This window comes from Tasmannia lanceolata, unplaced genomic scaffold (genome assembly GCF_043159265.1).
Source record: "Tasmannia lanceolata isolate RefF3 unplaced genomic scaffold, GAP_Taslan_0.1 ptg000008l, whole genome shotgun sequence".
NCBI lineage: Eukaryota > Viridiplantae > Streptophyta > Magnoliopsida > Canellales > Winteraceae > Tasmannia > Tasmannia lanceolata.
Genome location: NW_027518685.1, coordinates 66893049 through 66960144, shown reverse-complemented (window position 1 = coordinate 66960144; position 67096 = coordinate 66893049). Strand labels below are relative to the sequence as shown.

Genomic DNA, 67096 nt, shown 5'->3' with positions numbered 1-67096 from the left:
CACACACGTCCTATTTTAGGAACCCGGAGTGTTATCTAGCATGGTTGACTGGGATTTCATCACCTGGTGCCTCTGTGCTAGAGAAGCATTCCACCCTTAGCCTAATACCTTTATGGTGCGTAAACGGATCTCTTGTTCACGTACTGATACGCCGGACACTGGTACAGTATATCGAACATGGATTCGCGCTAAGGGGACTCTTGGCCTTACCCCTAGATTAACCCACACATGCATGCAGTATACGAACACATGTGCACCACATGTGTGAGCCTAGTTTAGGATATCTTACCCATTTGTGTCTAGATTAGGCCGTAGTCCATCTTCCAATGGCTACGATCGGTCCTAGGTACACAAACAAAGTCATGAGTCGAGATCCTCTCTCCACTCCGCTAGATTAGGATTAGGGTTGATGCCTTCAGGTAACACTGTTAAAATGTGCGAAGACTAAAAACTTTTCCTTTGGGGTTAGGATATAAATCCCATCATTTCCAAAGATCTCATAGGATTAGTTATTCTTGATCTACCCGTTGAAAGTAATCCTATGCAATCTCACATTTTGATCATGTGTCTATCATTCGTCTCTTGTGGGATTCGATTGTGTCTTCATTGGCGGAAATTGTGTCTCAATCATTTGATCGTGCAATCTTGATGATCCAATCTTGCCTGTACCCTTGATCTCTTCCTCCTCTAGGGGCTACCTTTTTCAAGAATATTTCTGCTAAATCCTTCAGAGTTTACTCTCATAATCCTTGAACTAAGGGCATTCCCCTCATCATTTGGATTCATTCTATTGTCCCAATTACTTGCTTAAATGTGTAATATTTTTCAGTCATTGAGAAGAAACACTCCATGAATGTCAAGCTCATATACCTCGTGTTCATTATTTCCATGACAGGGCACTAAACACCATAGCTAACCCTACTATTCCTTGGGTTCGGATCTCTTCTCGATTGCAGAGGAAATCTGTCTCCCCGCCACCTTCTCTGAGGACCCCAGCATCTCCTTCTTTCCCATCCTCATCCTCCCCAATGGCAGAAAACCAGAACAGTAGTCTTCCACCCGCTGCTATTACCGATACTCTCACCTTGATTCTCCGGCAGCTTCAAGAACTCAAAGAAGAGAACCAAGTTATCAAGGCCCAGCTTTCTGAAAAGTTGGGGCCATCGTTGTCCAAAGATAAAGGGTCCATGCACCATACAGTTACTTCAGCCGCACCTGCCCAGCCAGTGTTCATTCCTATCCCTGACAAAACTGAAGAAGATTTTGAAAAAGAGCAGTACAGCGAAGATCGCAGTAGGCCTTCTCAGTCCATGGTTGATAAAGTAGTTATGGAGAAATTAGAAAGTCTTACCAGGAAGGTTCAGGACATTCAGTTTCAGGACCAGGGTGGTTTCAATCCAAGTGACCTCACACTGTTCCCAGAAATCCGTCTCCCAGCCAATTTTCAAATGCCGGACTTTGATAAATATGATGGTGTGGGTTGTCCAATCACACATTTGCAAATGTTCACCATCATGTGTCAACCTCAAGGCTTATCTTCTGAGCAAATGGCTCAATTGTTCCCGGTTTCCCTAACCAAGGTTGCCAGGAGGTGGTTCATGGTCTTGGACAAGACTCGTTACAGGACATGGAAGGATATCGGCGAGCAGTTCATCAGGCAATTCAAATATGATGACGGGACAGAAATCACCAGAAAGGATTTGGAAAGGACAAAGCAAGACTTGAGGGAATCATTTCTGACCTTTGTGAAAAGATGGAGGAGAATAGCAGCTCAGATGATGGAGCGCCCTTCTGAGGAAGAGCAGGTCCAAATAATCATGAAAAATATTTCCCCCCAGCTCCAGTATCACATGTCGTTGCAGTATTATCCGGACTTCAAACACTTTATCGTGGCAGGCACCCAAATAGAGGAGGCTATGGCTCAAGGTGTGTTCAACCGAAGTAACCCGAATACCAAAGAATTCAGGAAGCCTCCATCAGCTGAAATTAATAACCTTTCCCGCTCCAAGCCTCAGCCTTCAAAACCTCAGAACCCCATGGTGATGGATTATACCCAACCTGCTGTCGCACCTCGGCCACAGGCCCAGACAGAATTTACCCCTCTCCCCCTTCCGCCATCTGAGATACTCAAGGAGTGTTTAGCCTCAGGTCGCATAATCCTACCCGACATTAGGGCTCTTCCTAATCCTTTACCAGCAAATTGGCGAACAGATCAACACTGCGAATACCATAGAAATTCTGGCCATCTCACTGATAATTGCATTGCCCTAAAATTCAGAATCCAGAGGTTGCTCGACAATAAAAGCCTTGTGTTTGAGCCAAGTCCCGTTGCTACCAATAACCCATTACCGAATCATGCAGTACTGCCGCCAGCCGTTCGCAATGCTTAAATAACTGAAGGCTCAAAGGGGCACAGGTCCGGTTGCAATGAAAAGAATCAGAAGTTGAAAGTACCATTTATGAGCCAGCTTTCGCCGAGCCTCCAAAGCTAGACAGTTGCAGCAGTTAAAGTTTTAGTCATTTACTATTTTATGTTGAGTCAGTCACCATGGTCAGTACAATTGTTGAGTCCGGTTTTACAGTTCAAGGTTAATGCCTAGTCCAGGCAAGTTATCGTTTGCTTTTCTCTTTATTCAGAGTTGTGAATCCTGAGCATGTTCAGGATAGGTCGTCAGATGTAATAGCCTTTCCTTTAAATAAAATTTCAAGTTTCAATAGTTCACTTGTGTCTGTTTCTTAAGTATGCTTCTGATCTTAAAGTAAGACTCCCTCCTCAAATGAGGACAAAATTGGCGAAACTCCACTTGAGTCACAACAATTACTTGAACAAGAGGAGGAGCGCCAATCTCAGCCTTTCAAAGATGAAATTAAAGTGGTAAACACTGGCACTGAAACCTTGATCCAGTAAATGCCGATTGAAAATACATTACCCTCTGAAAAGTGTGAAGAATTGGTAAACCCATTTTGAGGATAAAAAGATGGTCCGGTAAGTGTTACCATTAATGCCAAGAGAAAGACCCAGATAGAAGGTTCAAGAAAGAATGAAGTGAATATCATATGCTATGCAAGGGGCATGGAGTGGAAACAACTTTCATATTTCCAATCAATGACCTTGGTTCTCAAATTCATAACATGAAGCCATCAAATTCGAGATAAGAAGTTCAAGAGCAAGCATTGAAAAGTGATCATCAGATATCAAGAGTTACAAATCCATAGATGGAGGATGTCGAAGAACAAGTTTCGCTCTATGAAAGTCGAAGGCACGTATTAGAATCTTGAAAGAAGAAGATTTATTATCTCTTACCTGGAAATGCCGTCAAACTCCGTAAAAAAAAAGAAAAAGAAAATAAAAAAATAAATAATCAGTACCAGAGGGACTCTAGTAAACTAGATCGACTCCCAATCTGAACATCGGAAGGCCTCCTTTGGCCGAATAAATTCCAAAATCAGAACCCAACGTCAAAAGAATACTGGTTTGCAAACCCTTCGAGCCTAAATGAAATTTTCTTGAAAACCCATCAAACTAGGGGCATTCGCCCCGAACTACGCGAGACCTGATCCCTACACTGGGGTACGTAGGCAGCTCGGTTAAACTGAGTTCGGTCAATTCAAAAAAGAAAAGCAATTCAATCAATCCAAAAAAAAAAAAGAAATTCAATCCTTTCAGAAAAAAAAAAAAGGGGACAAGTTCCTAAAGAAGAGAAGTCAATTATTCCAGAAAGAAGAAAAAAAAAAGAAAAATCAATAAACTTTCGAACAATTTATCTTCAAACTAGGGGCATTCGCCCTGAACTATACACGACCTGATTCCTACCTTGGGATATGTAGGCAACCTATTCACAGGTTCGGTCGAAATCTTTGTTGAACCTTAAGCCATTCTTTGAAAAGCCCTATCCTACCTATAAAGTCCTTCCGGTGTTCAGAACTAATGATCTAGGTCCCGAAACAAAAAAAAAAAAATGATGATGAATAAAAAAAAATGGAGTTTGAAGATCTGCTAGACTGAAAACCTGAAAGGGCGGTTTAGGCAAAATTTAAGATCATTCCCCTGTTAAGTTGAAAACCCGAAAGGGCGGCTTAGGCAAAAGCTAAGGGGATAGCCTGCTGAATCGAAAACCTAGAAAGACGGTTCAGGCAAAAGTTAAGGCTACCACGGTCCGCCAAGTTAAAAACCCTGAAGAGGTGACTTGGTCACGGTAAGAGAATCATTATAAGAAGGCTACAGCCAGTATCAAGACTGAAGATCAACTGAAGTTCAAGCAAATTTATAAGAAGGTTACAGCCGGTATCAGGACTGAAGATCAATTGAAGTTCAAACAAATTCAAGTGACATCCTCAAAACTGGGGGCATTGGAGCTAAGCAATCCTAGGAGTTGTAATTAAATCATTGAGGCATTACTGTTTTAAGGAAAAAGTCCAGTGTTTACCAATTGAAAAAAATATTCCTTGAAAGGATAGACTTACCAAATAAAACGTTAACTAAGTCAGAAGCATTACTGTGTCTGTCAGTGTAGTTAATCAATCGTTGTTATTCTATGTTCACTCCTTTAGAGCTCCTCAATCCTTTGAGTAGTGCCTTTTATCTAAGTTTTCTATTTAAAAAGAGTCAATCGTCATCCATATGTCCAAATGATGCAACTGTCTCGGTGAAGGAGGCCCGGCCTCGTCAGCTCCCTGCGATTGTACCTGAAAAAGTTCGAGAATCTAGTCAAACAGCTATATTTCAAAGATGATCAACCCAGAAGAATTCAGAAGTAGAAACATCAGAAAGCCCAGCTTCCGTAAAAAGATCATACCCCAGGAAGGCATCTTAAGCTTGGAAGAGCCTCAGATGCAATGATGGTCGAGCCAATTTCTCAGAAAGATGAACCGTTAAAATTCAGAATTTCCTTCCAGTTAGTTAAATACTTTCCTGGTCAAGAAATGTTTATCTAAACACCTATCAAGAGGCAAGTCCCACTTTTCCATGATTATATCCAAGAGAGCCGTTGTTCTAGATTACCAATTTCAAGTGTCTTGTTCAAGGTTTCAGTCATCCAAATCCCCAAAGACAAGACCAGCAGTCTCTTTGAGAAAAATCTTGTTGAAGTTTCATAAAAGTGTTTCTAATCCATTCTTGTTAGTAATGGTTCTTCGGTTTGCCGTTTCATCATTCGTCAAAGTCCTAGTTTCCGATATCTTTGTCAGGCACGATCTATAACATCCTCGATTTCATTAAGTTCAAAAAAATCAAAAATTCATCAAATCCAATCCTATGTCAAATTCAAGTTCATGAAAAATCTCTAAATTCTTCGTTATTGAATTCATCAATCAAAGCTATCTTGTTTCTTTGAGCCTGTTTGTGAACGGTGCCTCTTTTCTCGAGTCCATTTGTAAATGGTCTCGTCTTCTCCTTGAACCCGTTTGTGAACGGTGTCTCATTTTTCTGAGTCCATTTACGGTCTCATGTCCTCCTTGAGCCCGTTTGTGGACGGTGCCTTATTTCTGAAAAATCAAAAATTCATCAAATCCAATCCTATGTCAAATTCAAGTTCATGAAAAAACTCTAAATTCTTCGTTGTTGAATTCATCAATCAAAGCTATCTTGTTTCTTTGAACCCGTTTGTGAACGGTGCCTCATTTCTCGAGTCCATTTATGAATGGTCTCATGTTCTCCTTGAGCCCGTTTGTGAACGGTGCCTCGTTTCTCGAGTCCATTTGTGAATGGTCTTGTCTTCTCCTTAAGCCCGTTTGTGAACGGTACCTCATTTTCTGAGTCTATTTGTGAATGGTCTCATGTTCTCCTTGAGCCCGTTTGTGAACGGTGCCACGTTTCTCGAGTCCATGTGTGAATGGTCTCATCTTCTCCTTGAGCCCGTTTGTGAACGGTACATCATTTTCTGAGTCCATTTGTGAATGGTCTCTTATTCTCCTTGAGCCCGTTTGTGAACGGTGCCTCATTTCTCGAGTCCATTTGTGAATGGTCTCGTCTTCTCCTTAAGCCCGTTTGTGAACGGTGCCTCGTTTCTCGAGTCCATTTGTGAATGGTCTCGTCTTCTCCTTGAGCCCGTTTGTGAACGGTACCTCATTTTCTGAGTCCATTTGTGAATGGTCTCTTATTCTCCTTGAGCCCGTTTGTGAACGGTGCCTCGTTTCTCGAGTCCATTTGTGAATGGTCTCGTCTTCTCCTTAAGCCCGTTTGTGAACGGTACCTCATTTTCTGAGTCTATTTGGGAATGGTCTCATGATCTCCTTGAGCACGTTTGTGAACGGTGCCTCGTTTCTCGAGTCCATTTGTGAATGGTCTCATCTTCTCCTTGAGCCCGTTTGTGAACGGTACCTCATTTTCTGAGTCCATTTGTGAATGGTCTCGTCCTCTCCTTAAGCCCGTTTGTGAACGGTACCTCATTTTCTGAGTCCATTTGTGAATGGTCTCATCTTCTTCTTAAGCCCGTTTGTGAACGGTACCTCATTTTCTGAGTCCATTTGTGAATGGTCTCATATCCTCCTTGAGGCCGTTTGTGAATGGTACCTCATTGTCTGAGTCCATTTGTGAATGGTCTCTTATCCTCCTTGAGCCCGCTTGTGAAAGATGTCTCATTTTCTTTTAAAAAAAAAAAAAAAAAAAAAAAAAAACCGCTTGAGAACGATCTTTGTTCTTTCTGTTCGGAATCCATTCGAAAGTGGTATCTCATTCTCTCGTTGCTCGTTTGTGAACGGCACCGCATCAGGATTTCTTATTATGTTCTAATTCTAGGATTTCATTTAGGGCCTTGCATTAGGTAGTAAATGTTTGCGTCTAAGTTCCGTTTTGGGTAGAGTCTTTTGTCGATTAAAGCTACGCAAAATGGCTCTGTCATTTTGACTTTGGTATTCGATGACTACGTCATCTCTACCAAAGAGGGGCATCTGTAGACACCCTATTTTGCTCTACCTTAATCGATAAAGAAATTAGGGTTTGTTTTCCGTCGGTTTTCCAATGTCTTTCTTTCCCGCATCCGTTTGTTACATTTCTAAATATTTTTGGTCGTTTCCGTCGTGTTTCGCATTTTCCAGCTAAATGTTGAGAAGGATTATTCAGAAAAATCTAAACTAGGGAGAATTTGTACCCGTTTGGTGGGCCCGCATTGAACATTTGTTTAAAATCGAATCAACCGGGGGCCCACATTGTGGGGCCCGCGTTGTGGGGCCTCAGTGGGGCCTCTTGTGAGGCCTCTTGTGAAGAGCAATGATGATAGCTCTCCACTAAGACAACATGATGGGCCCTCCACTAAGAGCAATAATGATGGGCTCTCCACTAAGAAACATGATGGGCCCTCCACTAAGAGCAATAATGATGGACTCTCCACTAAGAAACATGATGGGCCCTCCACTAAGAGCAATAATGATGGACTCTCCACTAAGAAACATGATGGGCCCTCCACTAAGAACAATAATGATGGATTCTCCACTAAGAGGGACAACATGATGAGCTCTCCACCAACATATCTCTCTCTCTCTCTTTCTCTCCCTATATATATCTCCCTTCCCATCCATAAGAGAGAAGGAGGAAAAAAAAAATAGATTTATCTTCCATTATCTCTTGATCTTCCATGATCTCTTCTAATCACTCCCTCCAATCCCTTTCCTCAATATATTCTTCCATCCCTCTCCCTAATATTCTTCTTCCATTATCTCTTCACTCCCTCAATCACTCCCTCTAAACACTCCAGAGAAAGCGAAAGACGGCGGAGCGGATCGGCGGCGGCAGGATTTTTTATATTTTTTTGGATTGGGCGGAGATCTTCACCACAGGTAGGTGCATTGTTCTCAAAATATTTCTGTATTTTTCCGAATTTTTCTGATTTTTTCCGCAAATTGTGTTTTAAAAATGGAAAACTCTTCAAAAAACATCTTTTGACGAAGAAAAATTAAATTATATACCAAACAGATTCTAAAATTAATGAAATTTCGTGGGAAAATAATATGTTACTGATTCATTTTACCATGAATTTGTAAAGATTGTTGGAGTTTATTTGGTATATTATTTAATATTTTCTTTGAAACTTATCAGATTTTAGGAGAATTTTTACTAACATCAGATCATCATTAAAATTCATAACATTTTTACAGTAGTCTTATCTTCCATATTACTTGTTACTGTAAACTTTTCGTGTGATTTGGATCTGTTTTAATATGGGATGTAGTGTTAATTTATAATCTGGTCTGGAAATTGTAAAATCCGAAATTGGTAGTAAATAATTTCTAAAATTCATGAAAATCTCACTGCATGCTATTTTGATTCATATAGTATTTCTGTAGAAATTTCATAGAATTTAGAGTTATATTTCTACTAGTTTATGTGTTAATTGTGCAATCTGGACATTTAATGGTTTAATCAAGATTAAATGTGAATTTAATGTAAAAATATGCAAAACTCATCCTGTAAGCTACATACATTTTCATCTTGCTGCTGTAGAAATTTCAAATCATTTCGAATTTATTTCCAACAATTTCACTTGTAAAACCGCTCATATGCTTAAAATTGATAAAATCCATGGAAAATTCGAAATTAATTGAAAATCATATAAAAATTCCTAAAGAACTTTAAAATTCTGTCACATGTTCACTCCTTAATCCATTGAAACAGAAATTTTAGGATCTTTAGATTTTCCTGGAAAAATGGCCCGTGCATCCATAATCGTATCCCAATTGCAACTTGATCTTTGACAATTTGAATATTTAAGTTATAGCATGTTGTTGGCTCCGAGGTTAGTGTCCACGGAAATCCTGAGATTCTGCCAGGCAATAAGATGCTATAACCTAAGTATTAAATTGCACAAGGAAAGAGCGCACGATTCCCTCCTTTGGATGCCATTCAAGGCCGAAATTGGTGAACCCTAGAACCATTGGTAATCCTTAAATGTCTAGAAACTGAAAATCTTCGAAATCTGAAACTCATTAACCTCGAGAACTTAAATCGATTTATCTTGTGTCTTTCGGAACCATTGGATTATGGTTTCCAATCTAAGAACCATTAGAGCCCAATTTAGGAACACTGGTGTCGTGCCGTGTCCTAGGTTTTAGGGAGTCCTAGAGTTAGGAGTCCAGCCTCATCACGGACGCTTGCTATGAATAGCAACCGTACCATAGGTCTAGTTACACTAGTCACCCGATCTTTCCCTAGGACAAGCCTAGTAAACTAGGATGTAGGCAAAACCTGCATTAGTCTAAGGGACAACTTGCATTCAGATAAGAATCATATAGCATCTTAGATGAAATCCTAAGATAATAAAATCCTCAACTTGAATTAAATAATTCCTCTTAAAACTGTTGAAACAGTCAAATCCGTCTAAGTCGGTGTCCTAGTTGAGTTAGGCATATGTAGCTTAGCTTAGGTGCACCGAACTACGTCGACTCTGATCCCAGTGAGGCTTGGGTACGTAGGCAGCTTGGATGTCTGATGGCATACCACCCGCGAGTCGGCACCACAACAAATTGTGGTGTTTTGTATATTAATTTTCTTGTAAATGCTTAATCAAATCACTTAGGATTTTTCATGAAATTAGAATTTTAGGAGAACTTTCACCTAGATTGAATCCAGACAAATTAAGAAATCAAGATACACATTTAGGATTCACATTGAAATTAGATCATAGGATGCATGTCACTTAGTTCGCACAATAACATAGAGTTGAATGAGCCATTTAAAATAAATTTAAAAGAGTTAGCTTTTGGAATCGAAGACCGACTATCGGGCAAGAATGGTGCATGTGGTGGACAACTCCCCATACCTTCCATTCTCGTAACCAGGTAGCGAGTCTAGATTTCTGGTTAATTATGGGTCCTAGATCCCACATCTAGGTGGCGACTCTGTCAATCTCTTTCGTGTGGAATTCGGATTGCCTTAGTGATCCCAAGTTCACAGGAAAGACGAATTCAAATCAACAAATAAAATGCACACGCCAATCGCGTGGGAACGAGAGACCAAGAGAGAGCGCGCGGCGGCTCGCGCCCCACGCCCCTCTCGCGGGATCATGTCCCACAGTTAGTGGTATAACTGTCAGTGTATTTTCGAAGTAAAAGTGTTTTGAAAAGGTTTTATATAGAAAAGTGAATTTGGTTTGTAAAAGTGGGTGCTTTGGAAAAGAGGTCAAAAGTGCTCTGAGGGGATAGGCCCACATTGGAAGTTCAAAGAGTTGGAAAAGGGTATATATAGCGTTATCCACTTCTCTCTATTGTTTTGTTGGACATCAGATGGACCCACGACACGGTGCAACGCACTATCCGCACGCGCGGCGTGGTCTGTAGGGCGCTAGTGGCGCTCTTTTGGCGCACTTCGCATCATCGCTAGGAGCGACTGGAGCACTAAAAATTTACCAGATTTGATATGAGTCGTCTAATCAAGATCAGTTGATCGGTTAGATTGACCATGGATCGGTCGCGTAGGTGGCCGAATGAACCGTTGGATCGATCAAGGTCCCACTCGGTCGGGTTGGGCCATGGTTTTGGTCATATGGGTGGTTGATCTTTTGGTCCAACACGTTCCAACGGCTACTGCTTGAGCGGGCACGATCCAAAGCGTCAGATCGTGGTGTAACGGCTAGTGGGTGATAAGGTGTGATGAGGACTGTTGGATTATGTCCCATCGCATCCCAATGATCAAATGCCAAAGGATGCAATCCGCACCGTGGATCATTAATCTAGCAGTTAGAGGGGAGGACGGAGGTTTTACACAAACCAATAATCACTCCAAGATTGCTCTGGACTATAGAATCGTGGATTGGCGCGATCTAACGGCCAAATTTAAACCTGCTTTTAAAAGGTGCCCTTGTAGGGGTGCAAATCCAACAGAAAGGTTGCCAACTACTCTATTAAAAGAGTAGATAACAGCCTTTGAAATAAAATACAAAAATTACACTTGTGGGACTTGAGTTTGAGTAAATCCATAGCCAAAATTACTCTCTTGGAAGTTTATCAACTTTGTTCTTTGCTTTCTTTTCACAAATCCATTCTAGTGTATTGTTTTCTGCAGAAATAGTAACCGGTGTCTCAAATACTTGTTTATCCAAAGGTGATTTAGAGTTTGTTTCCGCTTTAGTACAAAGCATCAACAAACATTAGATATAGATAACACCGGTGGGGGCGAATATTATCATCTTAAGGAAAGCGACAACGCGCTTTGAAGCATCTCTTTCTTTTCTATTTCCCACCATCACCACCAACATATTTTCTCCAACAATAACTACTCAATAGGGAGGAGACAAACATTTGATTTACCGAGAATTTACTTCCTAGAATAGTGATAAGTAGTGCTTGGTTGCCAACCTTGTAGAGTAATGGGAGGGGTGTCATTACTAGTATAAAAAGGAAAGAGAGAGCAAGAGATAAAGAGAAAAAGCATTATTCTCCGAGCGAAAATCCACCTTTTTGAGAAATTTGGCATGGAAGTTATAAGGAGGGGAGATGGATGCCATGTCACCAGACATAGCTCGGAAGGTATAAGCGTGGGACATGGATGCCATGTCACTAGACATGCAATAATAATCTACGAATCTTGTCTTGCAGTATCCAGAGATTTTGATGCTACATTGGCAACCAAACAAGAGATTTTGCTAATGTGGCACCCAAATGCAAAGTAAAACCCCTAAACTATCCTGGCTTTGTGCAATCAAACACACCCAAAAAGGTGGAATTTCGCTTTAAATTTCTTGAGAGCAGTGCTTTCTCTCTCTCTCTCTCTATGCATTGGTAATGACACCCCCTCCTTATTCCCCTACTCTCCGAGCCTATGCTGTGCAACCAAAAACTTTCAACGACTATTCTTCGAGGTAATTCCAAGCAAATCCAATGCTTGTCTCCTCCATGTTAGCTACTTATTCCAGTACTCTCCAAGTCCATGCCAAGCAACCAAACAGACCCTCATAGAAAATAGTTCAACTAATTAGCATTTTTGAATTATTTAAAGAAATAGATAAAGTTGCATGTATGTTAGAAATGTATTTTACTTGTCCATCCAGCAAACAATTCAAGATTGTCCGTGTGGGATCTGAAAACCAAGACAATCAAGATAATCTCTCTATGGCACATGCTACACACTTTACATGACAATCTCAATCACTCTTGGAAAACACTTCAAAACGGGATCTTGTGCCAAAAATAAATAAGGGATGAGAATAACCAAAGGATTTGGATATTTTTACCCTTTTTCTTTTGGATTTGTGCGGATACACGCTCTCTTTTTGTCTCTTGAGCACGTGTAACGATAGAGGATCTTGTGCTTTTTTCAGCACAGATCCCGTCTTGATAGGAACCCCCATCACTTTTTATATTGCCTCTCAGCATACGTGAGGGGTGACAGTCTCAATAACTAGCATTTGGTGTATCCCATATTTTTTAAGGGTAGTGATATTTTCACACCCCCTTCTAGTGTTTAAAAAAGTAGTCCTAAATACACTAGAAGGAGTGGCCAAGGACAAAAAGGGGGTGAAAATATAATTTCCCAAAATAATTGTGTAAAGAAACTATGAAGATTACACGTGTTATAAATTAGACTAATATTAAATCTCACCTCGGTCAATCTAGAGGGTCATATTGTCATAGGCCCACCTTGGCATGTAACCATCCAAAAGCACGTAGAGCAAATGACCGTAACCATCTGATTAAGACCGTACAAATGGTTGTCAAAAAAGAAAAAGAAGCAAAGTGTACTTTTGGATAGGCAATTTCGCGGAAAGCCATTTCACGGCTAGCTCTTGCATGTGAGAAACTCTAATTACTGCAAATTTCAAAAGTTGGTTGAAACTCTGGCAAAACTCTAGCAAAAATATCCATATGCCATAATTTGAGGCCTATATATTGCACTCAAATCAATACAAGTAGATATAAAAGAAAATTCCATGTACAAGAGAATTCAATGTATAAGAGCATTTCTTCATCCTTCCAGGATAGAAAGTGCCTGCGTTCTTCTAGAATAGAGTTAAATAACACTCGATCTTTAGAAATGTTTCCCCATTTTTGGAATGTGAATTGTAGAAAAAAAAAATCTTAGGAGTAGTCACTACAACAATAAGCTCATATTTAGTTATATCTCTAAGTATATTTGCCGTGTTTTCATAGTAAATTTCCATTATTACATTAGGAATTTGAGTTTCCTTAAATTTCAATTCCTTGGGCAAGATCCATATACTAGTTTAGATATTTTTTCGCTTACATTGTTCCTCATCCTTCGAATTCCAGAGTTGGATATTGAGGCTAAGCTCTAGATCTTGGGAATTTAGGTTTGAATCATGTTTATAAGGGCATGACAGACTCCTAAGAGAAAGGACAGACTCCTATTCTTTATAAGGGTAGGACAGACTCCTAAAGTCTGTCAAGGTAGGATAGACTCTCCTAAACTTTGCAAGGGTAGGACAGACTCCTAAAGTCTGCAAGGGTAGGACAGGCTCCTAAACTTTGCAAGGGTATGACAGAACATATTAACAGCTTGAATGAAATAAAAAAACTCAATGCTTTAATAGTCATCAAATACCCTGGAACTCGCCTATATATCACAAAGGAATATGACCCAATATGTCTACCATGAACTTTTAGTTAGTTTTATTTCAACCTTACTTCAAGGGTTGATGAACTAATAAGACACAAAACTGTATAACCTATTGAATTAAGAATATCATTTACTCATCACATATCATGAAAATGCTACCCTTTTTTTTTTTAGGAAGAAATGCGTGCATTGAATACTTTCATATCAAAGTAACTCATGTAAAAAACAAGGGAACCTAAAGTAATCATGAAAATTCTCAACTAATCAACATTTATCTTATATCAATAGAATGTGTGAAAGATTATGAAATAAAGGATGTTGTATTACAATATTCAACTGAAACTAGGAAAATTACCATAGAAATAAAGAGAGCTTATCATTTTCAGATATCCATCTCGGTAATTTTTATTTGAAACATCACACAAACAACAATACATTCCAGTAACTTAATTCAAACAAAATCATAAGTTCAAACCTTTGTCTTCTAGTATATTCTGGAAGAACTTAATAAGAAAAATTATAAGTCAAAATACCGGCTTCTATCACATTTATGAAATAATAAAAAAAATGTTGTTTGTTTAATCTTTAACTAGTTGCAGACCCGTGTGATGCACGGAGCGAGGAGCAAAATATGCTTTAAAACTATTTTAAAAAACAAAATGCATTCTTAAAAAGATCCATGAGGATAAATGTTGACAAACCTATAAAAATAAAAGAAAGAAAAACTAAATGTACAAACAATTTAGTAATTAAAAAACAAAAGAAAGAGAAGATAGAATTATCAATTCCTTAGTTATGAGGTAACACTACCAATAAAAGAATGAAATTGATACCAAACCCTCGTTTGATAGAAGTAAAACTGATCATTAGTTGTAATCTATTGGTAAAGAAGTATATTCCAATAAAACTGAGAAAATGAACAATAACTTCGTAATTACCTCCACTGGGTGCACATGCAGGCCAAATCGCTGATATAGAAATTAAGCTTATCATTGTCGGGGCGATTTCAAAGGCAATATAAAGAGACAAAGCCATTTCAACTGCAATTACAAAAACCTGGAAATAGACAGTCGAAAGTGCCAATCTAAACAGCACAGCATAGCTCATTACCCAATCTAAACCACACATGAAAATAACCTAATAACCATCATGTTGTGCAACACATGGGTTGGTAGGCAAAATACCAACCTATTTTCACAGGCAAAAAGCATGGGTACAAGGAAATAATGCTACTGTGGAAAAAATGATGCAAAATGTGATTTCTAAAATTGCATATACACACTCTTGTTTTAATATGCAAATAGGGCAGTAAGGCCTTTTTGAAAGTCAATAAATATATTATTTCTAATGACTTCCTAACAGGCGTTAACCTTGCCCATTTGGAGATAAGGATCGATTTTGGTGACATCCAAAGAGGCCCATAATCTCCTATTCATGTGGAAGCTGCCCCAAATTCGTAGAGCTTGAGGGAGCTGTGGCATGATAATGTATTAGCCTTCACCCTAAACTCAACCCGTTTACAATAAGCTTAAACCAAATTTTACCCCCACAAATAGTAGCAATTAAATAATCTCAATTTCCCAGCAAATAAAGTTTTGCTATATCTATTCAAATAAAATATGAACCACTGGTGAGATTATGAACCATTGATTTGTATAGCCAAGGTTCCCCAACCCAATTGGTGAGATTATGTACCATTCAACATATTAAAGAGAGAATTACACTCCCCGTTATCATGGAACAAAGTTTAGAAAAAACAAATAATACAACTCACTTGCTAAGCATGCTTCTTAATACAACTCACTTACAACTCACTTTTTTCCGCGCCTGCTGAAATAAAAAAATTTTATTGATGAGAACAATGAAAAACATAACTCACATTAGAGAGAGACAGAGAGGGGCTTCAAATAATACTGCTCACCTGGTAAGAAATGAAGAGCAAATAAAATAGCTATGTTCCTAAGAAAAGCAAAAAATAAAATTTGATCCAAAATCCAAGCAAATGAAGAATAGATTGGGGGTAATATTGTACTAACCTCTCAAATGACAAGGCATATCAATGAACGGGGAAAGATGTCCTGTAGCAAGAGATGTTCGTGCATGGAAGGAGTTAAAGGCTCTAACACCCAGTCATGTAAACATCACATCATGACAAAAAAATGGTGCAAAGATAGAAGTAGTCCTGAAAATAAGAGGCTTAACTACATACATTGTGATGATGATTTTAAATAGGATGATAAAAATATCATAACGAAATATCAAAAATAGGATTTTAACCCTAACGAAATATCAGGAAAAAAAACTGAAAGGAAATAGCTGAAGCAAAAATCTCCGAAAATTAAAAACCCTAATGAAATTTCTGGAGAGAACCAAATAAATCTCAAAAAAACTGGAAAAATTAGTTGAAGCCCCAAAAAAACCCAAAGCCCAAACAAAATAAAGGGAAAAAAAGTTAGCTATTCTTCTTGCTGGATCAGCAAACATTGGAGAGAGAGAGAGAGAGAGAGAGAGAGAGAGAAACAAAACAGGCTTTTCCCGAAAGAAATGAATGAATCAATGGGAAGGATTTCTTGCTTTTTATTCTTACCTATCTTTAGCGTTTAAAAGGCATTAAAGGAGCAATGGTTTCCGTCTTGACCGAAATCCAAAGCAATGCTAACGAAATAAACGGATTAGATCAATCAAAGGTGTGACTCTCATGACCACCAACTTCCCTGCGATGATGCCTGCATGCCTCAAAGCCCCAACTTGCCTCCATAGTAGTTTTATATTATGTGTGGGCCAATGGACCCGCGTTCCATTTCTTTTTTTGCATAATTTGTCCAAGAAAAAAATTATTTTTAATAGCATTGATCAACATATGAGCATCAGTTGAATGACTTGGATAGCCAAAAAATGGACCCCACCTTACAACAAAAATATGTTGTTTTAGCTAAAACCGAATAGACAATTTTCACTGGTTCGAGAAAAAAAAAGGTAAAAGACAGCTTCAAAGTCCTAGAAGGGCGTATGTGGTACGTAGAATAACATAACAAAAATATTTAGGTATGTCCTCCTACTTATGTGGAAGGAGGGAAATATTTAGGGATGTCCTCCTACACTGTGATGATAGTTGCATACCAAGTGACAAAAAAGGCTTCCATACATATCACATAAGGGGCATGTAGAGCAAAGGGGAATATGCTAAAAAAATATGGAGATGCTAACCAATCAAGCCTTGTTTTAAGGATCCTACTAAAAGAAGCTAAAACTTTGATATTTAGAGGCCTTAATCTGACAAATGAGATCTCAGTTAGGCATAAGACTTGGACAATATGGGTTGACTTATATGGTCAACTTGATCAACGGTCTTGATTACACCTGACCATATGTGGAACTTAATGTTGACCCTGGCTTCATCCTAACCATGACCACTCAAAGTAATAACATAATTAGTCCTGTAAACATGTGGAGATGATATAACTATAAGATTTGGCCCAGCCATTGTATTGGTTGTCTCTGTGTTGTGACTTGTGAGATCCAAAGATCTTAAAAGAGAGGGTGGGAATATCATTTCCCATTTTCTTTATTAAATCTATAGTTTACTTTTCTTAAAGCGGGTAGTATTATGTCAGAAAAATAACAAAATCCTGTCTAAAAATACTTCACACATCATCATTTTTGGGTGAGGAAATGCTACTGCCCCGTACCTGTTGAGATGGCGCTAGATGTGAATGTCAGATTATTCTCTGATAAATCCAGATTTTCCAGGGAGGAGAGGTTGCCTAGACATGATGGAAGACTTTGATCGTGAAGATTGTTATCTCTGAGACCTAGATCCGTGAGTCTCTTCAAGCCACATAAACCTACTAGAAAAATGATCAAAAACCCAAAACCCATTTCATTTATTACTAAACAATAAATTGCTCTCTGTGGGACATGATCCCGCGAGAGGGGCGTGGGGCGCGAGCCGCCGCGCGCTCTCCTTTGGTCTCTCGTTCCCACGCGATTGGCGTGTGCATTTTAATATTGATTTGAATTCGTCTTTCCTGTAGACTTGGGATCACTAAGGCAATCCGAATTCCACACGAAAGAGACTGACAGAGTCGCCACCTAGATGTGGGATCTAGGACCCATAATTAACCAGAAATCTAGACTCGCTACCTGGTTACGAGAATGGAAGGTATGGGGAGTTATCCACCACATGCACCATTCTTGTCCGATAATCGGTCTTCGATTCCAAAAGCTAACTCTTTTAAATTTATTTTAAATGGCTCATTCAACTCTATGTTAATGTGCGAACTAAGTGACATGCATCCTAGAATCTAATTTCAATGTGAATCCTAGATGTGTATCTTGATTTATTAATTTGTCTGGATTCATTCTACGTGAAAGTTCTCCTAGAATTCTAATTTCATGGAAAACCCTAACTGATTTGATTAAGTATTTACAAGAAAATTAATATACAAAATACCACAATTTGTTGTGGTGCCGACTCGCGGGTGGTATGCCGTCAGACATCCAAGCTGCCTACGTACCCAAGCCTCACTGGGATCAGAGTCGACGTAGTTCGGTGCACTTAAGCTAAGCTACTTATGCCTAACTCGACTAAGACACCGATCTAGACGGGATTGACTGTTTCAACAGTTTTAAGAGGAATTATTTAATTCAAGTTGAGGATTTTATTATCTTAGGATTTCATCTAAGATGCTATATGATTCTTATCTGAATGCAAGTTGTCCCTTAGACTAATGCAGGTTTGCCTACATCCTAGTTTACTAGGCTTGTCCTAGGGAAGGATTGGGTGACTAGTGTAACTAGACCTATGGTACGGTTGCTATTCATAGCAAGCGTCCGTGATGAGGCTGAACTCCTAACTCTAGGACTTCCTAAAACCTAGGACACGGCACGACACCAGTGTTCCTAAATTGAGCTCTAATGGTTCTTAGATTGGAAACCATAATCCAATGGTTCCGAAAGACACAAGATAAATCGATTTAACTTCTCGAGGTTAATGAGTTTCAGATTTCAAAGATTTTCAGTTTCTAGACATTTAAGGATTACCAATGGTTCTAGGGTTCACCAATTTCGGCCTTGAATGGCATCCAAAGGAGGGAATCGTGCGCTCTTTCCTTGTGCAATTTAATACTTAGGTTATAGCATCTTATTGCCTGGCAGAATCTCAGGATTTCCGTGGACACTAACCTCGGAGCCAACAACATGCTATAACTTAAATATTCAAATTGTCAAAGATCAAGTTGCAATTGGGATACGATTATGGATGCACGGGCCATTTTTCCAGGAAAATCTAAAGATCCTAAAATTTCTGTTTCAATGGATTAAGGAGTGAACATGTGACAGAATTTTAAAGTTCTTTAGGAATTTTTATATGATTTTCAATTAATTTCGAATTTTCCATGGATTTTATCAATTTTAAGCATATGAGCGGTTTTACAAGTGAAATTGTTGCAAATAAATTCGAAATGATTTGAAATTTCTACAGCAGCAAGATGAAAATGTATGTAGCTTACAGGATGAGTTTTGCATATTTTTACATTAAATTCACATTTAATCTTGATTAAACCATTAAATGTCCAGATTGCACAATTAACACATAAACTAGTAGAAATATAACTCTAAATTCTATGAAATTTCTACAGAAATACTATATGAATCAAAATAGCATGCAGTGAGATTTTCATGAATTTTAGAAATTATTTACTACCAATTTCGGATTTTACAATTTCCAGACCAGATTATAGATTAACACTACATCCCATATTAAAACAGATCCAAATCACACGAAAAGTTTACAGTAACAAGTAATATGGAAGATACGACTACTGTAAAAATTTTATGAATTTTAATGATGATCTGATGTTAGTAAAAATTCTCCTAAAATCTGATAAGTTTCAAAGAAAATATTAAATAATATACCAAATAAACTCCAAAAATCTTTACAAATTCATGGTAAAATGAATCAGTAACATATTATTTTCCCACGAAATTTCATTAATTTTAGAATCTGTTTGGTATATAATTTAATTTTTCTTCGTCAAAAGATGTTTTTTGAAGAGTTTTCCATTTTTAAAACACAATTTGCGGAAAAAATCAGAAAAATTCGGAAAAATACAGAAATATTTTGAGAACAATGCACCTACCTGTGGTGAAGATCTCCGCCCAATCCAAAAAAATATAAAAAATCCTGCCGCCGCCGATCCGCTCCGCCGTCTTTCGCTTTCTCTGGAGTGTTTAGAGGGAGTGATTGAGGGAGTGAAGAGATAATGGAAGAAGAATATTAGGGAGAGGGATGGAAGAATATATTGAGGAAAGGGATTGGAGGGAGTGATTAGAAGAGATAATGGAAGAGAAAGAGATAATGGAAGATAAATTTCTTTTTTTTTTTCCTTTTCTTCTTATGGATGGGAAGGGAGATATATATAGGGAGAGAAAGAGAGAGAGAGAGATATGTTGGTGGAGAGCTCATCATGTTGTCCCTCTTAGTGGAGAATCCATCATTATTGTTCTTAGTGGAGGGCCCATCATGTTTCTTAGTGGAGAGTCCATCATTATTGCTCTTAGTGGAGGGCCCATCATGTTTCTTAGTTGAGAATCCATCATTATTGTTCTTAGTGGAGGGCCCATCATGTTTCTTAGTGGAGAGTCCATCATTATTGCTCTTAGTGGAGGGCCCATCATGTTTCTTAGTGGAGAGTCCATCATTATTGCTCTTAGTGGAGGGCCCATCATGTTGTCTTAGTGGAGAGCTACCATCATTGCTCTTCATAAGAGGCCTCACAAGAGGCCCCACTGAGGCCCCACAACGCGGGCCCCACAATGTGGGCCCTCGGTTGATTCGATTTTAAACAAATGTTCAATGCGGGCCCACCAAACGAGTCCAAATTTAATCAAAATGCATCATGCGGCCCCACCAAATGGGTCCAACTTTCTCGATCCAAATTTAATCGAAGCACCCAATGCGGGCCCACCAAACGGGTCCCAATTCTCTCTGGTTTAGATTTTTCTGAATAATCCTTCTCAACATTTAGCGGGAAAATACGAAACACGACGGAAACGACCAAAAATATTTAGAAATGTAACAAACGGATGCGGGAAAGAAAGACATTGGAAAACCGACGGAAAACAAACCCTAATTTCTTTATCGATTAAGGTAGAGCAAAATGGGGTGTCTACAGATGCCCCTCTTTGGTAGAGATGACGTAGTCATCGAATACCAAAGTCAAAATGACAGAGCCATTTTGCGTAGCTTTAATCGACAAAAGACTCTACACAAAACGGAACTTAGACGCAAACATTTACTACCTAATGCAAGGCCCTAAATGAAATCCTAGAATTAGAACATAATAAGAAATCCTGATGCGGTGCCGTTTACAAACGAGCAACGAGAGAATGAGATACCACTTTCGAATGGATTCCGAACAGAAAGAACAAAGATCGTTCTCAAGCGGTTTTTTTTTTTTTTTTTAAAAAAAAAAGAAAATGAGACATCTTTCACAAGCGGGCTCAAGGAGGATAAGAGACCATTCACAAATGGACTCAGACAATGAGGTACCATTCACAAACGGCCTTAAGGAGGATATGAGACCATTCACAAATGGACTCAGAAAATGAGGTACCGTTCACAAACGGGCTTAAGAAGAAGATGAGACCATTCACAAATGGACTCAGAAAATGAGGTACCGTTCACAAACGGGCTTAAGGAGAGGACGAGACCATTCACAAATGGACTCAGAAAATGAGGTACTGTTCACAAACGGGCTCAAGGAGAAGATGAGACCATTCACAAATGGACTCGAGAAACGAGGCACCGTTCACAAACGTGCTCAAGGAGAACATGAGACCATTCACAAATAGACTCAGAAAATGAGGTACTGTTCACAAACGGGCTTAAGGAGAAGACGAGACCATTCACAAATGGACTCGAGAAACGAGGCACCGTTCACAAACGGGCTCAAGGAGAATAAGAGACCATTCACAAATGGACTCAGAAAATGAGGTACCGTTCACAAACGGGCTCAAGGAGAAGACGAGACCATTCACAAATGGACTCGAGAAATGAGGCACCGTTCACAAACGGGCTCAAGGAGAATAAAAGACCATTCACAAATGGACTCAGAAAATGATGGAAAATGATGTACCGTTCACAAACGGGCTCAAGGAGAAGATGAGACCATTCACAAATGGACTCGAGAAATGGGGCACCGTTCACAAACGGGTTTAAGGAGAAGACGAGACCATTCACAAATGGACTCGAGAAACGAGGCACCGTTCACAAACGGGCTCAAGGAGAATAAGAGACCATTCACAAATGGACTCAGAAAATGAGGTACCGTTCACAAACGGGCTCAAGGAGAAGACGAGACCATTCACAAATGGACTCGAGAAACGAGGCACCGTTCACAAACGGGCTTAAGGAGAAGACGAGACCATTCACAAATGGACTCGAGAAACGAGGCACCGTTCACAAACGGGCTCAAGGAGAACATGAGACCATTCATAAATGGACTCGAGAAATGAGGCACCGTTCACAAACGGGCTCAAAGAAACAAGATAGCTTCAACAACGAAGAATTTAGAGATTTTTCATAAACTTGAATTTGACGTAGGATTGGATTTGATGAATTTTTGATTTTTCAGAAATAAGGCACCGTCCACAAACGGGCTCAAGGAGGACATGAGATCATTCACAAATGGACTCAGAAAAATGAGACACCGTTCACAAACGGGTTCAAGGAGAAGACGGGACCATTCACAAATGGACTCGAGAAACGAGGCACCGTTCACAAACGGGCTCAAAGAAACAAGATAGCTTTGATTGATGAATTCAACAATGAAGAATTTAGAGTTTTTTCATGAACTTGAATTTGACATAGGATTGGATTTGATGAATTTTTGATTTTTCAGAAATAAGGCACCGTCCACAAACGGGCTCAAGGAGGACATGAGACCATAAATGGACTCAGAAAAATGAGACACCGTTCACAAACGGGTTCAAGGAGAAGATGAGACCATTTAGAAATGGACTCGAGAAAAGAGGCACCGTTCACAAACAGGCTCAAAGAAACAAGATAGCTTTGATTGATGAATTCAACAACGAAGAATTTAGAGATTTTTCATGAACTTGAATTTGACATAGGATTGGATTTGATGAATTTTTGATTTTTTGAACTTAATGAAATCGGGGATGTTACAGATCGTGCTTGACAAAGATATCGGAAACTAGGACTTTGACGAATGATGAAACGGCAAACCGTGACGAATGATGAAACGGCAAACCAAAGAACCATTATTAACAAGAATGGATTAGAAACACTTTTATGAAACTTCAACAAGATTTTTCTCAAAGAGACTGCTGGTCTTGTCTTTGGGGATTTGGATGACTGAAACCTTGAACAAGACACTTGAAATTGGTAATCTAGAACAACGGCTCTCTTGGATATAATCATGGAAAAGTGGGACTTGCCTCTTGATAGGTGTTTAGATAAACATTTCTTGACCAAGATAGTATTTAACTAACTGGAAGGAAATTCTGAATTTTAACGGTTCATCTTTCTGAGAAATTGGCTCGACCATCATTGCATCTGAGGCTCTTCCAAGCTTAAGATGCCTTCCTGGAGTATGATCTTTTTACGGAAGCTGGGCTTTCTGATGTTTCTACTTCTGAATTCTTCTGGGTTGATCATCTTTGAAATGAAGCTGTTTGACTGGATTCTCAAGCTCTTTCAGGTACAATCGCAGGGAGCTGACGAAGCCGGGCCTCCTTCACCGAGACAGTTGCATCATTTGGACATATGGATGACGATTGACTCTTTTTAAATAGAAAACTTAGATAAAAGGCACTACTCAAAGGATTGAGGAGCTCTAAAGGAGTGAACATAGAATAACAACGATTGATTAACTACACTGACAGACACAGTAATGCTTCTGACTTAGTTAACGTTTTATTTGGTAAGTCTATCCTTTCAAGGAATATTTTTTTCAATTGGTAAACACTGGACTTTTTCCTTAAAACAGTAATGCCTCAATGATTTAATTACAACTCCTAGGATTGCTTAGCTCCAATGCCCCCAGTTTTGAGGATGTCACTTGAATTTGTTTGAACTTCAATTGATCTTCAGTCCTGATACCGGCTGTAACCTTCTTATAAATTTGCTTGAACTTCAGTTGATCTTCAGTCTTGATACTGGCTGTAGCCTTCTTATAATGATTCTCTTACCGTGACCAAGTCACCTCTTCAGGGTTTTTAACTTGGCGGACCGTGGTAGCCTTAACTTTTGCCTGAACCGTCTTTCTAGGTTTTCGATTCAGCAGGCTATCCCCTTAGCTTTTGCCTAAGCCGCCCTTTCGGGTTTTCAACTTAACAGGAGAATGATCTTAAATTTTGCCTAAACCGCCCTTTCAGGTTTTCAGTCTAGCAGATCTTCAAACTCCATTTTTTTTTATTCATCATCATTTTTTTTTTTTTGTTTCGGGACCTAGATCATTAGTTCTGAACACCGGAAGGACTTTATAGGTAGGATAGGGCTTTTCAAAGAATGGCTTAAGGTTCAACAAAGATTTCGACCGAACCTGTGAATAGGTTGCCTACATATCCCAAGGTAGGAATCAGGTCGTGTATAGTTCAGGGCGAATGCCCCTAGTTTGAAGATAAATTGTTCGAAAGTTTATTGATTTTTCTTTTTTGTTCTTCTTTCTGGAATAATTGACTTCTCTTCTTTAGGAACTTGTCCCCTTTTTTTTCTGAAAGGATTGAATTTCTTTTTTTTTTTTGGATTGATTGAATTGCTTTTCTTTTTTGAATTGACCGAACTCAGTTTAACCGAGCTGCCTACGTACCCCAGTGTAGGGATCAGGTCTCGCGTAGTTCGGGGCGAATGCCCCTAGTTTGATGGGTTTTCAAGAAAATTTTATTTAGGCTCGAAGGGTTTGCAAACCGGTATTCTTTTGACATTGGGTTCTGATTTTGGGATTTATTCGGCCAAAGGAGGCCTTCCGATGTTCAGATTGGGAATCGATCTAGGTTACTAGAGTCCCTCTGGTACTGATTATTATTATTTTATTTTTTTTTTTCACGGAGCTTGACGGCATTTCCAGGTAAGATAATGGATCTTCTTCTTTCAAGATTCTAATGCGTGCTTTAGACTTTCATAGAGCGAAACTTGTTCTTTGACATCCTCCATCTATGGATTCGTACTCTTGATATCTGATGATCACTTTTCAATGCTTGCTCTTGAACTTCTTATCTTGAATTTGTTGGCTTTATGTTATGAATTTGAGAACCAAGGTCATTGATTGGAAATATGAAAGTTGTTTCCACTCTATGCCCCTTGTACAGCATATATCTTCTCACTTTCTTCATTTTCTTTGAGCTTTCCATCCATGTCTTGCCCCTGGTATCGGTTGTAGCTTTTCTAGACAATCTTCTTATTCTTGAAATAATTTTATCAATTCTTCACACTCTTCAGAGGGTAATGTATTTTCAATCAGCATCCACTGAATCAAAGTTTCAGTGCCAGTGTTTACCACTTCAATTTCATCTTTTAGAAGCTGAGATTGGCGCTCCTCCTCTTGTTCAAGTAATCGTTGTGACTCAAGTGGAGTTTCGTCAATTTTGTCCTCATTTGATGAGGGAGTCTTATTTTAAGATCAGAAGCACACTTAAGAAATAGACACAAGTGAACTCTTGGAACTGAAATTTTATTTAAAGAAAAAGATACTACATCTCACAACCTATCCTGAACATGTTCATGATTCACAACTCTAAAAGAAAAGCAAAAGATAACTTGCCTGGACTAGGCATTAACCTTGAACTGTAGAACCGGACTCAACAATTGTACTGACCATGATGGCTGACTCAAAATAAAATAATAAACGACTAAAACTTTAACTGCCGCAACTGTCTAGCTTCGGAGGCTCGGCGAAAGCTGGCTCATAAATGGTACTTTCAACTTCTGATTCTTTTCATTGCAACCGGACCTGTGCCCCTTTGAACCTTCAGTTATTTAAGCATTGCGAACGGCTGGCGGCAGTACTGCATGATTTGATAATGGGTTATTGGTAGCAATGGGACTTGGCTCAAACACAAGGCTTTTATTGTCGAGCAACCTCTGGATTCTGAATTTTAGGGCAATGCAATTATCAGTGAGATGGCCAGAATTTCTATGGTATTCGCAGTGTTGATCTGTTCGCCAATTTGCTGGTAAAGGATTAGGAAGAGCCCTAATGTCGGGCAGGATTATGCGACCTGAGGCTAGACACTCCTTGAGTATCACAGATGGTGGAAGAGGGAGAGGGGTAAATTCTGTCTGGGCCTGTGGCCGAGGTGCGACAGCAGGTTGGGTATAATCCATCACCATGGGGTTCTGAGGTTTTGAAGGCTGAGGCTTGGAGCGGGAAAGGTTATTAATTTCAGCTGATGGAGGCTTCCTGAATTCTTTGGTATTCGGGTTACTTCGGTTGAACACACCTTGAGCCATAGCCTCCTCTATTTGGGTGCCTGCCACGATAAAGTGTTTGAAGTCCGGATAATACTGCAACGACATGTGATACTGGAGCTGGGGGGAAATATTTTTCATGATTATTTGGACCTGCTCTTCCTCAGAAGGGCGCTCCATCATCTGAGCTGCTATTCTCCTCCATCTTTTCACAAAGGTCAGAAAGGATTCCCTCAAGTCTTGCTTTGTCCTTTCCAAATCATTTCTGGTGATTTCTGTCCCGTCATCATATTTGAATTGCCTGATGAACTGCTCGCCGATATCCTTCCATGTCCTGTAACGAGTCTTGTCCAATACCATGAACCACCTCCTGGCAACCTTGGTCAGGGAAACCGGGAACAATTGAGCCATTTGCTCAGAAGATAAGCCTTGAGGTTGACACATGATGGTGAACATTTGCAAATGTGTGATTGGACAACCCACACCATCATATTTATCAAAGTCCGGCATTTGAAAATTGGCTGGGAGACGGATTTCTGGGAACAGTGTGAGGTCACTTGGATTGAAACCACCCTGGTCCTGAAACTGAATGTCCTGAACCTTCCTGGTAAGACTTTCTAATTTCTCCATAACTACTTTATCAACCATGGACTGAGAAGGCCTGCTGCGATCTTCGCTGTACTGCTCTTTTTCAAAATCTTCTTCAGTTTTGTCAGGGATAGGAATGAACACTGACTGGGCAGGTGCGGCTGAAGTAACTGTATGGTGCATGGACCCTTTATCTTTGGACAACGATGGCCCCAACTTTTCAGAAAGCTGGGCCTTGATAACTTGGTTCTCTTCTTTGAGTTCTTGAAGCTGCCGGAGAATCAAGGTGAGAGTATCGGTAATAGCAGCGGGTGGAAGACTACTGTTCTGGTTTTCTGCCATTGGGGAGGATGAGGATGGGAAAGAAGGAGATGCTGGGGTCCTCAGAGAAGGTGGCGGGGAGACAGATTTCCTCTGCAATCGAGAAGAGATCCGAACCCAAGGAATAGTAGGGTTAGCTATGGTGTTTAGTGCCCTGTCATGGAAATAATGAACACGAGGTATATGAGCTTGGCATTCATGGAGTGTTTCTTCTCAATGACTGAAAAATATTACACATTTAAGCAAGTAATTGGGACAATAGAATGAATCCAAATGATGAGGGGAATGCCCTTAGTTCAAGGATTATGAGAGTAAACTCTGAAGGATTTAGCAGAAATATTCTTGAAAAAGGTAGCCCCTAGAGGAGGAAGAGATCAAGGGTACAGGCAAGATTGGATCATCAAGATTGCACGATCAAATGATTGAGACACAATTTCCGCCAATGAAGACACAATCGAATCCCACAAGAGACGAATGATAGACACATGATCAAAATGTGAGATTGCATAGGATTACTTTCAACGGGTAGATCAAGAATAACTAATCCTATGAGATCTTTGGAAATGATGGGATTTATATCCTAACCCCAAAGGAAAAGTTTTTAGTCTTCGCACATTTTAACAGTGTTACCTGAAGGCATCAACCCTAATCCTAATCTAGCGGAGTGGAGAGAGGATCTCGACTCATGACTTTGTTTGTGTACCTAGGACCGATCGTAGCCATTGGAAGATGGACTACGGCCTAATCTAGACACAAATGGGTAAGATATCCTAAACTAGGCTCACACATGTGGTGCACATGTGTTCGTATACTGCATGCATGTGTGGGTTAATCTAGGGGTAAGGCCAAGAGTCCCCTTAGCGCGAATCCATGTTCGATATACTGTACCAGTGTCCGGCGTATCAGTACGTGAACAAGAGATCCGTTTACGCACCATAAAGGTACTAGGCTAAGGGTGGAATGCTTCTCTAGCACAGAGGCACCAGGTGATGAAATCCCAGTCAACCATGCTAGATAACACTCCGGGTTCCTAAAATAGGACGTGTGTGCATGTGAAATGCAAGGGTTTAGATGCAAGTGATGTAAGTGTGTGCAATAAGTTCGCGCAATCTATGATGCCTTCAGGTTTTGTTAAATTAAGTTCGAGTAAAATATGATGAGAAAATAAAACGAGACAAACTAATCTAACAAGTATAGAGTTTTTATGAGCCAGTTAAATTAAATTCAAATGAATTATCTTTTGAAATTTTAATGAAGTTAGGTGGTCCCCAGCAGAGTCGCCAGACTGTGGGACATGATCCCGCGAGAGGGGCGTGGGGCGCGAGCCGCCGCGCGCTCTCCTTTGGTCTCTCGTTCCCACGCGATTGGCGTGTGCATTTTAATATTGATTTGAATTCGTCTTTCCTGTGGACTTGGGATCACTAAGGCAATCCGAATTCCACACGAAAGAGACTGACAGAGTCGCCACCTAGATGTGGGATCTAGGACCCATAATTAACCAGAAATCTAGACTCGCTACCTGGTTACGAGAATGGAAGGTATGGGGAGTTATCCACCACATGCACCATTCTTGTCCGATAATCGGTCTTCGATTCCAAAAGCTAACTCTTTTAAATTTATTTTAAATGGCTCATTCAACTCTATGTTAATGTGCGAACTAAGTGACATGCATCCTAGAATCTAATTTCAATGTGAATCCTAGATGTGTATCTTGATTTATTAATTTGTCTGGATTCATTCTACGTGAAAGTTCTCCTAGAATTCTAATTTCATGGAAAACCCTAACTGATTTGATTAAGTATTTACAAGAAAATTAATATACAAAATACCACAATTTGTTGTGGTGCCGACTCGCGGGTGGTATGCCGTCAGACATCCAAGCTGCCTACGTACCCAAGCCTCACTGGGATCAGAGTCGACGTAGTTCGGTGCACTTAAGCTAAGCTACTTATGCCTAACTCGACTAAGACACCGATCTAGACGGGATTGACTGTTTCAACAGTTTTAAGAGGAATTATTTAATTCAAGTTGAGGATTTTATTATCTTAGGATTTCATCTAAGATGCTATATGATTCTTATCTGAATGCAAGTTGTCCCTTAGACTAATGCAGGTTTGCCTACATCCTAGTTTACTAGGCTTGTCCTAGGGAAGGATTGGGTGACTAGTGTAACTAGACCTATGGTACGGTTGCTATTCATAGCAAGCGTCCGTGATGAGGCTGAACTCCTAACTCTAGGACTTCCTAAAACCTAGGACACGGCACGACACCAGTGTTCCTAAATTGAGCTCTAATGGTTCTTAGATTGGAAACCATAATCCAATGGTTCCGAAAGACACAAGATAAATCGATTTAACTTCTCGAGGTTAATGAGTTTCAGATTTCAAAGATTTTCAGTTTCTAGACATTTAAGGATTACCAATGGTTCTAGGGTTCACCAATTTCGGCCTTGAATGGCATCCAAAGGAGGGAATCGTGCGCTCTTTCCTTGTGCAATTTAATACTTAGGTTATAGCATCTTATTGCCTGGCAGAATCTCAGGATTTCCGTGGACACTAACCTCGGAGCCAACAACATGCTATAACTTAAATATTCAAATTGTCAAAGATCAAGTTGCAATTGGGATACGATTATGGATGCACGGGCCATTTTTCCAGGAAAATCTAAAGATCCTAAAATTTCTGTTTCAATGGATTAAGGAGTGAACATGTGACAGAATTTTAAAGTTCTTTAGGAATTTTTATATGATTTTCAATTAATTTCGAATTTTCCATGGATTTTATCAATTTTAAGCATATGAGCGGTTTTACAAGTGAAATTGTTGCAAATAAATTCGAAATGATTTGAAATTTCTACAGCAGCAAGATGAAAATGTATGTAGCTTACAGGATGAGTTTTGCATATTTTTACATTAAATTCACATTTAATCTTGATTAAACCATTAAATGTCCAGATTGCACAATTAACACATAAACTAGTAGAAATATAACTCTAAATTCTATGAAATTTCTACAGAAATACTATATGAATCAAAATAGCATGCAGTGAGATTTTCATGAATTTTAGAAATTATTTACTACCAATTTCGGATTTTACAATTTCCAGACCAGATTATAGATTAACACTACATCCCATATTAAAACAGATCCAAATCACACGAAATGTTTACAGTAACAAGTAATATGGAAGATAAGACTACTGTAAAAATTTTATGAATTTTAATGATGATCTGATGTTAGTAACAATTCTCCTAAAATCTGATAAGTTTCAAAGAAAATATTAAATAATATACCAAATAAACTCCAAAAATCTTTACAAATTCATGGTAAAATGAATCAGTAACATATTATTTTCCCACGAAATTTCATTAATTTTAGAATCTGTTTGGTATATAATTTAATTTTTCTTCGTCAAAAGATGTTTTTTGAAGAGTTTTCCATTTTTAAAACACAATTTGCGGAAAAAATCAGAAAAATTCGGAAAAATACAGAAATATTTTGAGAACAATGCACCTACCTGTGGTGAAGATCTCCGCCCAATCCAAAAAAATATAAAAAATCCTGCCGCCGCCGATCCGCTCCGCCGTCTTTCGCTTTCTCTGGAGTGTTTAGAGGGAGTGATTGAGGGAGTGAAGAGATAATGGAAGAAGAATATTAGGGAGAGGGATGGAAGAATATATTGAGGAAAGGGATTGGAGGGAGTGATTAGAAGAGATAATGGAAGAGAAAGAGATAATGGAAGATAAATTTCTTTTTTTTTTTCCTTTTCTTCTTATGGATGGGAAGGGAGATATATATAGGGAGAGAAAGAGAGAGAGAGAGATATGTTGGTGGAGAGCTCATCATGTTGTCCCTCTTAGTGGAGAATCCATCATTATTGTTCTTAGTGGAGGGCCCATCATGTTTCTTAGTGGAGAGTCCATCATTATTGCTCTTAGTGGAGGGCCCATCATGTTTCTTAGTGGAGAGTCCATCATTATTGCTCTTAGTGGAGGGCCCATCATGTTGTCTTAGTGGAGAGCTACCATCATTGCTCTTCATAAGAGGCCTCACAAGAGGCCCCACTGAGGCCCCACAACGCGGGCCCCACAATGTGGGCCCTCGGTTGATTCGATTTTAAACAAATGTTCAATGCGGGCCCACCAAACGAGTCCAAATTTAATCAAAATGCATCATGCGGCCCCACCAAATGGGTCCAACTTTCTCGATCCAAATTTAATCGAAGCACCCAATGCGGGCCCACCAAACGGGTCCCAATTCTCTCTGGTTTAGATTTTTCTGAATAATCCTTCTCAACATTTAGCGGGAAAATACGAAACACGACGGAAACGACCAAAAATATTTAGAAATGTAACAAACGGATGCGGGAAAGAAAGACATTGGAAAACCGACGGAAAACAAACCCTAATTTCTTTATCGATTAAGGTAGAGCAAAATGGGGTGTCTACACTCTCATACTTTTTTGTCTTCATCATTTTCTTGTAGGTTTATGCAGCTTGAAGAGACTCAAGCAACTAGATCTCAGGGTTAACCAACTCGATGATCAAAGTCTTCCATCATGTCTAGGAAACCTTTCGTCCCTGGAAGATTTAGATTTATCAGATAATAATCTTAGAAATCCACTTGGCATCTCAACAGGTATGGAGTGGCAATAGTAGTTTTTCTCTTCACTTTCACTTATCTCATAATTTCAATGATAAGATGATGCATATAATACACTTTTGGTAGTCCATAGGGTATCTGGGGATCTTCAGAAGCTGCACCCTTTTTCAATTTTCGAAAGGCAAACTGATCACGGCATATAATGACTGTCATAGGCCTATGAAAAATATAATAATAAAAAGTTAACATGTTTTCTCTTTTTGGAGAAACCATAAAAACGAGGATTGATTGATCAATAGGCTAGTATCATGTCTCTTGGGGAAAGTAACAAATTTTCCTTCCTTCAATTTTTAAAATAACACAAATACACGTAGATTAATTGTCTATTCGGTTTTAGCAAAAACAACATATTTTTGTTGCAAGGTGAGGTCCATTGTTTGGTTATCCAAGCCATTCAACTCATGCTCATATGCTGGTGGATCAATGCCATACAAAAAAGTTTTGTTTTTCTTGGATAAATTAGGCAAAAAAAAAAGGGAATAAAAGGGAAAGAAAGGGAAAGTGGGTCCATTGGTGTGGCGATCAGAGGAGAATCTAAGATATAGGTCAAAATCCATTAGGCCAGAGAAAGATCTTGGGTTCGATGGAGATCCAAGAACAAGATGAACCCCAAGGAATCCGAGATCAATCGCGGAGATCCTCTCAAACGACATTATTCCAAATCAACAGAACTTAAATCTTACTTGGATCACGATTTCCGGACTCCAAGATGGCCTTTCCACTTTCTCCCACACCAACACGCTACTTTAGGGCTGTTGCACGATTAGATTAGATTAGATTAGATTAAACTCTAGAAAAACCACCCAAAAGTTGCATTTATTGGTGTTTAATAGGAAGCCCTAACCCAGGTTTTGCAAACAGACAAAAACACCCACTTTGTTAAAGAGGAGGACGAATTTGGTTAGGGTACTTTCGGGCTTTCGGTTAGGATAAGACTAGGCTCAACTTCTAATCCCATTAAAAAGGGCGGTGATAAATTCGTCCATTGGAGCCGGCATTCGCCCCCTTTATCGCCTCTCTAATGCAAGCTAAAGCTTTTATGTGGCCCATTTCCTCGTCCCCAATAGAAGCTAAAGCTTTGTTAGTTGTAGGCCTTAAATCTGACATATGTGATCTCTGATTGGACTATATGGGTTGCCTCATGATAGTCCATTAAATCAACGGTCTTAATTACACCCTTGACCATTTAGAAGACAGCCATGAGGAACTACGCATATGGCCCTTTTGGATTGCAGGAATTTTCTTAAAAAGTTTGGAAAAGAAATTTTTTATAAAATTTCTTCCTTTTCCATTGACTGATTACAAAGTTTTATTTATTAGGACTTTCTTTTTATAATGGTACCCCTCTAAATAAACCGTAACCATATGATTCCCCTCTAAATTGTGAAATAAAAAAAAAATCAAAGAAAATATTTTCTGCGAGAAATGTTTTTCTGCAATCCAAACAGGGCTGAAACAAATCTCATAAGTTTTTCTGCAATCCAAACAGGAAACAAATATCATAGGATGAATACTAGGCCAAGATCAGATACATTGCACATATGCATAAGGGTGTGCGTAACCAAGGCCCTTGATATGGCAAACTATCATGAGGCAACGCATATGGCCCTGGCACCACACCCAACGGCCATCCCATCAGTAAGGGCACATTTGGATACCTAGAAGATTTTGATTTGGATTTCTCACATTTGCAGCCCTTTTGTGTTGTGATTTGGATCCGGATCAAATCCTTGGATTTCCAAATCAGCTACTGACAGTGAAAAAAATTAGATTTCCAAATATGTTGTGGTAATAAGTAATTGGAAATCCACAAATCTGTCTCCCTCAACATGAGCTGCCGGATCTATTCATTTTGTATTCAAAACTCAATTCCAAATCCAAATACACAATATCAACTATCCAAACGGGCCCTAAGATTATGTCTTGTTCATTTTTCTTGTAGGTTTATGTGGCTTGAAGAGACTCACGCAACTAGATCTCAGCTATAACAATCTTCACGATCAAAGTCTTGCATCATGTCTAGGCAACCTCTCCTCCCTTCAAAACCTGTATTTATCAGGGAATAATCTGACATTCACATTTGGCGACATCTCAACAGGTACGGGGCTATTAGCATTCACTCGCCCAAAATGATGATGTGTGGAGTATTTCTTGACAGGATTTTATTATTTTTCTTGACAGGATTTTATCATTTAAGAAAAGTAAACTATACATTTAATAAAGAAAATAGCATCTGATCAAGATTGGGAAAATGATAAAGAGGCCATTTTTGTGGCTGTCAGCTAAATCAACAGAATTGATCAACTTCCACATGGCACCAGTGGGCCCAGAAAGTGATCAATAGGAAAAAAAAAATCTAAGGGTGATTTTTTTAGCATTTTTCATATAAGTAATATAAAACTTTTCTGTGATATAGTATAACTAAGGCAGACTGGCAGACCATATTTGGATAATGGCATTACTCACTTTGTTTTGCACCTTTTATGAGTGGATGTTTATACCATCTTGAATATTGTAGTGTCATTATCAAAATACGGTAGTGCAGATATCAGTCCCCCTAAAATAATCTTCCAACCTTGTGACAATAGAATTTGGCACTACTCTGTTTTCATAATTGCAGAATCTCAGCTTGTCTTTTCTTCCTTAATTGCTTTGAGTGCTTTTGGGGAACTATAATAACCTTTGACAGCTATTTAAATGATAAAAGACAAGATGAGTTAGTGCAATTATCAAAACATGGGAGTGCCAACATTAGTAGCCTAGAATATACACTAATACAATACCTATGATGGAAGTTCAATTTTTGCACCCATAGATCAGAAAAGAATATATAACAATAATGCAGGGAAATAAACCACACTAAAAAGGGGAAAGAAGAAAAAAGAAAAAAATGAAAGATTTTAGTTGGGCTTTTGTTGATGTATATTACACAAACACTACCCAAATCATGCACCAATCTTACTCCAAGGCTTGATGACAACAACGACAATGATAACCACGATTATGAGGAGTATAATAGCAAAGCACGTCCATTTCCGTTTGTTCCTTTGCAATTTCTTAGCCTTTTGGAGAGCAACCGTCCCAGATGAAACATGATCCACCGCGCTCGAAACCTAAGTTAAAAGCGTACTTAGCAAAACGTGATTCGGCACCACAAAAAGGATGGGGATGGGAAAAATTCGAGTTTAATACAATATTGGTTCAAAAAATGTAGTAAAAAATGAAAACACAAAAAAATGAGTTAAAATTTTTGTCATTTACAAAAATATAGTGGGGGTAATAAAGTTGGAAAGTTGGGCAAAAAATGTATTTAATACCATCTTAAACGTGCTTAAAACATTTTCCACGGAAAATGGGGGTTTTTACTATAAAAGTTTTAAATAGAGTACTAACTCCATGCCAATAAAAAGAGATTTTTTTCAAAAGAAAAGAAAAACTCTCCTTAAAGAGTGTTTTGTTCACTACGGTTAAAAGATACTGTGTATATGTAATGTAACAACAACCACCCGATAACAGCAACTTTGAGATGATTTTTTAGCATTTTTTTAGCATTTTTAGTTTTATATTCCATTGAGAGCAATTTATTGTTTAGTAATAAATGAAATGGGTTTTGGGTGTTTATGTCTTGATCATTTTTCTTGTAGGTTTATGTGGCTTGAAGAGACTCACCTATCTATATCTCAGAGATAACAATCTTCACGATCAAAGTCTTAAACTCCATTATCTAAAATCCATTTTAGCAAAAATCCTAGACATGGATTAATAAAAAATCTAAGTGGAATGTCGGCTACCCTATTGACACTGCTATGTTCTGGGTAAAAAAAGACCGGGCTTTGGACACTTCAAATTTCTGAAGTATGGACTTACATCATTTCCTTTAACAAATAATCTCTATAGTCTTGTCTTTCAGGGAAAATATACATTCATGTAAAGAGAACGAAATATATAGATCATGGCAGCAAATACCCAAATAATGAGCATTACATTCCATAAAATAAAGAAATAATGATTTCCTTTTATGAGTACTTAATGTGGTGCACTCTTTATGATAAGACTAACTAATATCCATTCCATTCCAACTTTATTTTGTGCTCGTGGTTAATCTTCCTTTGACTATATCCAAATGTATACACTTTACATATGATACGAATCACCAAATGTAGTTTCAACATTAAATTTAAAAGTGTCTTGTAATCGCGATCAAACACTAAGGTCCTGTTTTTTTTTAGATTTTGAGAATGGATTGTGAGTTCAAAACTGATTACTGGACTAAAAATTAAAAGTAATTTTGAGTCCAATAATCAGTTTGGGACTCACAAAGGATTCTTAAAATCCAAAACAATTTTGAGTCCAATAATCAGTTTTTGTTAAACTTGCGGCATCATCACAGGGAAGTTGGTGGTCATGAGAGTCCCACCTTTGATTGATCTAATCCGTTTATGTCGTCAGCATTGCTTTAGTTCTCAAAAAGCCCAAGTGTCACTCCAAACGGACACTCCTAACATCTCATAATGTCTCTATCCAAAAGAAAACAAGGCCTGAGAATCACTTTTTTAGCTTTTTTCTTTTAAGTAATATAGAAATCTGATTTTTTTCCTTTGCATTGAAAGGAATTTGTTTTTTGGTAATAAATTAAATGTGCTCATATGTTTTTGTCTTCATCATTTTCTTGTAGGTTTATGCAGCTTGAAGAGACTCAAGAATCTATTTCTAGAAAATAACCAACTTGATGATCGAAGTCTTCCATCATGTCTAGGAAACCTTTCGTCCCTGGAAGATTTATCTTTATCAGATACTAATCTTAGAAACCCAATTGGCATGTCAACAGGTAAGGAGTGGCAATAATATTTTTCTCATCCGAAATGATGATGGTTGAAGTAGTTTTTCTCTTCACTTTCACTTATCTCATAATTTCAATGATAAGATGAAGCATAAAATACGCTTTTGGTATAGTCCTTACGGTATCTTGGGATCTTCAGCAGCTGCATCCATTTTCAATTTTCGAAAGGCAAACTGATCACGGCATATAATGACTGTCATAGGCCTATGAAAAATATAATAATAAAAAGTTAACCTGTTTTTTCTTTTTGGAGAAACCATAAAAACGAGGATTGATTGATCAATAGGCTAGTATCATGTCTCTTGGGGAAAGTAACAAATTTTCCTTCCTTCAATTTTTAAAATAACACAAATACACATTAGATTAATTGTCTATTCGGTTTTACCAAAAACAACATATTTTTGGGTTAGGCCAAAACCGAAAGATCTTGGGTTCGATGGAGATCCAAGAACAAGGTGAACCGCAAGGAATCCGAGATCAATCACGGAGACCTCTCAAATGCAATTATATGTCCAAATCAACAGAACTTAAATCTTAAGGTTTTTAAAGATTTTTTGATGGGATCTTAGCTTGGATCACGATTTCTGGCCTCCAAGAATGGTCTCTCCACTTTCCCCCACACGAACACGCTCCTTTAGGGCACACGAACACGCTCTTTTAGGGCTGTTGCACGATTAGACTAGGTTAAACTTTGAAAAAACAACCCAAAAGTTGTATTTTTAGGTGTTTAATATGAAGCCCTAACCCAGGTTTTGCAAATAGACAAAAACACCCTCTTAAAGCTTTAGCTTCTATTAGAGAGGAGTTAAAGGGGGCGAATGCCGAGTCCAAGGGGCGAATTTATCACCGCCCTTTCTAATGGGATCAGAACCTTATGGGCTAACCAAGGCCCTTGATCTGGCAAACCATCATGACGCAACGCATATGGCCCTAGCACCACACCTAACTGCCATCCCATCAGTAAGATTAATTATTGAATACAAATATGAAAGCTTTAGCGGCTTTTGGTGTGAGACCTCCTAAATCAAGGCTCAGGATCATCTCATCAAGATTGGGAAAATGATAAAGAGCCACTTTTGTCTAGGCAACTAGACAAAAGTGATCAATAGGAAAAAAAATCTAACGGTGATTTTTTAAGCAGTTTTCATATAAGTAAATATAAAACTTTGATCATTTTTATGTCTTGATCATTTTTCTTGTAGGTTTATGTGGCTTGAAGAGACTCACGGGTCTATATCTCAGCAATAACAATCTTGACGATCAAAGTCTTCCATCATGTCTAGGCAACCTCTCCTCCCTGGTAGAACTGGATTTATCACACAATAATCTGACATTCACATCTGGCGCCATCTCAACAGGTACGGGGCAGTAGCATTTCCTCACCCAAAATGATGATGTGTGAAGTATTTTTTGACAGGATTTTGTTATTTTTCTGACATAATACTACCCGCTTTAAGAAAAGTAAACTATAGATTTAATAAAGAAAATGGGAAATGATATTCCCACCCCCTCTTTTAAGATCTTTGGATCTCACAAGTCACAACACAGAGACAACCAATACAATGGCTGGGCGATATCTTATAGGTATATCATCTCCACATGTTTACAGGACTAATTATGTTATTACTTTGAGTGGTCATGGTTAGGATGAAGCCTAGGGTCAACATTAAGTTTCACATATGGTCAGAGGTGTAATCAAGACCGTTGATCAAGTTGACCATCATAAGTCAATCCAAACTGTCCAAGTCTTATGCCTAACTGAGATCCCATTTGTCAGATTAAGGCCTCTAAATATATATCAAAGCTTTAGCTTCTTTTAGTATATTCTTTCACGATTTTCTCAAACATAGCGGAATGTTTTATCATTTTCCTAAGAAGAGGGATATTTTTGTCTTAAAAAATAATTATGACTGTAACGTTACACACATGACAAAGCATGATAACCTCCCTACATATTATTGTTATGTTATTCTACGTACTACACTGGCCTTTTTATGAAGATAAGCAAAAAAATGAAAAAGGGAAGAAATAGCGAATGGGACCCCACGTTGGAGATTTGATGTATGAGGGCGTCATCCAGAGGAAGTTGGTGGTCTTCAGGGTCCCACCTTTGATTGATCTTATCCTTACATCTTATAGGAAAATGGAAAAAACTAAAAATGACTATTATTTCCCAAAATATTATTTTGATTGAGAATATTATTTCCCAAAATATGACTATTTACATTTACACTAATAAATTGGAAAAAAAAGAAATTTTTTTTTATTAGAAACTTGTTTTTTAGCGAAGAATTTTATCTTGCCTCATAATCATACAATGGGGCTTCCTCGTTATCATTTTGCAACATCAATCTAATTTTGTCACCATTTTCTCTCTGTCTTATTCTTACAGGGATTTGCAAACTAAGCAACCTAAGTTACTTGTATCTCATGAGCAATTCAATTGAGGGCATTCATCCATGTATGGAAGGCATGCATAACCTGGGACGGCTTTATCTCTCCGACAATCGCATTACCGGGAAGATTCCTTCATTCATTTTCAACAACCTCTCGCAACTTTCAGAAGTTGGCCTTTCAAATAATCAGTTCATGGGTGTGTTCTCATTTTCTAGTTTTGCCAACCTCTCGCAACTTTTAGATGTTGACCTTTCAAACAATGTTCAGTTAGAAGTCGAAACCCAATACCCATATTGGGTTCCTACTATTCAACTCCTGATGTTGTCCTTAGAAAATTGCAACCTCAACAAACATAGCACTCGTACCATTCCCAGCTTTCTTTCTAGCCAGGATAACTTATATGATTTAAATTTGGGTCATAACTCTCTTAAAGGGATCATCCCATCTTGGCTATTGTACAATATGTCAAGTGATTCCTTGTTGTTGACGGGTAACTTGTTTGAAGGCTCAATTCCTCTGTCTACCCTCAACACTATATCATTTCTCACTGTTCTAGATATCTCTGAGAATAATCTAAGCGGGTCACTTCCTACAAACATGGGCACTCTCTTCCCTCGGTTGCTTTACTTCAACCTATCCAAAAATATTTTGCAAGGTTGGATCCCCTCATCCATGGGTGAAATAGAACGCTTATCTATATTGGACCTATCTTCCAACAACTTTTCAGGAGAAATGCCACATCAACTCACCAAAAATTGCACTCAGCTGGTTTACCTCAATATATCAAGTAATAGATTGCAAGGAGACATTCTCCCAGTTGATGCTAACTTGATACGATTGCAATATTTATTTGCCAGCCACAATAACTTCACTGGAAAAATTCCATCTGGTCTGTTAAATAGCCCTGACTTGATGATTCTTGATATGCGAAAAAATACCCTATCCGACACTATTCCTAGTTGGTTATTCTCCCTCTCAAAATTGGTATCAATTCTTTTAGGGAATAATTTCTTTCGAGGAAACATTCCAATACAACTGTGTCAACTAAGTAACCTCCATACCTTGGATCTCTCCAACAATTCTTTTTCTGGAAATATACCTTCTTGTCTCAACAACATAAGTTCATGGAAGAAAACATATCAAATCCAAATTTCTGCTGTTTCTTTAATTAGAACAGGCTTTCTTCCTAGGCCTTCAACTTCTTTCACCACAAAGGGTGTAACTTACTTTTACGAGGGCCTTCCTTTTGGCTTGATGACTGGAATTGATTTGTCCATGAATCAGCTGCAGGGTGATATTCCATTCCAAACAGGAGACTTGGAAGCGCTTCACTCATTAAATTTTTCCAACAACCTGCTAACTGGCTATCTTCCACAATCCTTTCAAAACCTAAAAAGCTTGGAGAGTTTGGATCTTTCCCACAACAAGTTAGTTGGGAGAATCCCTTATGAATTATCTCAACTAGATTCACTTGGTGCTTTCTCTGTCGCCTACAATAACCTATCAGGTAAGATCCCTTTTGATAAACACCTTACCACATTTGGTAAGGATAGCTATGAGGGAAATCCAAATCTTTGTGGACCACCACTAGAAAGAAATTGCTCCTTGGAAATCCCTTCACAACCTCCTAGAGATGAGGGAAAAAATTCTAGGGTTCTTGATAATCCTGTGATTTTCTACTCATTCGTGGCAATGTCATATGCTTTGGGATTTTGGGGATTCATCGGCTTTCTCATCCTCAACAAAAATGAGAGGCATAAATACTTCAGAGCTATGGATTCATATATTGACCGGTCGATTGAGAAGCTCTTAGAATTCTGCAGTTAGTTGAAAACTTGTTGTTTCAAATAATGGTACAATTTTTCTTTAGCTGTAATGCAAAATGATTGTTGGAACTAATAATAAGCTTTATCTTGAGTTTTAAGTTAATAATTTGATATTTTTGCAATGAATGGCTTATGACCACAAAGATCAAACCGCCTACCCAAAACGATGGTGTTGATCACTCCATATCATCAATTATATGGTTGGGATGGCACAAAAAAAATAACTGCTTGAACTTTTAATAAATTATTGTTAGATAATCATCACTTGCATTGTGAGGATGTCCCAGATTGTGTTGGTTGTTCCTAGCAATCTCTTTAGACTATAGCATCCTCTTAGAGTGATAGCTGAGATATCTTCACTATATATATAGACATTTTACTAAGTAATTACTCAAAGTTTCTGAATTTCTGGATGAATGGTAGTTTAAAAACTATTGACCTAGGAGGCGTGTCTCACGGTTCGAAAGACCATTTTGTCATCTTCTTCTCATATCATATTTCCTATCTTTTCATCTCCTGCAATGTGTTTGTTGCACCACCGACTACCAATGAAACCCGGAAGTGGAAGAAGAGGAGGAAATAGTAATATGTAGCCAATGGGTGCATATATCTAGTCCTAGACAATAAACAATTGACATTTAGTTCTTTTGTTTTAAAGTAGAAATTTTGAAAAAAATAAAATTTGATACTTTCTTTCCATAGGGCTTTATAAACCTTATAAAAATTTATTTTGATAGAGAGATTTCCTCATATAAAAAGTTTCCAAGTACGAAGAAAAGATCACGGTGTAAAATAGGGCTTTATAAACCTTGTTCTCGTCATGTTTCACAAATTGCCACATCCAATGTGGATGTTGTGTGTCAGATATATCGACTGATTATATATGGCACATCATACACACTAAAGAGAGATAATATATGGTGAAAACAAGGCCACATGTATGATCTATCATCACTCTCAAAAGTAGCTTCATATCACATAATACATATATATAACAAACAATATGGAATACCTTGCTCAAAACATTCTACTATATAGTTAATCCATATAACACAAACTCATCAAGATATATATCATTTACCTTAGTCATTGGAATATAGAAAAGGGAGATGATAAATTCGCACACCCTATAGGATGATTCGCACCCATTTAAGGTGAATTGACGTCAAAAAGTGTCAAAAAGCATAAACAAGCATCAGCCTTTAACGCTTTTTTTACCTCAATTAATGTTAAAGGGTTTGAATTATCCTATAGGGGGTGCGAATTTATCATCACCCCATAGTAAATCCATAAAATATGCCAAAATGGTTGAGGTCAAACTGTTAACTATCTACAGCCATTAGAATATAGTATATCCACAACTGCACTAGATAACCTAGAGGTCGGCAGTTCAATCCCAGCTTACCTAGCGAAAAAAGGAAAGTAATAAGCTTTGCTTGCTTGTGAAAACTTTCTAAAACTTACAGAAGACTTCAAGCTCTTGCTAGCAGGCTTGGAATCCTTTAGGCCCTATTTAGATGGCAAGAATTTTGAGGAAAAGTTTGGAAAGGAAAAATATTTCAAAGATTTCGTACTTGTTTTACACATGAAAAAGCTAATTGGAACCACCACTATTCAAATTTTATTAAGAGGAACTTACAATTTATAATAATATCCTTCCAAATTAACCATAATCATATCATTTCCATTGAATTGTGGAAAGATGAAAATTTTCCAAGAAAGTTTTTTCCATCTGAATTTTTTTTCTTGCAACTCAAACAAGGCCTTAAGGTAGACCTGAAAAGGAATCTTAATGACTAGCTTAATACATTCCAAAGGAGGACTTCAAGGCACCTAAAAAATACAACACTTGCGTAAGACTAGCATTAGTCTGTTAACTAATGATGGTTGTTGAAGGGTCAGAAATGCTACACTCTCTAACACCAGACAGTATTACTGAAAGGATATTCCAAATCAAACCATATGAAACGAAGAATCATGATCATGGAGAGCTCAAGATTAATATCGAAGGAGCTGGAATTGGTGGAATTCTTCAACATGATGAAAGAATGATTCTTGGTTTATTCTCCATTGAAATCATGAAAGAAAAGTTTTTTGGACTAGAGCTCTCATCCATTTTCATGGGAGCGAAAATGGTGCAAAAATGGGGAACCCCAAATCTATAGATTAGAGCCGATTAATTATTTGCAGTAGATGTGATTACTGGGAAAATTCAAGCCTTCATGGAAAATATCCCAATGATAACCCACATTCGAAAAATCCTCAACACTTCAAAACCTGGTGCATAACTCACATGCCTCGGCCGCAGACTTCCTCTCAAAGTGAGGTTGCCCATGCAAGGGAGAAGATATCCCTCTTCTCCTCATCCCTCCAATGCTCATGGAAATAATCCAGTCAGATAGGGAAAGAAAATTGTACTCTTGTTTGTAATTTGTTCTCTAGTTTCATCTGTTCTTCTTGTATTCTTTCCTTCTATTCAATGCACTGGTAGGGGTTTCGCCAAACCCCAGCTCACACATAAAAAAAATCTAGTTACAATTCATTGTGGCTATCCATACCTTATCCAGCATGGTTTTCTTAGTGTGGAGATCCACACCTAAGACATACTTTCATTGTAGTTATCCACACTAGCATATATGATAGCCATCCTCACTAGCTTAGCTTTTCTCACTGAATCCATCCGCACTTTATAAAATACTCAGTGTAGGTGTCCACACTATCATAAATTTTCGGTGTGATTATCCATACTAATAACATTTTAAGTATAACTATTCACTATAGTACATATTTTCAGTATGATTATTCACATTTATGGGGTTTCCTTTTTTAAATGTAGTTTTCTACACCTATAGTGACAGTTTTACTGCCTATAAGGTCCTACTTGTGATTGAAAATAAGCATGGGCTTTAGGATTATACTAATAAACAGCGGAAATGAAGTAATTGATCGCAAGAAAGTAATGTAAGAATCAAATGGCAAAGAAGTGACTTATTGACTGAGTTCAGGCATGAATATGGATCTGCTATCCATAAGGCAAATATTGCCCTCATAAACGACTAATCGATGGTACATATGGGATCTCCAATGTATGCCTCCAGGATACAACAACTCCGCTCGAGGATTGTGCATTCACACAACCTGGACTCCTTGGGAAAATGATTATGTTTGCCATGATAAAAAAAATAGAACAGAAAAGGGACCAAACTTTACAGGGGAAGAAGGGAGAGAACAAATATATTCTGAAATAACTTTTACGTATTCTCGATCGAATATTTCAAAAAGTTAAAGAGACGTGATTAATGAAAAGTTTTGTTGAAAACTGTTTTGAAATGTTTTCATAACGATAGCTTATGCTAAACTAACCTGACCCGGTCCGGCCCGGCTCGGAAAACTCGCTACTCAAGCCCCGGAATGATATTCCAAATCAAAGTAATTTAAAACATGCTACCCAAGCCTCAAAAAATGCGCTACCCTTGGAGATGATGTGCTCCCTTCTGCACTGGGTTGATCGGCGTTCGGCTCCCAAGATACAACAATCCATTGGGTCTCTTCCGGAATCAATCTGTGGGGACGCGGGTAGAACTCACGCTTAAAAGCTAGCCGTTAAGGGGAGGGTGCACATTCCCTTATAAAGTCCATCCACATCTATTACACTTCCGATGTGGGATCTTTGCTTTCATGTGGATCGCCCAACAATCTCCCCCTCCATGTGGAGACAACGTGGGAACTAGGAGATCTTCCCCGAGAGATATTTTAGCATACCGGGGTTACTGAGATCTTCCGTGAGGGATTTTTCATCCTCAGAGGCACACCAGAGTTACCACGGCTTGGCATTGATACCACTGGTTGTTTGACATGGTATTGGATGCAAGGGTCCCAAGTTCAAACCTCCTTGATAACAAAAATCCATATGCAATGGCCAAATCCAAAAGAGAGGACACATGTGCCACATGTAGGCCAACCCTAAAAGAGGGGCCACAAGTGAGGGGGTGTTAAAGTATAAAAGATTAAATAATGCCTTCTCCAGCTGCTTAAGCTTTTGAAGCAACTGGTTGTTTGACATGATCCCTCAAACTTGTCACCATCCGTGTTACAAAAGTTGATAAAAGATGTAACCAAAAATAAATCAATGGAGTTTCTGGAGAAGAAAACAGATAGCTTTTATAGAGATGAAGAGACCTCACTAGAAAGTGGTCCTTCTCCCATTTTGAGATTATCGAAACAGAGATTTTGTAGGGAAGAATAAACTTGAAACGTCTCCACCCCTCCTAAAAGCCCTCTTAATGTTTCCACTTTCCCTCATTTGTAGGTTTTAATGTCTCCCACCGTTTCAACCCATAAAAAGTACATAGTAAATAAAATCTTTTGATTTCTTTAAACATTGAGAAACATTAAAACCAAAATGTCACAGAAATCTAGCATGTAAACAAAGCAGAAGTGGGTCTTGATAAATGTCTTTTAAAAAGGAGAATAAAAGGGAAATGATAAATGCACCCATTTTCATCCCTTGGGACACCTGGCTAGAGTGTATCTATCTATGACTGCAAAGGGGCTGATGTACTTCACATTTAAGGAATGAAGTGACATGATTGCCACGTACAATGCACCCGGGTGTCCCAAGCGATGGAAAGGGGCGCATTTATCATTTCCCGAATAAAAGTGTCTTTCATTTTGGCGTTTTCCATTTCCATTAAGGCCCTGTTTGGATTGCAAGAATTTTTCGGAAAAGTATGGAAAGGAAAAATATTTCAAAAAATTCCAAACTTTTTTTACACAAACCAACCCTATTCAATTTTTACTTAGGGGCCCTCAATTTCTGATAGTATCCCTCTAAATTAACCAAACAGTGTCATAGAAAAGTAAAAAATTGAAGAGAAAATATTTTCATTCGGAAATATTTTTATTGCAATCCAAATAGGGTTTTAATGTTGGGCATCTTTCGCATGTGTATTTATTGTCGATTGAGCAGGGTTTGCTGAAGTTTTATTTCATTTACTTACATTTGCCTCGTACTTTCCTAAATGAAGTGTTCTTTACCTACATGTATCAGAATATGTAGGTCCCACCCATATCATTTAATTTGGACCATGTAACAGATCAATACACTCAGAGAATCTTAACTATCTCTAAAAAGGCGGCCCAGTGCACGAGGTTGCCTCTATTGTGGGGTCTGTGTAGGGCTAGATGTATGCAGCCTTACCCTTGCTTTACAGAGAGGCTGTTTTCGTGACTCGAACCTGTGACCACTATTGGAGCAACCTTACCGTTGGACCAAGAATCTTAACTATTTCTGCAAATGTACTTTTTCATCATTATTTCTTCTGTTCTTTTCTTGATCATTAATTTCTAGGATCTTGACCTGAAGGTTACTATGATTAGCTGTGTGTTTTCTGCATGGTTGTAGATGAAGGTGGGCTCATGATGATCTGATGAGTGATTGAGACCATGGTGTTGTATATATGAGAGATTTTCCCCACTTTTGTAGTTTCCTTTGGATTCCATGCCTGTAACATTGCCTCATGTCGGATGGGGATGAAAATGGTGGATTGGAAATGACCTTTTGTGTCCTTATATGGGAAGTGATATATTCGCCCCCTTTTCTTCCTCGGGCCACCCCTCTAGTGCATTTATGACTTCTCTTTTCAACAGGGGTGGCCAGTGAAGAAAAAGGGGCTAGATATCATTTCCCTTCAAAAAGAGAATGTGGAATACACAATTGCTAATTAGTGGGACCACCACCACGAATGTAAGGTGGGAAACTTGGTAGGTAGTGTTAATCGGATGGTCGTCTGAAGTGTATAACACGTCATAGATATGGATAATTGAAATGGAGATTAAGAGACCTTTCATTGAAATTGTTGGTAATCTTTTGGAGTATATACGGGAAATGATACTTTTTCCATTCTTTTCTAATATTTTCACCCATTTTCGTTTATCTTTTCCTAAAAAAGATGGCATTTCCAAACTTTGTTTGATTTTTAAAGGAACAAAAGGAAGGAAAAAAAATGCAAGAAAACCAAGTAAGAAATATGCCACCAAACTAATACTCAATTTGCGGTAGAGTAGAGTAATTGTATTGTCAATATGTTTAATTTGGGCACACCTCATTGTGTGACAATGGGGCATGCCCCACTAGGACATAGTGGGTGTCAACTTAGGTTGATCTAAATCGCCCATTTCATGTTGTGACAAATTGTAACGGTGGATGAACAAAGTGACTCTTTAGAACAAAGAATCATAATAGGAGAGAAAGAGAGGTAGGCAAGGCACAACGAAGCTTTCTCTTATTGATTCTTTTTCTCCACTTATGAAGGTGGCTACACAAAAATAAGTCCCACGAAAATTGTTGGGGTTCCACGCAAAAGCAAAATAGTCCCACATCGGTTAAGTAAGATGGATGGGGATGGATTATAAGGGAATGGGCACCCTCCTTCTAACAGCTAGCTTTTAGGGGCGAGTTCTACCAGGTTAATTCCCTACAGATGGTTTGCTTCCGAGGGCGGGAATGTCCCTCGGAGAAGATCTCGAAAACCTCAGTTTCCCTCCGAGGGCGGGAATGTCCCTCGGGGAAGATCTTGGAAACCCCGGTGTAGTATCTTGTGGTTCCCACGTTGCCACCACGTGGAGGGGCGAGATTGTCCACCTTGCTTCCTTGTGGAGGGGGAGATTGTTGGGGTTCCACGCAAAAGCAAAATAGTCCCACATCGGTTAAGTAAGATGGATGGGGATGGGTTATAAGGGAATGGGCACCCTCCTTCTAACAACTAGCTTTTAGGGGCGAGTTCTACCCGGTTAAATTCCCTACAAAAATAATGCATACGCCAAGAACAAGGTCTACACCCCGAATTCCGGACAAGTATGCCCTTACATATAGGAAAAGAGCAGAGTTAAAGGGGAGAAAGTTATCTTAAAATTGAGACCGCAAGCCATTTTTTTTTGTTAATAGAAAATAAAAAGGATATGAAGGCACCACGTCAAATGAAAAGTACCCTTTCATTTTAAAACAATACTTTTTCACAACCTAAAGTGTATTCTAGTTGGAAACATCATTTCACACAGAGAAATGTCTCTTTCAAATTTCTCATTGAAAAATCTCATTTTTCTATTTTAAAAAATAAAATATTTTAAAAATATCCAACATTTCAAAGGCACACCAATCATGCATTATATCTTAATAATATGTGTTTATGTCTTTGACCCCTTGATCATGAGATGAATATCACAAGATATTGTGTTTTATTTTGGATTTAAAACCACTCTCTCCATCTCTTGTGTCTTGATTTGGCTAAAACCTTTGAGAGATTGGATTATGCTCGACTTGTATTATATTGTGAGAGATTTCTTCTTCATTCTTCATCGTGCAATCAGCCCCTAAAATGAGGCAAAGCAAGATCTTTCTCTTCTTCATTCATTTTCATTGTAAAGGTGGAAGGGCACCAATATTAAACCCCTTGAAGCTTCAAGCTTGTATGGGCTCGCATACGGCCTACTAGGGAGGATAGCAATAGTAGATTTCCTCAAGGAGCAAAACTCGAGAAGAGTGGAGTATGCCATGGTTTGAAGGCCGAACCACTATAAATTATTGGTGTACATTTCTCTTTCCCTTATCTTCTTTTCTTCTCTTAGTTATGCTTATCGTGTTTATATTTTCATTCTACTTGGCTAACCACTCAACTAAAGATTAATAAGCAAAAGGGTTAGGATTAAAGATCAAAGTTTAAAGAGCTTAAAATTTTAATAGCCAACCAATTCCCACCCCCTGTTTCTTGGTTGCCCTACTTGGGATTCAGATTGATTTAAGCATAAGGCTTTGGATAGATCTGAAGGCCACATCAAAACTAAGTTCTTTAAGGAGAGTATTCAACGTTCAGATAATGTGCATCATCTGCACCTTCAATTTGATCATCATGGCAGAGGTAACAATCTATTTCCGCTTTAGGTTGATTAATTTTCTAACAAATATCATCAGTAGGCTAAATAAAAATGTATAATTTAAGAAAAAAGTATAAAATAAAAAATATCATTAAATTATCATGTTATTTTCACAATGAATTATTAAAATGAAAATATCTTGATATTTCTTAAAATCTCGGGATTATTTCGGGATTTTCTTGTTTTGTAAGACATCTTATTCCCCCTGCTCATTTAACATATCCTCCCTTCATTATCAATCACTGTCATAAAAAATAGAAAGAACCATAGGAGAATAGGATGGGTAGAAATATACAAACAAGTAACATGATCCGAATTTTTGAAATACCACCAAGCGATAAAAATAAATCCAAAATGAAGGATAGATTAATCTCTATGAATGTGTACCGAGGTTCTCGCTGTTCGCCCATCTATCTTGAACTTGAGCTGAATACTGCAAGTTCCAGAGAACATCTTCTATCGATAGACGCTGACCAATATCTTCAGATAGACAGTTTATGGTGATCTCAACTGCAGTTTTTAAGGACTCATAGGCAAAAGTACCTCTAATGGAAGGATCAGTTTCCCCCCTCAGTTTTTTCGGGCCTTCTGCTAGGCCTCTCTCTAGCTGTGAACCACAAAAAAACATACATAAACTTTAAAAAAAATTACTAAAATTTCAACATACTATTATGAACTAAAAATCTATTCATGATTCAATCTTGAAGTCTAATGACGTGTCACAACTTGCAATTATGGGTTCAAAATTTCCTAATACAAGGAATTCATTTTGTTAACATACTACCAAAACCTTCTTTCTCCAGTTATTAAAGGAGTTTTTTTTTTTTTTTTGAATAATCCAAACACTTGGATATTTTTTGAAGAGATTTCCGTATTTTAAAAAAACTAGAAATATGGCTTAGAAATAGCTTAGAAATAGTTTAAAAAAAAACATTTCAATTTCTCTCTCTAAATGCATTAATAGTAAAATGGAGGAATGATTTGTTTACCTTAAGTTTCAAGACATCCAATTCTGTCTGAGATGTGATGGGATTTCCTGTAATAATTTCTAGTAGAATAACTCCCAGCTGATAAACATCTTCTTTATCACCGTGTCCAGTACTGCAGATAAAGAAAGTAAAAACCAATTCGTACTGAATTCACCGTAACATGCTTGGTGGTCATCACTATATACACTCCCACATGTAAGAAATATAAACGCTTTTTAGGCTGACGATGATCAAACTACACTTAATTTTGATTTGGGTTTTATATAAGACACACTCCAACTATAAGCATTATATCAAAAAAGGTGGTTGTTTACCTGTCCAGATCGCCAAGTTCTGCTCCCTTGAAAGGGCTTTCAGAACCGACCTACATTATTAAAGATGAAAATTAGCTGAAATTGAAACCTTTTGGTTCAAACAAAAAAAAAAGATCAATAAAATTAAGGGTGTATTAAGTAAATGTGGATACTTCATATTAACAAAAAATAAAAACTGAACTATTCACTCTAAGTGGAGCTGACCTTAGTAATCTTATTGATAAATGGTCTTGGAAGCTTATAATCACTAATTTTGGCTGTGAGATTTTCATCCAACAAAATATTCTTTATATTAAAATTATTTCTTAAAACACCAGGCACAATTCTTGTATGCAAGAATTGGATTCCTCTCGCAATTCCCGTAGCAGCAGCTAATCTTTGTGGCCATTTCAGCATCTCTTGCTTTCGCCGTTCTGCCAAATAAATTATAAGAATTGAAATCTTATGATATTTCAGATATTAATGGCTGAAAAGCAATAGGATAATGGTTATTCCCCTTACCAGTAAGATGACTCCTCAGTGTCCCATTTGAAACGTATTCGAAGACAAGAAAGATGGTATCAGTGGCATTAGGGGATTCCTCATAAGTGACAAAGCAGTGTCCAAGAATGCTGACCAAATGGCGATGTCTGAGCTTTGAAATTACTTCCATTTGCTGTTTTAAGATTTTAAGAGCATGCCTTTGCTTTAGTTTCAGACACCTCACCACGACCACTGATCCGTCACTGAGCCAGCCTTTGTACAACTAAAATTGCAAAAGAAGCCAAGATGATGTGAAATTATTCAGATGTCAACATTGAAAGTGAAGCAGTCTGTGTCTAGTAGAGATGATGTTTTAACCATATTCATTTACAAAATTCTATCAAATTCATGGAGATATGACGATGGAGTCATCACCCAAAGTCAGAAAAGAATAATAACTTCCAGTTTTTCAAATATTATATATTGGTCCAGTAAGATACACCATAATCAGGAAAGGTTACTGCAACATATGAAAATGGGAATGTTATCCCTATTTCTGGGACATTAAATAGAACAGTCCAAATCTTTTGTCTTTTTCATTTATCTTAATTCGTGAGTACATGTATGGCATCTGAAATCCTCCTACGAGATGCCCATGTCTGAAACTCTAATGACATAGAGATTAAAAGAAAACTGTAATTTACTGTCCTCTTGAGTTACTTTAGTTCATGAGCTATAGCTCCCAAATTTGTCTTACGCAGGTAGAAAAATCACTTGGTATGTTTTATGAATTAGGTTAAAAATATAACTAGTGATTGAAAGACACCATTTAGAGAGAGATATGGTCGTGCTTAAAGTCTTATCATTGCTCAAGAAGTCAACCCAAAGCAAAAGTGGGTTGAATCAGGCAGTCAATGATTTACCCAGCGAGTTGATTGCATCGGGTGGATCAACGAGTTTTACTGACTCAGTAGATCTGAAATCAAGTTGATTTATGCGAGTCAATGATTGACCAAGTGAAGTTTCAAACATAGAAAAAGTAAATCCAATCAACTACTAGTGGAAATATAAAACAGAGCATTGATGCATTTTGAAGGATTCAACTTTTCACTACATGAAATTATAAAGTGTGGAAACTCAAAATGAACTGACAATAACAAATCATACAAGTGAAAATAAACATTTTTGGATAGAGTTGAACACTATTACCGACTGAATTAAGCCTATAATGTATGCAAATAACCTATATTACTTTGAGATCTTTACCATGAGCGCGTGTGATTACTTGTTCAAATTTTGAGAAAATAAAAATTCGGAAACCAGCTTAGTTATGTGGAATCCGTCAGACAGATTTTAACTGTAAACACCCAAAAATATTTCTTCTTTGCTCTTCATCCATTCATAACTTGGGAGTTAGGTTGCTAAGGGAATTGAGAAGTGATGAGGATAACTTTATATAAAATTCACTACTTGTGGACCCCGATCCGAGAGGACGGGTGCTGAGGACATGAGATCCTCTGCAATCCTCAAAGATCTCCACATGTGAAGGAGAGCTCTACCAAGGAACTCTCAAAATAAGTGTCACTCTCATAGCCTAGCACGAGTGGTGATAAATGAGATACCTCTTGATCCAAGGATAAATCCTCAAACCAAGACGTACCTAAAACAAACTCAGAGTCGCCATCCATGGATAGGCCATGGAACCCCAAAACAAATCCTATGTGCAATAGATAACCAGAAATATATATATATATATATATATATATATATATATATATATATATATGAGAAAAGTGATTCCACTCGGCCGTGTAGAGAAGCTGTCTACACCTCCCCATTTCATTAACGCAGGTGAAAACGTGACCGTTGGATGAAAAAATTTCCAGCCGTGTGATGACAACTAAATGGGTAAGAGAAAATTAGATTTCTCATAAGCCCAAAAAACCCATCGCGTAGAGAAGCTTCGAAGCATCATCTTCTTCACCGCGGATCTGCAACTCTCACACGGCGCGGATCTGCACCTCTCATCTCCACCGTATCATCTTCTTCCTCTCGCCTGCTTCGCTGCACGGCCCCCCTAAATCTTGGTATGATTCGTCTCCTTCTTTCATTTTTTCCTTTTTTTTGGGGAAAACCACTCGAACCTGTGTTCTTTGGTTTTGGGGAAAACCAATCGAAGAACACAGGTTCGAGTGATTCCACTCAGATTATTTGGATTTGTTTTGGAAACCCTAAATCCATTTGTCTTTAGGGATTCGATTTAGGGTGTAGATGAAATGGGTTTTTAGGGTGTAAATGAAATGGGTTTTATGGGAAAACCCAAATGGGTTTTTCGAAATGACATAAATATATCACGGTTCGTCACTTCTCTTCCTTTCAATTTTTTTTTTTTGTGAAAACCTATTCTGCTGGTTCGATTGGGTTCCTCAGCCACGATTTTTTTGGGTTTTTGAAGTGATCGAACCAGCAGAATCGAACCGTGAGAAAACCCCAATTTCACATTGGGGTTGTGAAATTGCTTCGTCACTTCCCCTCCTTTTAATTTTTTTTTTTTTTTTTTTGTGAAATCCGATTCTACTGGTTCGATTGGGTTCCTCAGCCACGATTTTTTTGGGTTTTTGATGTGACCGAACCAGCAGAATCGAACCGTGAGAAAACCGATTCTGCTGGTTCGATTGAAATGGGTTTTTCGAAACAGTTAGGGAAAAATCACATTTTCCCCTAATAATCTGAAAAGGAAATGGGTTTTTAGGGACAAATGAAATGGGTTTTTAGGAAAAACCCAAATAGGTCCTTTGTTTCACCCCCATTCTATCATGATTTTAGGGAAAAAATGAAATGGGTTTTTAGGGGAAAATGAAATGGGTTGGAAAAATCACATTTTTCCCCTAATAATCTGAATTTTTCTCATTTTACGAGAAAAATCACAGTTTTCCCTTAATAATCTGATCATTTCTTTCTTCTCATGTTTTCTGGGTGAAAACCGACCCATCTTTTTTTTATTTTTATTTTTATCTTGGGAGTTGGAAGTTTCAACTGAGATGGTAAATTATTTTTTTAATCCTCTGAGTTGGAACTTTCAATTTTCTGGGTGAAAATCGACCCATCTTATTTTGAATTTTTTTTTTATCTTGGGAGTTGGAAGTTTCAACTGAGATACTAATTTTTTTTTTATCCTGTCAGTTGGAAGTTTCAATTTTCTGGGTGAAAACCGACCCATCTTATTTTGATTTTTTTTATCTTGTGAGTTGGAAGTTTCAACTGAGATAGTACTTCTGAGTTGTATATGATCACCTAACATCCCAATGGCCAATGCCCTTCGCAGGTAATGGATGATACTATGTCAAATGTTTGTGGGTTATCCATTGATGATGTTGATGCTAATAGGTTAATTATTGTTGATGATACGTTATCACAAGCTGCTGGTGGGTTAGTAAATGATGAAGTTGAGGGGAATGGATTTCTTTTGGTTGGTGAGGAGGAAAATCTTAATGAGGGTACGTTGGTTTCTGCTGATAACGAAGAAGGTTGCAGTGGTAGTTTGCAGACTCCTACTAAGGATAATGGTAGGAGCAACGTAGCTCAGAAACCGGTGAAAAAGCAGCAGTTTCATAGCGAGGCGGCTGCCTACGACTTTTACAATGTATATGGTTTGTCTACAGGGTTTGGGGTAAGGAAATGCAGGACCAGTAAGTCGAAGAAAACAGGGAAAGTGATATTTAGGAGGTTTGTTTGTGATAAAGAAGGAGAGAGATATCCTAAAGATAAGAGACTGGAGGGTAGGGAAGGGGAGGTGAAAAGGCGTCGTACTGTAAGAGAAGGGTGTAAAGCGAAGATGGATATTAAATTTAGAGATGGAATGTGGGAAGTGAGCACTTTTGTGGAGGATCATTGTCACGATCTCACATCTCCACCTAAAAGACACTTGCATCGCTCGCATAATAATTTCCATAAGAATGCCGCATGTAAGAATTTGGTAAACGTCCTCAATAAAAGTGGATTGGGTCCTAGTGGAATTGCAAGGACAATTAATATATCACGTGATGGATCAGGTAGTGCTGTCACAACCAATCAGGTAGTGACCCATTTGAGATCAGAGAGGGCTAACAACATGGGACGAGAAGCTGTCGAAGTAGCCCTAAGACTCCAACAGAAACGATCAGAAGATCCAAACTTCCATTTCTGCATGGAGTTGGATATTTCAGGAAACTTGAGATCCATGTTTTGGGCAGACTCAAGGGCGAGGGATGCATACCTTAGATTCAGTGATGTGATAGTATTTGATGTCATGTATAAGACCAATCGGTATAAGATGCCATTTGCACCATTTACTGGTGTCAACCATCACCGGCAATCTACTCTTTTTGGTTGTGCCCTCTTAGCAGACGAGACAGAGGAGACATTTACTTGGTTGTTTAAGGAGTGGCTGAAATGCATGTGGGGGAAAGCTCCTAGTTGTATAATAACCGACATGGACGGGGCTATGCAAAATGCAATCAGAACAGTTTTTCCGAACACTTGTCATCGGTTTTGCTCGTGGCATATCAGTAGGCACCTAGTTGAGCATATTCCAGCCATGCGAGATTCGACTAGCGATTTCGCTAAGGATTACACTCATTGGTATTTTAGGAAAAACATAGCCGACAGTGAGACAGAATGGCAGAAATTGGTGGAGAAATACCCATTTGTTGAAAATAGTTGGTTAGGAAAAATGTGGGAGCTACGGAGTCATTGGTTGCCTGCTTATTTTAGAGACACGTTCACGGTAGGCATGACATCAAGTTCACGTAGCGAAAGCATGAATGCTTTCTTTGATGGTTTTGTAAACCAGGGCACTACTTTACAGGAGTTTGTTGAACAATATGATAATGCCCTTCATGATCGGCGCGATAAAGAATCTCAAGCAGATTTCAAGTCTAAAAGTACAAGTGCTTTATTGATTTCTAGGAGCACTTTGGAATCACAAGCTGCAAAATGTTATACGAGTATTATGTTTAAATTTTTCAAAGCAGAATTTGGGGATAGTAGTGACTGTTGGGATGAGTTGTTGGATAAGAATGGTAACGTGTCTGAATACCTTGTGGGATTGAGTAATGAAGAGAAGTGGAAATGGTGCAAGGTTATATATGAAGAATCTGAAACTGGTTCAGTAAAGGCTACTTGTCAGTGTGCTAAGTTTGAGATCGAAGGCTACTTATGCAAACACATCCTGCGCATTATGAGGGAGAAACGTTTACTTAGCATTCCGGAGCGATATATCTTAAATAGGTGGACGGTTATGGCAAGATATCATCAATCCCGGCGTGGGGTGGCTGCAGACGAAGGAAATAATAAAGCCGTAACTCCTCTTGAAAGATGGCTCCTACTAGCAAAGTGCCACAGAGCACTGGATGTCATTCAGAATAATAAGAGGCTTATGAAGGTGGACGAAACTTTAGATGCATGTTTGGCGGAATCCGAGCTAGAGAAGAGAGACAATGAAATTGTTGCAAATAGTTGCAGTCAAGTACAATCCAACTATGTGACTAACACCGCGGAGATATGTATTCATGACCCCTTACTTGTGAAAACGAAGGGTCGACCGAAGAAGGCTACCCGGTTTAAATCCAGTGTAGAGAAATCTAAATCCAAAACCAAGCAACAAAAGTGTGGAAATTGTGGACAAAGAGGCCATTATATTAGGACGTGCAAACAGCCCAAGGTTTTGATTCTTGCTTTCTAGTCATTTAGATGTGTTTGAGAACTATTTTTTTTTCTTATCATGTGACAGGGAGCTAATATATTTTTGTTAGCCCAAGGGTTCAACAAGTACTCCTATTGAATTGTTTTGATGATTAACAAACTAAATTTGTTTTAAAGGTTTTATACACTAATGATTTCCATTGGCAAAGTTATAATGTTCACAGTGTACCATCCTCAAGAGTGCATGACAAGGTTGAACTCAAGGTTGAACTCGAGGTTGAACTCAAGCACAAGAATGGCAAATCAACTCAAGCATCAATGGAGTTGAGTGAAGACATGTCAAAGCCTCTACAAGGTGCCAACAAGATTGAAGACCAAGTAAATTTAGAACATAAATGGTCCTCAATGTTTAGTCTAGGTCTATGGCACAAAGGAGAGTTAAAATCAACCTAGATAGAATTTAATGGGTTTGTGAATGTTCATAGTGGTGTCTCAACATTGTTGGACCCTCATGACACTCCATTTATCTTGAAAAATCAAAGTTCCAAAAGCCCAAACAAAATCAGCAAAATATAAGGAAAATCTGCTGGCCGTAGGCTTCTCGGAACTCCGAGAATATTCTCGGAGCTCCGAGAAAATTCTCGGAGCTCCGAGAATTGTTCCAGGTTCAAAAAATAGCCGCTCGGAGCTCCGAGCCCGGAGTCCGAGACGACCGTTGGGGTGCGAATATTTTGTGTTTTTTTATCCCCTCTATTTATATGAACCTAGGGACTCTTGGGTTTTTTACCTAAGGACATTACAAAGATTTCAAGAGCACAAAAAGCCATTTGTTCTCCTTCTCTTGAAGATCTTCACTCTCCATCTCTCACTTGTGCCATTTACCTTAGATTATTCTTGAGAGACCTTAGGACCTTCACTTGTTCAATCTTGTTCTTGTGAGAGTGAGTGAGCTTTACCTTAAATTAGCCTATCTAGAGGCAAGCAAGCTTTTTCATTTCATCTACTTTGTATTTGGCACAAAGGGCGCCGTAGAAGACCCTTGGAGCGTGAAGCTCGATTTGTACAAGGCGGAAGGAACGCCGTATTTAAGTTCCTTGGAGAAGATAGTGGAATCCTCAAGGAAAGTAACTTGAGAAGAGTGGAGTAGGTCTTGAGCTAAGACCGAACCACTATAAAAATCTTTGTGTCAAAGCTTCTTTGCCTCTTCTCCTCTTCTTGTGTGGTAAGTTTTCACTATTGCTTTGAATACTATTTTGGATTTCCTATTCAATCTAAAACTAGTGCAATCTAAGTTTTCAAAAATCTTAAAATTAGAAAAGAAACCCAATTCACCCCCTCTTGGGTTGCTAAGTGGAATTTCACTTGGTATTAGAGCATAGGCTCTTACATAGGAATTCTCTTTGAAAACCTACAAGGGAAAGATTCAAATGGCAACCTTTTCTCATAGCAATGAGGGGCAATCCACCACTAGACCTCCCTTCTTCAATGGCTCAAACTATCCATATTGGAAAGCTAGAATGAGAGTGTTTTTAAAATCTTTGGATTTTGATGTTTGGAGAAGTATCCAAAATGGATATAATGAACCTAGTGTTGATATGGAACTATGGGATGAAAATGAAAGAAGAGAATCCACTATCAATGCAAAAGCAATGAATGCCTTGATTTGTGCCTTATCTCCCGAGGAGTTCAATCGAGTTTCTACTCTTGAAACCGCTAAGGAGATTTGGGATATGCTAGAGGTAGCTCATGAAGGGACAAATCAAGTGAAAGAGTCCAAGATGAATCTTCTCTTTAGAGAGTATGAGCTATTTATGATGGACCCAAATGAAACCATTGCCGAAATGCATACTAGGTTCACAAACATAACAAATGGGTTGAGATCCTTAGGTAAACAATTGTCTAGCAAGGACTTAGTTACCAAAATACTTAGGTCTTTACCTAAAGATTGGGATCCCAAGGTCACCGCCATTGAAGAAGCAAAAGACGTATCAAAAATGGGCTTAGAAGACTTAATAGGTTCCTTAACAACTTATGAAATGATTTTAAAAGGAAGAGAAACCTTAAACAAACAAAAGGAAGATACAAAAAGGAAAGGAATAGCTTTCAAAGCAAGAGTTGAGAGTGAAGAGGAAGAGAGTGAAGAAGACACACAAGATGATCTTGCTCTCTTCACCAAGAGATTCAAGAAATTTCTCAAATTCAAGAAAGGAGGCAACTCTAGCCAAGGAAGAAATAGACCCTCAAACAAAGAGGAGATGAGATGCTATAAGTGCAACAAGGTTGGTCATATACGGCCAAATTGCCCACTCATCAACAACAATGACAAGGATAGGAAGAATAGAAGACATGGCAAAAAGGCTTTGTGTGCGGCGGCTTGGGATGAAGGGAGTGCTTCATCCGGAAATGAATCCAACGGAAAGGATGAAGATGACCTTTGCTTCATGGGACTCGCCGATGTAACACAAGACATCTCCTTATCCGAGGTAAATGATGTTGATGATATATCTCATGAATTCTCTAATGATGAACTAATTTTTGCTTGTGAAAAACTTCATGAAAATTTGGATTTACAACTCGCCAAAAACAAAACAATGAAAAAGTCCTTACAAAATGTCACTAGGGATTTTGGGTTCATGAAAAAGGAATTCGATTTGCAAACCAATACAAGTGAAAAATTATTTTTGGAAAACAAAGCTTTGAATGAAGAAGTAGACAAATTAATCTTTGAAAACAAAAGCTTAAAAGAAGAAAATGAGAAACTTATTTTGAAATGCAAAGAACTTGATTTGACATTTAAAAAATTCTCATGTGGCAAAAATAAACTAGATGAAATTCTTGAAAATAAGCTTGTCTCTCTAGAAAAAAATGGTCTTGATTACCAACCCTTTTCTAAAGGAAAAGCCTCATTCAAAAATAAAGCTATAGGAAATTTCTCCTACATCCATGCTAACACTAGTGCCTTTATTCCCACTTGTCACTATTGTGGTAGAATAGGACACTTAAGGTTTGCATGCAATGTTAAGAAATCAAAAGCAACAAAATTTATGTGGGTTAAAAAGAATGAGCTTTATGATGTTGCTAACCTTGAAGGACCCAAGAAAAAGTGGGTACCTAAAACTTCAACATGAGCTTTGATTCTTGTAGGTGTGCTTGAAAGGAAAACCCTCAAAGGACAAATGGTTTTTGGATAGCGGTTGCTCAAGGCACATGACGGGAGATGTAAGCAAGTTCGCCTTTGTCACCATGAGTCATCAAGGAAATGTCACCTTTGGGGATGATACAAGAAGCAAAATCCTCGGTGAAGGTACCATTAAAATTAAGGACATTAAGGTTGAACATGTTTTGCTCGTTGACGGTCTTTCATTTAATTTGATAAGCATTAGTCAACTATGTGATCTTGGTCACAAAGTTCTTTTTGAAAAAGATAGATGTAAAATTTTGAATTCCAAGAATAATGAAGTTGAATTTGTTGCATATAGAGATGGCAATATGTATTCATTAGCATTAGAAGACCTTGAAAATCAAAACATCCAATGTCTCTCCGCCATGGATGATAACCCTTGGTTATGGCATAGGAGACTTGGTCATGCTCATATGGATTTAATTTCAAGATTATCTTCTAAGAATCTTGTGAGAGAGTTACCTAAACTCAAATACATTAGAGATAAAGTTTGTAGTGCTTGCATTCATGGAAAACATGCTAAAAACTCTTTTAAACCCATAAGTGTATTATCTACCTCTTGTCCACTCCAACTCCTTCATATGGACCTATTTGGTCCCATGAAGACTAGTAGTAGAGGAGGAAGTAGATATGTATATGTGATTGTTGATGACTACTCTCGATTCACTTGGTTGTTATTCTTAACTAGTAAAGATGAAACCTTCAAGAAATTTGTCAACTTGTGCAAGCGAATTCAAAATGAACAAGGGGTTTTCATAAATGAAATTAGAAGTGATCATGGAACCGAGTTTGAGAACTTTGAGTTTGATACCTTTTGCAATGAAAATGGAATCAAGCACAATTTCTCGGCTCCAAGAACTCCCCAACAAAATGGGGTAGTTGAAAGGAAAAATAGATCTATTATTGAAATGGCTAGAACCATGTTAAATGAGCACAATGTTCCAAGAAACTTTTGGGCGGAAGCCGTTCACTTGGCTTGCTATATTTTAAATAGAGTGCTCATTAGACCTCACCTTAACAAAACACCTTATGAACTATGGAGTGGAACACCCCCCAAAGTTAGCTATTTCAAAGTCTTTGGTTGTAAATGTTTTATATTAAACATGAAAGACACCTTGCATAAGTTTGATTCAAAATCCGATGAAGGTATCTTCTTAGGCTATTCAACCCATAGTAAAGCTTATAGAGTCTATAACAAAAGAACTCAAATTGTGGAAGAATCCGTGCATGTCAAATTTGACGAGTCATTTGAACCTCCTAATGTCATTAATGAAGATGATGATGGTGTCAATCTTCTAGAGCCTCTTAGTCAAGTAGAGTCCATTGTCCAACCCTTAGAAAATCTTAATTTAGAAGGTCAACCTATAGAAGAACTTGAAGTAGAAAGTCTTCCTAAACATAGAAGAATCATGTCTAGTCACCCCTCTACTCAAATCATAGGTGAAACCTCACAAGGAGTTAAGACAAGATCTCACTATAAGAATGTTTGTGCCAACATGGCCTTTATCTCCCAAATAGAACCCAAGTCCATAAAAGAAGCTGAAAAGAATGAATTTTGGATGATTGCTATGAATGAGGAACTAAACCAATTTGAGAGAAACCAAGTATGGAGGTTAGTTCCTAGGCCTAGTGATCACCCGGTTATTGGGACTAAATGGGTGTTTAGAAACAAACTCGATGAGCATGGAGATATTCAAAGGAATAAAGCTAGATTGGTAGCCCAAGGTTACAACCAAGAGGAAGGTATCGATTATGATGAGACCTTTGCTCCGGTTGCTAGATTGGAAGCCATAAGGATGCTACTTGCATTTGCATCCCATAAAAACTTTAAGTTGTATCAAATGGATGTGAAGAGTGCATTCCTAAATGGGTATATTATGGAGGAAGTTTATGTTGAACAACCTCCCAGTTTTGAGGATTTCAAATACCCTAATCACGTATATAGGTTGGACAAAGCCTTGTATGGTCTAAAGCAAGCTCCTAGAGCTTGGTATGAGAGGCTTAGCTCCTTCCTATTAGAGAGTGGCTTTCAAATGGGCACGGTTGACAAAACCTTGTTTATTAAAAGAAAAGGAAAAGATATGCTTATTGTTCAAGTCTATGTAGATGATACAATATTTGGTGCTACCAATGATAAGATGTGTGAAGAATTCGCACAATCCATGCAAAAAGAGTTTGAGATGAGTATGATGGGAGAGCTTACCTATTTCCTAGGACTTCAAATCAAACAATGTAAAAATGGAATTTTCATCAACCAAGAGAAGTATACTAAGGAACTCCTTAAGAAATTTGGCATGGATAGCTCTCAAATCAAGCCAACTCCTATGAGCACTTCCACCAAATTAGAAAAGGATGAAAGTGGGAAACCGGTTGATGAGAAAAAGTTTAGAGGAATGATAGGAAGTCTATTATATTTGACCGCTAGTCGGCCGGATATAATGTTTAGCGTGTGCATTTGTGCTAGGTTTCAATCGGGTCCTAAAGAGTCTCATTTGAGTGCCGTTAAGAGGATATTCAAATATCTCAAAGGAACTCCTTCTTTAGGATTATGGTATGAACGATCGAATGAATTCAATCTAGTAGGATTTTCGGATGCCGACTTTGCCGGTTGTAGAATTGATAGAAAAAGCACAAGTAGCACTTGTCAATTTCTAGGAAGGTCTCTAGTGTCCTGGTTTAGCAAAAAACAAAACTCGGTAGCCTTGTCTACAACCGAAGCAGAATACATTGCGGCCGGCGCTTGTTGTGCACAAATCCTATTGATGAAGAACACTCTCATGGACTATAATCTTGCATTTAGTAATGTTCCAATCCATTGTGATAATACAAGCGCCATCAACTTGACAAAAAATCCAATTCAACATTCTAGGACTAAGCACATAGAGGTAAGGCATCATTTCTTAAGAGATCATTCTCAAAAAGGGGATATTTAAATTAAGTACATCCACACCAATGAACAATTGGCGGATATCTTCACAAAACCCCTTAATGAGGATCGATTTTGTGACCTTAGGAGTGGACTCAACATTTGGAGTCTAGATCAAATGAAAGAGTTTGCACATGAAGCATGAATAGAAGACATAATTATCTTTGTATATATATATATCTCATATTTTGATTGTGACTACATGGTTTTTGATGATCCAACCCTAACTCTAAAAATCACTCAATTGGTACCCATAGCCCACTTCATTTCAAGGGGGAGTCGGTACCATCACCCTAAATTAAGATACTTAAAACTTTGGCCTTGCGCCATCATCAAAACCCTCGGAAAGTCATCTATGTTCATGCATTGGATCATGGTTGGTTAAGTTGCAATTCAAAATATCACATGTAACTCTGTTCTCCTCCCATTCAAAAAAAAAAAAAAAAATTCTCGGAACTCCGAGATTTTGTCTCGGAACTCCGAGGAAATGAACAGAGGGCTCTGGAGTGTTTCTCGGAACTCCGAGAAAATTTCTCGGAACTCCGAGATTTCTTCCAGGCTTCTCGGAACTCCGAGAAAATTTCTCGGAACTCCGAGAATCGGACAGTAGAAAAATAAAAAAATTGCGTGTGTTCTCGGAACTCCGAGAAAATTTCTCGGAACTCCGAGAATCGGACAGTAGAAAAATCAAAAAACGCGTGTGTTCTCGGAACTCCGAGACTATTTCTCGGAGCTCCGAGAATCGGTCCAGGAGCGTTAAAACCCCTGGATCCGGTTCATTTTTTCATTTTCTCATCTCCCCTTTCCCTCTTCCTTCCCTTTCTTCTAAAATACTACCTCCATTTTCGTTCTTTTTCTTCCTTTTTCTCCTTCCACAACCCCTTTTCCTCCTTCAAACCATTTCCTTTAACTCTCTTCTTCCTACCAACCCATTTTTCTTCTTCAAACCCTAAAATTTCTCCTTTTTTTTCGTTTTTTTCTTCTTCCTTTCTCCCCTTCTTCTATTTTCTTCCATTCTAGGGCTATTTCCTTGTTTTTAAACCATTATCCTTCTCTATTTCTCTATTTTTCTCTATTTCTCTCTATTTCTCTCTATTTCTCTTATTCTCCTTCATTTTAGGGCTATCTCTCCACTCACATTTCTTCTCACAATGCCTCCCAAAACCAAAAATCTCAACATTGGAGGCTCCTCCCAAGCTGCAGACCCTGAATACTTTCCTGAAGAAGTTCCCGAGGAAGAAGGGCCTTCTCGGAAGAAGGCAAAGGCAAAGGCTGTAGCGGCTGAGGTTGTGCCTAACTCATTTTTTACTGGGGATAAAGCCAAGAAACTCTGGGCCGACATCGGCACTAGGGACATCCTCACCGGCAGGTACATTGATCCTCCTGTCCTTCAAAATTTCGACTTACAGGCCAAATTTGATGCCCTTCACTGGACATCCATCCTACACCTCAATGAACCAGTATACCCTCGATTGGTGCGTCTCTTCTACGCCAATCTCACAATTTCTCCTTCCTTCTTCAAAATTGAATCCAAAATCAAGAAAACAGTGATCAAACTCAACTATCACACCTTTGCCACTCTTCTTGGGATCAGCTTTGATGGCCTCACCCACTATTTCTGGCCGGAAGATGGGACCCATTCACTTGATGATATTGATCATGACACGGTCTATGGTAGGATTACGCGGCATTACCACTCTGGTATGCCCGTCCAATCCGCCGACCTCATTCCGGTAGCGCGTATGCTTCACAACTTTATGTACCACATCTTCATCCCTCGTGGTGGGATGCGTGAAGCCCTCAGACCCTTAGAGGCCTATCTTATCTACAGCATTCTCGAGGGCCGCCAGCTTTGTCTGCCGTACATCATGTTTCGCTACATGTTTCAGACCCCTGGCCGCTACCGCTCTTCGTTGCCCTATGGCATGGTCCTCACCCGTGTCTTCCGTCACTTTGGCATCACCTTGGATGGTGAACTGACCATGACTCCGACTGCCCCTTTTGATGAGCAGACCTTTAACCGCATGGCTTTGAATCAAGTAGCGGTTGACGATGCTCCTGCCGCTGGAGGCGGCTACAAAGCCGATGCTCAGGCTGCACCGGCCCCGCAGCCATCACAGGATACATCTTCATACTGCACTCGCCAGGATTTGGCTCAGATGCAGGAGGCTATTGAACGATCCATGGCCTCACAATTTGCGCAGCTATCTACCCATGTTGACTCTGAGATCTCTGCTCGCTTCCAGACCATGACTACCCACGTTGATGAGCAGTGGGCCGCTTATTATCGCTACCTCTCCGGTGACCAGTGGGGCCAGGCGCCGGGCAGCTCTTCTCATCAGCCACCGCCTCCTCCGCCTCAGTAGATGGCTCGAGTTCTCTGATGCTCAGATTTCTATTTCTATTCGGTGTATCTATCTGTTTCTGTTGTGTATCGATAATCTTTGGACTATACGCTGGTTGTATGGATCTTTTTTTTGGGATGTTTTAGGTTTATCTACATCTGTCGCCATTATGCTGTGTCATGAATGCTATGTATGCTGACTGATTGTATGCACTTTTCTGTATGCCATTTCACATCCTCTATATATATCTCTATGTTTCATTCTTTTTGCTTGCATACCATGTATTATGCCTACTCTCTTTATCGCATTTCACGTTACTTGTTCATTTGCTCTCACCTACCCTCACTCCTTTTGTTCCACCTTTTTGGTGATGCCAAAAGGGGGAGAATATTTGAGCTCCCAATGCATATATTAAGGGGGAGCAAAGCTCTATGCTTAAAATGTTGCAATCAAATTTTCATCCTTAAAGTAATGCCTTAAATGTTCAATTAAATCAAACTTTTAGGGGGAGCCCAAAGTGTTTTATTCATCCCTAAAGGGGGAGCTCCTACCCTAAAACAAATTATGTTTGTCATCATCAAAAAGGGGGAGATTGTTAGCCCAAGGGTTCAACAAGTACTCCTATTGAATTGTTTTGATGATTAACAAACTAAATTTGTTTTAAAGGTTTTATACACTAATGATTTCCATTGGCAAAGTTATAATGTTCACAGTGTACCATCCTCAAGAGTGCATGACAAGGTTGAACTCAAGGTTGAACTCGAGGTTGAACTCAAGCACAAGAATGGCAAATCAACTCAAGCATCAATGGAGTTGAGTGAAGACATGTCAAAGCCTCTACAAGGTGCCAACAAGATTGAAGACCAAGTAAATTTAGAACATAAATGGTCCTCAATGTTTAGTCTAGGTCTATGGCACAAAGGAGAGTTAAAATCAACCTAGATAGAATTTAATGGGTTTGTGAATGTTCATAGTGGTGTCTCAACATTGTTGGACCCTCATGACACTCCATTTATCTTGAAAAATCAAAGTTCCAAAAGCCCAAACAAAATCAGCAAAATATAAGGAAAATCTGCTGGCCGTAGGCTTCTCGGAACTCCGAGAATATTCTCGGAGCTCCGAGAAAATTCTCGGAGCTCCGAGAATTGTTCCAGGTTCAAAAAATAGCCGCTCGGAGCTCCGAGCCCGGAGTCCGAGACGACCGTTGGGGTGCGAATATTTTGTGTTTTTTTATCCCCTCTATTTATATGAACCTAGGGACTCTTGGGTTTTTTACCTAAGGACATTACAAAGATTTCAAGAGCACAAAAAGCCATTTGTTCTCCTTCTCTTGAAGATCTTCACTCTCCATCTCTCACTTGTGCCATTTACCTTAGATTATTCTTGAGAGACCTTAGGACCTTCACTTGTTCAATCTTGTTCTTGTGAGAGTGAGTGAGCTTTACCTTAAATTAGCCTATCTAGAGGCAAGCAAGCTTTTTCATTTCATCTACTTTGTATTTGGCACAAAGGGCGCCGTAGAAGACCCTTGGAGCGTGGAGCTCGATTTGTACAAGGCGGAAGGAACGCCGTATTTAAGTTCCTTGGAGAAGATAGTGGAATCCTCAAGGAAAGTAACTTGAGAAGAGTGGAGTAGGTCTTGAGCTAAGACCGAACCACTATAAAAATCTTTGTGTCAAAGCTTCTTTGCCTCTTCTCCTCTTCTTGTGTGGTAAGTTTTCACTATTGCTTTGAATACTATTTTGGATTTCCTATTCAATCTAAAACTAGTGCAATCTAAGTTTTCAAAAATCTTAAAATTAGAAAAGAAACCCAATTCACCCCCTCTTGGGTTGCTAAGTGGAATTTCAATTTTTCATTTACTATTTTTTCGATAGATGACTGCAGCGGAGGTTGAAGAGAAAGAAGAGAGAGTGGAAGAAGAAGGGGATGACGAGAAAGAGGAAGATGAAGGGGAAGAGGAAGAGGACCAGATGTCATACTGAAGAGTCATTTTAGTATGCTTTCTGTAAGTATATAAGCCTCTTTGGTATTCACTTAATATGTTGCATTTATTTCTTGTATGTGCTATCTTATGTTGAAAAATTTCAAGAAACTTGACTCCGGTGCAGCAGGTGGAAGATAGACGTGCTTTTGTTCTGTTAATCTGAAGATGCTGGGACCTTTTGCTTGCTATGTCTGTTAGCCTGTCTGGTCCTAAGTTGAATTTGAATAAGTGAGTGAGTGGTATGGAAATCTCATAGGGTACCCTGGTTCACATTTAGTTTGTTTAGTAGTTAAAGTGTTGTTGGATTGCTTTCGTTTGATTTGGTTTGGTTTGGTGTGATGTTTAGACGACCCTCTTGGAGGTGAGGTGCTTTGTTTTACCTTGGTTTGATGTTCAGATTCCTCTTTAGAGGTTCTTATTATCTTTGTGATGGTGTTTATATTGATTGTGTTGTTATTGTGGATATATCATTTTCTAAATGCATTATTTCCTATCTTTCATCACCCTATCTGATATTTAGGGGGGAAGGGGGGATAGAAGGTGAGTTTGAACAGGGGGCGAAGGAGCATCTTCTTATGAGTTAAAACTAGAATTTTAGAGACTGGATGTTGAATTTATGGCTGGCGATCTTTGATATGTTATGCTTTGGATGCCATTGTTTGCATAGAAGATGCACCCACTGAGGGAGTTCATACTGTTAACCTTCTC

General features: G+C 38.5%; 3 protein-coding genes and 1 pseudogene across 4 annotated transcripts in view; 2 read left to right on the top strand and 2 right to left on the bottom strand.

Annotated features, from left to right (window-relative positions):
* The first annotated feature begins 11712 nt into the window (after positions 1-11712).
* LOC143883232 (uncharacterized) lies at positions 11713-37719 on the top strand. The gene is made up of 4 exons (XM_077386581.1): positions 11713-11789; positions 31341-31483; positions 36183-36335; positions 37550-37719. Exons 1-4 carry the CDS (start codon positions 11713-11715, stop codon positions 37717-37719), a joined length of 543 nt encoding a protein of 180 aa, XP_077242696.1.
* An 11156-nt stretch (positions 37720-48875) lies between these two features.
* On the bottom strand, positions 48876-49653 carry LOC143883231 (putative LRR receptor-like serine/threonine-protein kinase At1g14390 pseudogene; annotated as a pseudogene).
* Positions 49630-67096, bottom strand: part of LOC143883758 (putative LRR receptor-like serine/threonine-protein kinase At1g14390) — a 25754-nt gene continuing 8287 nt past the window's right edge. The window contains exons 1-4 of one of the 2 annotated variants that reach the window (XM_077387075.1): positions 51191-51247; positions 50307-50550; positions 50010-50218; positions 49630-49855 (exon numbers count right to left, since the gene is read on the bottom strand). In XM_077387075.1, the coding sequence (XP_077243190.1) occupies positions 49802-49855; positions 50010-50218; positions 50307-50550; positions 51191-51208 (525 nt within the window). In that variant the 5' untranslated portion in view covers positions 51209-51247 and the 3' untranslated portion in view covers positions 49630-49801. Of the gene's footprint in view, positions 49856-50009; positions 50219-50306; positions 50551-51190; positions 51248-67096 lie in introns of those variants that run through there. The other variant, XM_077387076.1, reaches the window with a different exon arrangement.
* Positions 53596-55989, top strand: LOC143883230 (protein FAR1-RELATED SEQUENCE 5-like). The gene has a single exon (XM_077386580.1). It carries the CDS (start codon positions 53596-53598, stop codon positions 55987-55989), a length of 2394 nt encoding a protein of 797 aa, XP_077242695.1.

Bases quoted from the DNA above. Each gene is read 5' to 3' on its own strand.
- LOC143883232 (XM_077386581.1), top strand. From the start codon at position 11,713: ATGACACCCCCTCCTTATTCCCCTACTCTCCGAGCCTATGCTGTGCAA. The intron at 31,484-36,182 runs GTATGGAGTGGC...ATTTTCTTGTAG, and splicing joins TCCACTTGGCATCTCAACAG to GTTTATGCAGCTTGAAGAGA. The intron at 36,336-37,549 runs GTAAGGAGTGGC...TTTTTCTTGTAG, and splicing joins CCCAATTGGCATGTCAACAG to GTTTATGTGGCTTGAAGAGA.
- LOC143883230 (XM_077386580.1), top strand. From the start codon at position 53,596: ATGGATGATACTATGTCAAATGTTTGTGGGTTATCCATTGATGATGTT.